The sequence below is a fragment of the Hordeum vulgare genome, chromosome 7H (genome assembly GCF_904849725.1).
Source record: "Hordeum vulgare subsp. vulgare chromosome 7H, MorexV3_pseudomolecules_assembly, whole genome shotgun sequence".
NCBI lineage: Eukaryota > Viridiplantae > Streptophyta > Magnoliopsida > Poales > Poaceae > Hordeum > Hordeum vulgare.
This window is the reverse complement of record NC_058524.1, coordinates 620,174,155-620,241,966: the sequence shown is the minus strand read 5'-3', so window position 1 is coordinate 620,241,966 and position 67,812 is coordinate 620,174,155. Positions and strand designations below refer to the sequence as shown.

Genomic DNA, 67,812 nt, shown 5'->3' with positions numbered 1-67,812 from the left:
CAAAATTGGATGAACATTGTCTTCAATTTCAGTGAACTTTTTTTTTGAATTGATGAACTTTATTCAAAATTGATGAACCCTTTCAAAGACTGATTGATTGGTTACTCAATTTTTGACCGATGATCAGATGACTGTTGACTCTTGGAGGAAAACATTGAATCTAACTATTTTTTAAACTTCTATAAATGTTCATGAATTTCAAAACATAACCAGGCAACTAAAAAGTTCTTAGATTTGAAGAAAAATTCACAAATTTGACATTTTTCCCGGAATTGAAGAGAACTTCATGAATTCAAAAATACTCCGTGAAATTGAAAAAGGCTCTTGTATTTGAAAAGTTGTACAAATTTGGAAAAATAGCAGGGGATAATTTTTTTTATAAATGTTCAAAATTTCATTGTTTTGAGAAAGTGTTTATGAATTTAAATTTTGTTCATAGAATATGAAGCAAAAAAGGGGAAAATGAACAGAAAACCAAAAGAGAAAAATAAAAAATACAAATATAACGAAGAAGAAGCAGAAGCAGTGGTGGAGCTAGCATATTGACAAAGCCTGGGCACACAGCAAGATAAAATGCTTCATTTTGCAGTATATACACAATAATATTTTATACTCATGAACGTTTTATGGATCGTATATAAAATGAAAATTTTATTTGACCTACAATACCAAATTGTGGTGCGCACACAAGTGACCCTAATTGGAGCATTGACCAACGAGCGGCCATCAGCTGAGCCAAACAGAAATTTCCATAGGAGTCGTCTCCTTGGCTTCTCCGCTTGCACTTTAGAACAAGCGAGCAAGCCATCCAACGGTTGGTTTTTTAATCAAAAATAAAAGGTCAACGCTGGATTGATCGATTGTGTTAGCCTGCTCGGCCCATCTAAGAAAGAAGTTAAATCAATTTTTTCTCCTTGCCATTTCTGTCCCTTCACCTTTTTATTTCCACATGTGTGAGTCCTCTTTTCCAAATCCTGTACTTTATATATTATATATTTTTAATAATTCAAAATATTCTTTTATTCTCTTTTATGGTGGTCAGCTAGTTGAACGGAAACTTAAGCAATGCAGCCCATAACTAATTAAAATGAAATATGATCTCCATGAAGGGGCAAAATCTTGTATAGAAACAATCAAATAAGATATATTTTTCTGGAAATATAGTAGCCCCTCTTGAACAATGTATACTACTTCCAAACCAAAGGAAAAAGGACTTACGAAAGAGGAATATTTATTGTAAAACATCCGACCTTCAGGTTATTTCTCATGAAAATTTATTTCTATGTCGGTCAAATGATTTGGAGGAGAATCTTCCATTCACGCAGTGCACCGTGAAGGGCCAACGTGAGTTCAAGGTTGAATACTTTCCCACTGGGGACCCCTAGAACTCCTTAAGAGGAGAAAGAAGCTTAACAAATCAAGCTCTATGTGCGCCTTTTCTTCATTGTTTACAAAACAAACCGTAAATCTAGAGCCAAGATGTATGCAATAGTTAGTTTAAGCTCTTACAACCGAAGGAGCATATGGTTCGATCCAAGTTTGAACATTACCTTGAGCCTAAGACAGGTGTATTAATTTCATATAGTTGTAGATCAAAGGTCAAAGCATGACTGAAAATCGAGAACAATGTGATCATTTTCGACTAACTGGGATGTTAAGGTGGTTAACCAACACGCCTCGTTAACAGAAAACTACGACAACATGTTGGAATTATGCCCTAGAGGCAATAATAAATGTATAGTTATTATTATAATTCCTGTATCAAGATAATAGTTTATTATCCATGCTATAATTGTATTGAATGAAGACTCATTTACATGTGTGGATACATAGACAAAACACCGTCCCTAGCATGCCTCTAGTTGGCTAGCCAGTTGATCGATGATAGTCAGTGTCTTCTAATTATGAACAAGGTGTTGTTGCTTGATAACTGGATCACGTCATTGGGAGAATCACGTGATGGACTAGACCCAAACTAATAGACGTAGCATGTTGATCGTGTCATTTTGTTGCTACTGTTTTCTGCGTGTCAAGTATTTATTCCTATGACCATGAGATCATATAACTCACTGACATCGGAGGAATGCTTTGTGTGTATCAAACGTCGCAACGTAACTGGGTGACTATAAAGATGCTCTTCAGGTGTCTCCGAAGGTGTTAGTTGAGTTAGTATGGATCAAGACTGGGATTTGTCACTCCGTGTGACGGAGAGGTATCTCGGGGCCCACTCGGTAATACAACATCACACACAAGCCTTGCAAGCAATGTAACTTAGTGTAAGTTGCGGGATCTTGTATTACGGAACGAGTAAAGAGACTTGCCGGTAAACGAGGTTGAAATAGGTATACGGATACTGACGATTGAATCTCGGGCAAGTAACATACCGAAGGACAAAGGGAATGACATACGGGATTATACGAATCCTTGGCATTGAGGTTCAAACGATAAGATCTTCGTAGAATATGTAGGATCCAATATGGGCATCCAGGTCCCGCTATTGGATATTGACCGAGGAGTCTCTCGGGTCATGTCTACATAGTTCTCGAACCCGCAGGGTGTGCACACTTAAGGTTCGACGTTGTTTTATGCGTATTTGAGTTATATGGTTGGTTACCGAATGTTGTTCGGAGTCCCGGATGAGATCACGGACGTCACGAGGGTTTCCGGAATAGTCCGGAAACGAAGATTGATATATAGGATGACCTCATTTGATTACCGGAAGGTTTTCGGAGTTACCGGGAATGTACCGGGAATGACGAATGGGTTCCGGGAGTTCACCGGAGGGGGGCAACCCACTCCGGGGAAGCCCATAGGCATTTGGGGGGGGGGGTCACACCAGCCCTTAGTGGGCTGGTGGGACAGCCCACCAATCCCCTATGCGCCAAGAGAGAAAAAATCAAAGGAAAGAAAAAAAAGGAAGAAGTGGGAAAGGGGAAGGACTCCCTCCCACCAAACCAAGTAGGACTCGGTTTGGGGGGGGGAGCGTCCTCCCCCCTGGCTCGGCCGACCCCTTGGGGATCCCTTGGACCCCAAGGCAAGGTCCCCCTCCCTCCTCCTACATATATGGGGCTTTTAGGGCAGATTTGAGACGACTTTCTCACGGCTGCCCGACCACATACCTCCATAGTTTTTCCTCTAGATCGTGTTTCTGCGGAGCTCGGGCGGAGCCCTGCTGAGACAAGATCATCACCAACCTCCGGAGCGCTGTCACGCTGCCGGAGAACTCTTCTACCTCTCCGTCTCTCTTGCTGGATCAAGAAGGCCGAGACCATCGTCGAGCTGTACGTGTGCTGAACGCGGAGGTGCCGTCTGTTCGGTACTAGATCGTGGGACTGATCGCGGGATTGTTCGCGGGGCGGATCGAGGGACGTGAGGACGTTCCACTACATCAACCGCGTTCTCTAACGCTTCTGCTGTGCGATCTACAAGGGTACGTAGATCACTCATCCCCTCTCGTAGATGGACATCACCATGATAGGTCTTCGTGCGCGTAGGAAAATTTTTGTTTCCCATGCGACGTTCCCCAACACAACAGACTACCAGCACACACTAGTGAAAACAGACCTTTCGTCCAGACCATTAGTCCTGGTCGGGTTTGAGCGTGGGACTAATGCGAGTATTAGCCCCGGTTCCAACGGCTAGAAACAGATTGGGACACAACCATCTTTAGTACCGGTTGGAGTGGCACCTTTAGTCCTGGTTGGTGATACCAACAGGGACTAAAGGGGTTGTTACCACCAACCAGGACTAAAGATAGACCATTAGTCCCGGTTGGTGATACAAACCGAGACTAAAGGCTTCCCTATATAAAGCCCTGTTTCTTCCAGCCCGAGTCCAAGCTTTCTCTCATCTCTTCCTTCCCCAAGCTCGAGTTCATCCTCAATTTTTTCCATATTTGCCAAGACCTGTCAAGATTGAAGGCACCCCATTTATCCATGTGTTCTAAAAGGATAGCAACTTCATCCTTTTATCTCTCATTGCTAGTTTAGCTCATTTCATGCTCTATAAATATAGTGAATTGTGGGTTTTAGTTTGGGAGTAATTATATATGTGAGAGTTTTATTTGATTTTTTATGCAATTTGAGCTCAAATTAAGTTTGTAGTTTGTATAAGTGTAGGTGTTGTTTACTTAGTGCCTTCCCGTCGCCGTCCTCACCACCGTCGATCGCCGGTGCCGGCCCATCTCCAGCACCACCTTGGCGAGCCACTTGTTCTTATCATTTTTGTAAAAAAAATCTGATTTATATGATTTAGATAGTTACTTGTATAATTTGCTTACTTGTATGATTTTTTGTTACATATAAAGTGCCATGGTTTTGATATCCGTCTCCGTCGGTCCTCTTCCCGTTCATGATTCGGATGTGGTATATTATATTTTATAACTATTTGTTTCTTTTCGTGTTTATGACAATTGTGCCCATCAAATTGATATATATATATATTTATCTAGGAGGTATGTGAACCGGAAATTGCAACCGACCCTCTTGACCAAAAGTTAAATTTAGTGAAAAAGAAAATGATTATTTCAAAGAATGATTGAAAAGAATTGAAGAGGAGAAGATGAAATTTGAGTTGTATGTTACCAATGTCGTCGATGATCAGAAGATCAAGATGGATGTGATGCGCTCGAAGATTGGAAAGATTAGAAAATATGACGTTAATAAAGAGGCTTGGTATAATCACGTTGTTGGATCAATTATTACCTTAGTTGCAATCTTGATCACATTTATTATTGCATTTAAATGCTTTAGATGGTTGTATGTTATTTTATGAGAAGTATATATGTACGAACTTAATGTATATACTTTTGTAGTAATACCATTTGGTCAGTACTCTACTGTGGTTTTGATGTGATGAACTTGTATTAATTTGGTCACTTTGATGTTGTGTAATGAAGATGAGCCGACAATGGATCTACTATAACCGACGCTCTCCCGAGTGCATTAATGGCATTCTTATTTTATACATGTGGACGAGGAAAACAATAGGAATGGTTTTATGCGTTGTTTGTAAAAATAAGAAGGATTACTCTACACTACAAGAAATATGTCAACTAGTGACCTTCTTGCAGTGACCCTGGCAGAAATGGTCATAAATCTACGACCATTTGAGACCAATTGGTAAGCTGTTCACAGGCTCCAACCCCAAACCATAACGACCAATTTGGTCAAAAATGTCATAATTTCCTTACGAGAAATGGTCGTAAAGTAGATAGCCCTTGTCCGCTGCCTAATTTGTAGCTAATTACGACCAATATAGATGGTCATAGCTAGGACTAGGCGGCACATCATCAGTTTTGCCTACATGTCATGTCCATGTGTTAATTTTTGTCATAGTTTGTGAAGCAACCTACTATTTTGTCATTCCAAAAATTCTAGAAAAATTCTAATAAATCCTTTGGATCACATATTCCTCAAATATGTGAAAACCCTTCCTTCCATAGTTAAAAAATAATTCTGCAATATTCATTTTCCTATTCTGTTCAGAATACCACTTTGTGAAGGAAGTATTAGTTCTATTTTTTTGATTGCCCTCAAAATTTTTGGGCTTTCTTGCCTATCCAAATCATTACCTCATGAAAACTTTTGTATCCGTTTGGCTAGTAAATCTTTCTCAGCAAATTTCCAAACTTTATGTTTAGCTAACAACTTTGTGAAGTACTAGCTAGGAATATCCTAATGAGTTGAATTTTTGCCACATCTTCTATATACCCAAACCATAGATCTCCACAAAATTTGAGCCCCATCTAAAAATCCATGTGAGCTCATCATGCAAACTTTTTTCTGGTAATATTTTTAGTTTGTGAAGCAACTACATTTTAAGTTGTTTTAAAGTTGATGAAAATTTACCACGACAGGAAACTAACCATAGAACCTCCCTCCACCAAATTTTTGCTCATTTAATTTAGCCAGTTTCCCTCAATATTTTTCCCAATATTCTGTTCATTAGAGAGTATTGTGAAGGAAGTACAATTTTTATTTAATTTTTTATGAAATTCTTACACTGCAATGTGCCCAAATTATCATCCTCCGACAAATTGCAGCTCAAACCAATCATCTTGCAGCTCAATCCAATCATCTATGTGAGCCCAGTTTCAATTACCATTTTTTGTCCAGATTGGCACATTGTGAAGGAAGTGTCACTTTGGCATGGCCAAATGGTATAATTTTTGGATAGTGCCTTCATGTGCCCAAATTAACATCATCCACCAAATTTCAGCTCAATACATTCATTCATTTGATCCCAGCTTCAAAATCCATATTTCTGCACAGTGTGGTACTTTGCAAAGCAAGTGACACCTAGGTTCATCCATTTGAGCTAAAAATTTGCCAAGGGACTCTCCTTAGTAGTTTATCATCCTTAGCCAACATTTAGGTCCATTGTCTATGTGCATTTCCCGCACCGCTAATCAAACACTTGGCTGCTAATTCATGATTGAGCTTAGTTCAGTCTCCTCGTGAGATTCTTATATCGTATTCTTCTTCCTAACACCTACCGAGGGAGTGTCCAACCCAATAGACATGCCAAGTACACCCAGAACGCGTGGCAACGCAAGGGTCAGGCGGTGACGAGGCGGCTGGCATGCTAGTTTACGCGCTCTAGAGTTGGGGCCCCCGACCACCATCCAAACCTCGACGTCTCGCCACCACACCATGTATTTCTGATTAAATAGATACTTATGTACCTATAAATGATTTTTGGAAAAAGTAAAAAAGCAAACTATAATGAAGCTGCAGTTCAAATTTAACCCGCGTCCAATTGAATCGACATAAATTTGTCTCTTTCACGAGGGTGAATAAAATATTTTAACACCCAACCATTCTATCAATCGTACATTAAATATGGCCTAGTATTTTAGGAAAATGATTTGGTCCAATTTTGAAACAAATATATGGTAGGTCCTTCACAAAAAAATTCATTTTGGACACTTGAAAAATGGAAAATGAATTTTTCATACAAGAAAAATGGAAACTTCCTTAATCAACATTGTTTGTCATTCCAATATGCACCCCTCTGCATAATATTAGATCATTTCAACAAACTATGTCATGAATGTCACCATAAGATTGATCATTTGGCTTGAAAGACATGAATCTTCACACATGATAGCTCATTTCTCAAAACACCTTTTAAAAATAATTGCCGTATTACAAGTTTATTATTTTTCCTGGTAACTTTGTCACATATAATTACACAATGCGAAGGCTTTCCAATTTTTTGATTTTTTTTCAATTTTTCATGCTCATTTCAAAATGCGGTCAAAAAGGTGGGTATTTTCAGCGCCTCATCCTGAAAATATCCCCATAAAAGTTTTAGGGTAAAATGACTTATATACCACAAGGAGGTTGCGAGACTTGGGCCACGGGCTCCACACAACATCAGGGCGCGCCCTCGGGGCGGGGGGGGGGGGGGCGTAGGTCGACAATGAAGCATACTTCTCGAGTAAGAGTTTCTCTCGAAAGAATTGAGCGGGAGGATGGAGAAGTGATGGTGGGCCCGGATTCGGAGAAATGGCTGGAGGCCATGAAATCCGAGATAGGATCCATATATGAAAACAAAGTGTGGACATTGGAAGAACTATTTGGTGGTCATAAGGCTATTAAGTACAAATGGACCTTTAAAAGGAAGACTAATGACGATGGTGAATGTCACCATTTAGAAAGCTTGACTTGTCGCAAAGAGGTTTCCGAAAAGTTCAAGGAGTTGACTACGATGAGACTTTCTCATTCATAGTGATGCTAAAGTTTGTTGGAATTATGTTAGCAGTTGCTGCATTTTCCAATTACGAAATCTGGCAGATGGATGTCGAAACATTGTTTCCTTTAAGGTTTCCATGAGGAAGGTTGTATCTGATACAACCAGAAGATTTTTCATTCCTAAGGATGCTAACAAGTATGCAAGACTCCAGCGATCCTTCTATGGACTAGAGAAAGCATCTCGGAGTTGGAATATACGCTTGATGAGATGATCAAATTCATTGGGTTTATACAAAGTTTATGAGAAACTTGTATGTACAAGAAAGTGAGTGAGGGCACTATAGAATTTCTTATAAGTATATGTGGTTGACATATTGTTGATCGGAAATAATGTAGAACTTCTCGAAAGCATATAGGATTGTTTGAAAAGTGTTTCCCAATGGAAAAACTGGATTAAGCTACTTGAACACTGGGCATCAAGATATATATAGATAGATCAAGAGGCTTGATAAAACTTTCAATTAATACATACCTTGACAAGATTTTGAAAGAGTTCAAAATAGACCAGTCAAAGAAGGAGTTCTTGACTGTATTGTAAGTTATGAATTTGAGTAAGACTCAAAGGTCGACCACGGCAGAAGAAATAGAAAGGACGAAGGGCGTCCCCTATGCCTTAGCCGTAGGCTCTATAGTATGACATGTTGTGTACCGCACCTAATGTGTGCCTTGCCATGAGTTTTTCAAGGGGTACAAGAGTGATCCAGGAATGGATCACTGGACATCGGTCAAAATTATCCTTAGTAACTTGAGGACTAAGGAAACGTTTCTCGATTATGGAGGTGATAAAAGAATTTGGCGTAAAGGGTTACGTCGATGTAAGCTTTGACACCAATCCAGATGACTTTAAGTAGCCAACTGGATTCGTATAGTGGGGCAGTCGTTTGGAATAGTCCCAAATGGAGCGTGCTAGCAACATTTACATTATAACATAGAGATTTGTAAAGCACACGCGGATTTGAAAGGTTCAGACCCGTTGACTAAAATCTCTCTCACAAGCAAAACATGATCAAACCCCAGAACTCATTGGGTGTGAATCACATAGTGATGTGAACTAGATTATTGACTCTAGTGCAAGTGGGAGACTGTTAGAAATATGCCCTAGATGCAATAATAAATTAGTTATTATTATATTTCCTAGTTCATGATAATTGTTTATTATTCATGCTAGAATTTTATTGATTGAAAACTCCAATACATGTGTGGATACATAGACAACACACTGTCCCTAGTGAGCCTCTAAGGACTAGCTCGTTGATCAAAGATGGTCAAGGTTTCCTGACCATAGACATGAGTTGTCATTTGATAACGGGATCACATCATTAGGAGAATGATTTGATGGAAAGGACCCAAACTATGAACGTAGCATATGATCGTGTCAGTTTATTGCTATCGTCTTCTGCATATCAAGTATCTGTTTCTATGACCATGAGATCATGCAACTCCCGGGCACCGGAGGAATGCCTTGTTTGTATCAAATATCACAACGTAACTGGGTGACTATAAATGTGCTCTACAGGTATATCCGAAGGTGTCTGTTGGGTTGGCGTGAATTGAGACTGAGATTTGTCACTCCGTATGACGGAGAGGTATCACTGGGCCCACTCGGTAACATAGCATCACAAGAAGCTTGCAAGCACTGTGACTAAGGAGTTAGTCACGGGATCTTGTATTACGGAACAAGTAAAGAGACTTGCCAGTAATGAGATTGAACTGGATATGGAGATACCAACGATCGAATCTCAGAAAAGTAACATACCGATGGACAAAGGGAGCTGCCTACGGGATTGATTGAATCCTTGACATCATGGTTTGACCGATAAAGATCTTCATAGAATATTTTGGAGTCCTGGATGAGATCCCAGACATCACGAGGACCTCCAGAATGGTCAGGAGGTAAAGATTTATATATGAGAAGTCAAATTCTGGCTACCGAAAAAGTTTTGGATTTTTCCGGTATTGCACCGGGAAGCTTCTAGAAGGTTCCAAAAACTTCCATAGAAGTCTGCAAGTCCACTAAGGGTTCTACCACGTCCCAAGGGTTTGCATGGGCTGAGGGGAGACATCGTGGCCTTATTGAGCCAAGCGCGCAAGTCCCTCAAGGGCCATGCAGTTGGGAAAGGTGGAAAGTCCACCTTCGTATGGAAGGGAAGGAGGGGGGCTAGGATTCCACCTCCTCCCACCTTGGCTGCGCCCTAGGGCTTGGAGGGCATGTTCCCCACGCCCCTCCACCTATATATAGAGGGGAGGGCGCCCCTAGAGCACACACGAAGCCCTTGGCACCCCTCTCTCTTCCTAGATTGTTTTCTCCTCCGTTCGCGGTTTCGGTATCACTAGGCGTAGCCCTGCCGGGTTAGCACCACCACCACCACCACCACGTCGTCGTGTTGCCGGAGAACTCATTTACTACTCCGGCCTCGCTCGCTGGATCGAGGAGGCGGAGATGTCATCGAGTTGTACGAGTGTTGAACGCGGAGGTGCCGTCCGTTTGGCGCTCGATCGGGAGTTCGTGGGACGGATCGTGATTGGATCACGAAGACGTACCACTACATCAACCGCATTCTTTAACGCTTCCGCGCAGCGACCTATAAGGGTATGTAGATACAATCTCTCCTCTCGTATATGTGCATCTCTTAGATTGATCTTGGTGAGCGTAGGAATTGTTTTTGTTTTTCATGCAAAGTTCCCCAACATTGTCATCATAATTTGATCAAAAAGTGAAAGTGCCAAGAATTTTTCAATTTTGTTATAAAAATCCAAAGCACCCTTATATTTAATCTGGTAAATATCAACAAGTTTTTGTCGAACAAAAGAAAAAAAACTTGTCGAGGGTTGTTTCTTGACCAATTTTGGTAGTTTTGAGTTATATATTAAAATTTTGTGGTAATTTGAGGTTGTAATTTGATTTGTTGGCGCGAGGCCAATCATATGTGGAAGAACTAGGTTTTTCTTTTATTTTTGTTCACCGATATTATTGGGTATAATGCTCAACTCTGCTTGGCATTATTTTATTAATTAATAATATATGGTTGTGCAGCATGTATGTAGAGACCAATGGTATATCCCCTGGTTTGAATTTTTTTGGGCAAAAGGAGGTTGTACCCCTCTATATCTATTGATCCATACAGCCATTTCACTGCAAAGGTTCAAGTGCATTACAGAAGGAGAATAAACACAATCACGTCCAATAGAGATTACATAAAGGATTGTCATCAAAATCTATTGAACGAAGTCCTTGTGATCATTTCCAAATGATAGCAGCCAGTGTTTGACAAGCTCATAAGCCTCCTCATGTTGAAATAAGGACCATGTATGAATCCAATCAGACAACAGTGTGTGAACAATGCTTTGTGGGAATTGGTAACTTTGTCATTGTGCGTGTAAATATGTTCAAGTGAGCTATTTTTTTTATTCTTTTTAGAGATGTTTTAGCGACGTATGAGAAAGTAAAGAAAACGCATTGACGAACCACATCTCATTTAGTCCTACTTACAACATGTTAAAAGTGAAGGTACTTGGCCATATATATTCAAGTTTCTAAGCAAATAACTATAAAGGATGCTTGACATTTTATATATATGGGATCATGGCAGGCATTACAGATTTACACTTTTTTTCTAAAAAGAGGACATAGCCCTGGTTTGCATCGATTGATGAATACAAGTGTTATCATTTATTGCAAAGTTTAAGTCTTACAACTAAAATAATGGTGCAAACGGCTCAGACAACTCAAATGTTTGTGAATAAAAAACATTTGAGTACTTAAAATGTGAAGTACACACACAGTAACATAGGCAAGATGGTATCTAGTTTCGATGCGAGAAACGCAACACTTGTTATTTGAAACTCGGTTTGAAAGTAATAACCGTTTATGTAAAATAAATTTGCTCGTATACCTCTCTAAAGCTCTCAGTCCTTTTCCGCATGCCTGCTCCTGATCACGCCATGTGGCGAGCAGAGGTTACCCATCCCTAACCTTCGTCAAAGGTACTTTTTTCTTATGATTCGGCTAATGAAAATAGGAAATGTTTACCATGTTTTTCATGTGGTAAGCCATATAACTGGTCTCATGTCCTGTAATTCAAGGATTTAAAAATTAAATATTGTTCAACATAACCTACCAGTTCTCATATTAGCCGGATATTCAAACAATATTACATTAACATTGTTTAAACCGAAAGGCTAAAATGTCGTGCAATATTGGAAGTATGGAAACCACCACGTGAACAACAGTAACGTTTTGGGGCCTATCAAGCATCGGCAGCCCAACTGTCGGAACTCAAATTTATTCCCTTCTGCCTCTGGCCATCTTGCGACAGTTGTTGTAGCAATATAGTTTTCCTGCTTCACTATATGATGTTTTGAGATTTCATACCTTGTAGCATAATCTATTTGTTTCAGAATATGAGGCGTACTAGGATGTGGTGATGTCAATATAGGGATCCGAATCCACAAATTCTTCCATGTCATCGCCAGGATATGGTGCCTCTGCCAGCGCTAGGATCTGCATGATCTCATCCATGCTCTGCATCGGCTGTTCCGTCCCCTTGGTGCTCATCCTGCTATCATCAGCCAGGTGATCCATCAAGAACCACGGATGGTTCCTTATCTCGGAGATCGTGATTCTCTGTATGTCGTAATCCGCACAATAGTTATTCCACAGTAGTATCCAATAGGAAATGATAAAACACAATGAAAGACATATATAGCTCCTCGAACAACATTTGCATAGTTACATGCACATAGCAAGCTAAACAAGTACTCACAGCAGCCGGGTCAGCAATAAAGATCTTAGAAATGAGGTCACGGCACTCGGCAGATACGTTCAGGTCATCTGGAACCGAGTATTCCACGCTCTGTATCCTCTGGCAATATCAAGCTCTCGTTAGCTTTGTGATCATAATGGATGGAGATGCAACACAGAGTAAGTTACATGAACAGAGAAATGAACCTGAATCGTCTTTCTAAAATTCCTAGGCTCGTCGTCAGGACACTGGAAGGGGTATGATCCTACCAGCATAGCGTAAAGCGTCACCCCACATGACCACACATCGGCGATCTTGGTTGAGGAATCAACAAATTAGTTTCCGGGTAACTGAATCCCAATAAGTATGTGCATAACAATATCAACATTGAAATGGATCCCAATATGAGCTGCAAAAAAAATCCCTATATGTATGCGTGTATGTATACCTTGCCATCATATTCCCTTTGCTGAAAAACCTCAGGAGGGATGTAGGCCCCTGTTTGGTCAGACGCTCTCGGCGCTCCCGGCTGCGAATTGCGCTACCCACGGAAGAATGAAGCAACAGAGGTTCAGGCAGAAACTGCAACTCCCAGTGTGGCATCTAACTCTAAACTGAAGCAAAAACCTACTCGGACAAGTAGGCGCTCTTACCTCTAAGTACCTTTGAAACGCCAGGGCCGCAGATCTTGAGGCGCGGAGGCCCCGTGCAGCCCCCGTCCAGCAGCAGGAGCTTCTCCAGCTTCAGGTCACGATGGCATACTTGCTTCACAAAATTAAGTACGTAATTAACACGTGTACGGCACGGTTTCAGACTTCCGGTACAGCTCCATCCACTTAACAAGCTGTTAATGGCATCGGGGATGGGACGGGATGGGGAAGAGTAGTACAGTACTACTACTACTGGTGTACCATGGAGTGGCAGTAGCTGACGCCCGACACCAGTTGCCGGAACAGCAGACGCGCCTGAAAAGATGGCACAAGCATGGGCGGTTGGTTTGGTACAGAGAAAGAAAGAAACACCATGGCGAACAAATTGGTTGGTAGGAATCAATGGAGGCGTTGACCGGGGGCACCTCGTCCTCGCCGAACCGGCCGGCGTCGCGGACCCGCCGGTAGAGGTCGGGGGCGTGCTCCGAGACGACGGCGAGGTGCGTCGGGGTGAGGGCGAGCTCCCTGAGGCGGACGACGCTGGGGTGGCGCAGCGACCGGTGCCTGACGATCTCCCGCCGCACGGCCTCGTCCACCTGCTCCCCTCGCGGGATGTACGTGACGGCCACGAGCTGGCCGTCGGCAAGGCTGCGCAGGACGTCGGAGCCGGGGATGCCGGTGTAGTTGTCCATCTACTTGTTTCTGAGTTGAGCTGAGCGTGGATTCTATGTGTCAAAGCTCCTCCTCCTCGGTCTCTCTCTCTCTCTCTCTCTCTCTCTCTCTCTCTCTCTCTCTCTCTCACATTCTCTCGCCAGGTTAGTTGTATGTATATCTGCCATGGGCAGCCTGGCCTGGTCGGCCCGGCCCGACCTTGTCCATGGCCGGGCTTGGGCCTGAATTTTGATCCCGAAGAGTATTTCGGATCGGGCCTGGGCTTGCTGTTTTTGTGTTTCAAGAAAGGGATCCGGCCCGAGGCCCGAAGCCCGACGAAAATTAGTAGTGATGGACCAGACCTTGGCCTGAAATCTAGGCCCGACGGCCGGGCCGGGCTAGGGCCCAGGTTTTCTACGTCGGGCTTACTCTGGCCCGGCCCGGCCCGAGAGATGGCCAGATAGCGGTAGTGGAGCCATCCCTTCCTTGTGGAGCTCGAACTTTCGTGGTGTTCACTGTAGCTCCACACATGCGGTCCAAATTTAAAATCTGAAATTTGTGTGTTCTTAAAGTTTGATTTGTTTGTAAAGTAGTAATATATAAATATTCAAGTATACACGGAATACTAGTTTTCATACATGTACACAAGTTTGTATTGTTCAAACTCAAAAATCATTCGATTCCATGGTTTGTACATCCATACAACAATTGGAACTGGGTGTCACCCTGTGATTCAAACAGTAAATTTCATGCACAATCAAACAATAGAAAACGAATTGGAGTCCATTTCCTTTTCTCTTTTGGATTTCAAATTCCCAGTCTATTTCAATTCTAAGCAGTTTTTCCAACATCCAAACACAGCTTTAGGCCTTGTTCGGTTAATCCTTCTCCCAAGAGGATTGGAGGAGAATTTGATTTGTTAGGAATTTAATCTCTTCAATCCCTGCCAAATCCTTTAACTTCCATGTCAATCGAACAAGGCCTTAGTGTTTTCGGTCTCCAAGCACGCCCCCGGTAACCTTCTTCTTTAATTTGTTTTTTTGTTTTGTTATCGAGGGATTCCTCTTTCATTTTAGTTGGCCTCATTTCCGCCATCAGGCCCATATTTTGCCCTTGGGCCTGTATCAAGCCTCTCTAGCCCACTCCCGACGCCCTGCTCTGCTCTGTTCACGCGGCGCGAAGGTGTCCCTCTTCTTCCCAAATCCGGCACCGGCGAGGCGGCGACGACAGAGCGGTGGTCGGGGGGCAATGGAGCCGCGCCATCCGCCCACCTCGTCCAAGTTCCTCGCCGCGGTGGATCTCGGGACCCCGCACACAGCTCCGCTGGTAGGCGGGCGGCGCGGCCACGACCGCGAGCTTCTCCGGCGGCAGGTATCGTCCGCTCATGTTCTTCGCCCTCGTGGGCCTCTAATTAATGCGAAATTGGGGGTGCATATGTCATGATTTGACACCGATTAATACGCAACTGAACAAATATGGTATTATCATTACCAACTTCCCCATATGTTTAGTGGTCCGTCGTCACCTACCGTGCTTCTTGGCAGCACCCATGAGCCATATCATTTGCGTCAGTCTTCTCAATCCCATGTCAAATCCTTCTGCTCTGCATCTTTGGTCTACTTTGCAGCTCCGCTTGGACGTTTCCTCAGCAAGCAAAGCTAGCTAGCTTCTTCCCAACATATCAATCTTCCAGGTTAGTAATAGTGCTACTTCAGATCTTTCTCGACTACTTTTATGGAACGACCAATCAGCCGCCAGCTTTACATTTTGTATATACAAGCTCCTTTGAATCCTATCCTGACACCTTCAGACCCAAAAAATGGATGAAATACAGCTTGGTATATATTTTGTGCCGGTAAACAATTGGACACTAGTTTTTTGTTTTTCAGCGGATCATGAGTTCAATCATAGATACTGGAGAAATTTAGTGCTTCGGTATGATTCTGTATCCGGTCTACTTTAGTGAACCTTTGTGCCTCTAGATTTTGGTTCCAAACTGGAGTGCTTATCTTTTTGTTCAGCTTTATTTGAAGTTACTCTGCAGTACAGCTATTGTTTACCTACATGTAGACGTTTGGCCTTCAAACAGGAACGGAAAATTTTCTGTCTAGGTTTTAACAACCATGGCTTGGATCATTTAGTTATGGGGGTGAGATGGGTGGTGGTGATGGTGGTGGGGGATGATCTGTTTCGTTTCTGTGTCCTTTGATTTAGTACTCATTCATATGTATTGTCATCCTCTTTGATGCAGTCTTCTGTTCTCATCACTCGATACCTGCTGTGCAATTCATTGGTCTGAGGCATCTACGCAACAAAGATATGGCAAGTGCATATGATGAACTCGAGAAGAGGCTTCAAGATTCAAATGCTGCACCAACCAGAATCCCACTAGAATATTTGAAAGCCATCACATCTGATTTTTCTGCTGAGTCAGTGCTGGGGGCAGGTGGGTATGGAGTGGTTTACAAGGTATGGCGAATTTCTTTTCACTGCCCTTTTCAAATGTTACCAGCAGTGGTTAACCAAAGACATATGGGCATATGTTCATATATAATAGAATATTCCATGCTAGTTTCATCTGTTCATGCTAATTTTTTGTGCATATACTTGTCTACATAAGTTATTATCGTTTCCTCATTTATTACGTCAAATATGTAAACCAACTGCTCTTTATGTATTAGGGTTGTAATTGGAGATAATCAGACAGTGTCAATGGTGGAGATCCATGGTGAAGAACCAGTTGCTAGAGAGGGGAACGATGAAATTATATATGAACTACCGCGTTGGTTGGTACACATACCGTCGAAACAAACAATTTCAACAGTTGATCCTGGGGCTGGGTGCTATAATAATAATGTTTCTTCTTTATGCTCTTTTTTACAAGGAAGAGGAAGAGTTGTTTTTTCATGAAGACAATCGTCTTTGCTTTTCTTAATCCTACGGGAAAAACTGTTGAAGACAATGCAATGCTCTTTTACATGGTATTCGCAAGTATTTTACTTTGTATGCAAGTATTTTATTCCGTATGTAGGCACTTACTACTCCCTTCATTCTTAAATATAAGTCTTTTTAGAGATCCCCTTACAAACTACATACGAATGTATATAGACATATTTTAAAGTGTAGATTCATTTATTTTGCTCCATATGTAATCCATAGCGAAATCTCTAAAAATACTTATATTTATGAAAGGAGGGAATAGTATATATGTGTCTAAGGACTTGAGTGGATTGGCGTTTCACAACCCCATACCCCTGTAAAATAATAGACCTTCATCGATTGTTTTTCTTTTCAGTTGAAAATCAAATGTGATCAGTATTATACACCTGTAAAATAAATAAAGGTGTATAAAAATACACCGAAGCCAAGAGGGGCCTAATTTACAATCACCAACACAAATTTACAGGTGCTGGGTACGCGACCAGGGCTGAGTGTGGCGCAAAGTCTGTATGATGGTTGCGCAATCGATCAGTTGTAGACGGTCTCCTTTATGTTAGCACGGGTATTTTGATACATAACTGGATATCACGGGACAACTTCAAACGGCCTATTATCTCTCTGGTACCTAACCTTTCGGACATGGTTGTTCAGCTCATAGAGATCACGACTGCCTCCTAGAACGAAAACCGGTTAGGAAGGTCTTTACACATTTTGATATGGATGAGATCCTCAAGATACCGGTGTGTACGCGAAGAGTATCAGATTTTTGGACTTGGCATGAGGAAAGCAAGGGGATATTCATTGTCCGGTCGGCATATCAAATGATCTTGCACACTAAACTTGGTAGAGATGGTTGGATTGATGAGCAGTCTCACACGTCGGTGAATCACTTGAAGAACAATCGGTGGACATCTATTTGACACATCAAGGTTCTCTCAAAACTTCGGGTGTTACGTTTGGAGATAGGCAAGATAATCCATCCCATGCGGGGTTTTGCTGCAGCACCGGAATATGGCGATAATCCACACATGTGCTCTCTGTAGCGCTCGGGATATATGGCGACATGCACTACTATTCTGCCCTATGGCAGACAATGTTTGGGTGCTAGCACCTGATCCTATAGTGGAGGTAATGAATGCTCACATGGAGGATAGCGTCAAAGATAGGATCTTTGCCTTACATGAGATATTGGTTGAAGATGATTTTGTTCGACTAGTGGTAACTCTATGGGCAATCTGGGGAGCAAGGAGGAAAGTAATTCACGAGGATAGTCGTCGGCAACAGTACACGGCTTCATCAATTCTTATCTAAGGAAGTTGACGAAGATCAAGGTAAAAACTGCATCTGTTCCTGCCAGCACTACTCCACAAAATATGTCACATTGAATTTCGCCCGTCCCTGGTTATGCAAAATTCAATGCTGATGGAGCGGTTTTCAGGCATGTTTTTGGGTCTATCGGTGTGATTTCTAGGAATCAAGAAGGCACTTTTCTGGAAGCCTCGACATTTGTTTTCAGGTTTATCTCAGATCCATCGACCCTGGAAGCTTTGGCGCTGACGAAGAACCTATACATACAGAGTATCCAGGTCGGCTCGGATTGCAAGGTAGTGATCGATGATATTCAAAAGCGTAGCTCGGCCAGCTATGATGCGATAGTTCAAGAGATCATAGATCTTTTGGTTTCTTTTACTTCATGTAATTTTGTTTATGAACATATGAGTATAAATTTTGAAGCTTACAATTTAACTAAGCATGCTCTTATCCTCGGTAATGGCCGTCATATTTGGTTAGATCATCTGAAAAATCTTTCATCGGTTACGTAAATATTATGACGAATTAATAAAGCTTGATGAAATGGTCTTAAGAAAAGATAGCAAGATTTTGGCTCACCCTGGCCTGTCAAGAACAACTGCGCAGGGTGTGTGTGGAGACTGGAGTGGGGAACAATGGCGCTCGAATCCGGCGGCGCCGCCGCCGCGAAGAGACCGCAGCCACCGGCAGAAGACGGCGAGACCGGCCAGCACGACCACCTCTCGGCGCTACCGGAGCCGCTGCAGCTGCGCATCCTCTCCTTCCTCCCGCTCAGGTCCGCCATCCTCGCCTCGTCCCTCTCCCGCTCCTGGCGCGGCCTCTGGGCGCGCCGCTGGGAGGACGACGGGAACCCCTCCGCCTCCCTCCACCACCACCTCCGCCCCTACGCCTCCCCATCTTCCAACAAGCTCCTCGAGTCCCTCGAGCTGCGCCAGTCCCAGGGCCGGCGCGGGCGGATCGACCGCTACTCCCTCGTCGTCCACATCCTCGCGATGCGCGCCCGCGTGCTCGGCCGCTACCTCGCCGCCGCCGCCGGATGCGGCGTCGAGGACCTCCGCGTCGAGCTGCGGACGAGTCCCGACACGCCCCTCCTCTTCCCCTTCCCGGCGGCGGCTGGCCCCGCCCTCGCGCGCCTCTCGCTGCGGGGCATCTGGGTCTCCGGCCTCCACAGCAGGACCGCCCGGCCGTCCGCCGCCCTCGAGGCCGTCCTCCTCCACTCCGTCCGCCTCGATGACCGGGATTTGGCGAGGATGCTGGCGCTGTGCCCCCGCCTCCGCGTCCTCGGCCTCCACTCCTGCACGGGCATCAGTCGAGTCGCCGTGACGGCGGCGATGGGGCTCACCAGCCTCAGGAGCGTCACCATCGTAGACTGCAACTACCTCACTGCGGTGGACTTCGCGGCGGTTCCTAGCGTCCGGTCGTTCCGCTACAGCGGCGGTTTCTTCTCGTCGTTCTATCTCCCTGGCGACGCATTGTTCGCCGACCTCGACATCCGTTTCGGCGTCCAGAAAAGCCGCAATGTCCTCATCTGCCAAAAGGTTTATTGGCTATTGAAAAAATATTCTTGTCGATTTTTCTTCAGACCTTACCATGCTTGATGATTTTCATGCTCAAATGACTGAATTCTGTTAACATTTCTACTTTATCAGGTGTTCAGTGACTAACCACCCTCACCATCTGCAGCAATGTCCTCTTTGTATGTGTATACTTCTCTCTGCTGGACTTCGGTTTAGTTTGCGATATGTGGAATCATGGACTGTTTGTTAACCGTGGATGTCATCTTAATTAGGTTGTGTCTTCCTTGCTTAATGCAACCTCACATGCCGAATCGACCAAGATGGGGGGCGACTTATTTCGAAGCATGACGGAACTACAGTTGATTATGTTAGAAATGAAGGCCCCTGAGCTTGCAAACATCTACGTGCTTCTCAATAAGAGCGGCTGTTCTAATTTGGAAAGGCTATTTGTGCAGGTTTAACACCTTTTTTTTAATATATTTTTTAAGGTTTGAGTTTCGTTGGTAGTCAGTCTGTCGTTTTAGTGCATTGACATCTTTATTGTGTTTTTAGTTCATCATAATGCTTCTAAAGTGATCACGATTTGTGCTTGCAGTTCCCCATCGCCCCCCACGAGCCCTTGGTGGATTCGTTTGACTATGTGGGGTTAGAGCAGCCACCAGATGTTCTGGAAAACCTCAAGGTGGTAAAGATTACAAACTTCAATTGGAACCGCTATGAGCTGCAGCTAGTCTGTATTTTGTTGAGGAAGGCCAGCTCTCTTCATAAACTGCTGCTGATTACTCCCAGTTTGGAGCCATTACAAGTGCACGGTATCCAGCAGCAGGCAGACCTTTTGTTTCTTGCAGAAGCTGTGGCGAATGGAAAAGTAATACTCAGTGGGTCTGATGATGCAGCAACCCAGCCATTTCATTCAGATGCATCTGCCGACTTTAAGACATTTAGTTGCTAGGCCCAACCTGCCTTTGGAAGCGCTGTGACTGCTGTGAGAAAGTAAATGTGTGTGCAACAAGGATGAGCAAGCTAATAATGATGCAGCTCATCAGGCTAATATATGCTACAGGTACTACCACTTGAGGGGATGATAGATCTATTGTAGTGCTGCCATTCGCAATTTATAAAATTATAAAGCCTGCGCTTGGGTCAGGAGTGGTTTGCATTTTTACAGGGTTCCCACTTGCAAGTGCCCTTGGGTCTTCTTCTCTGTTGTCATGCATTTTTTCGTATGTTATAGTGGCGTGGAAGGAATGCTTGCTGGAACTGAGGCTGTATTGCTAGAGGTGGTGTTGTGTCCTGCAATTCAGGCCATATTATTAGGCTTGGTTCACGACTGGGAGTCAAGATTGATTTATCTTTTGATATTTCTCTATGCTGTCTTGTGTAGTCAAAAAGTGAGATTCCCTGGTTTTCATAGATCATAGTATGATTGAGTTTGTTTCGTGAGCAACCTCCCTCCTCTTTCAGACATTGTCTGATACATAGCATTCAACCTTGCCATATATTGCCCATGTTGTAGGTGTGAAATATTTGTTACATATGAAGCAAAATGAGTGAATCTACACTCTAAAGTATGTCTATATACATCTGTATGTAGTCTTCTAGTGCAACCTCTAAAAAGACTTATATTTAGGAACGGAGTGAGTAGTCAATTTACTAAGCAGGGATCAATACTGTCAATGAACCATCTGTCTTGTGATTTGTTTCAGCTGAACTGCTGTAAGGGACAGGCTTGCATGCTAAACATAATTTTGAAGTGAACCAAAAGACACCATTGCCTTTTACTGCTGATTTTGTTGTTCTTGATGTTTGCTGTGTGGTTATGAAGTTATCAGATTTGATTTTAGTTGCCATTATGCACTCAAACTTTATGTGCTCCCTCTATCTCTATTGCAACTCATTCCATCAGCTTCGCTTCTTATTAGTTTCCCCTCGATCAAGAGTTCTCTGTGAATTTTTTAACGGCTTGTCTGAACATCATTCAGTCACAGTGTTCCATAAATGACCCATCACCCATTTGTGTCCAGTTTTGTGCACCGGTATTGTTTTTTAGGCTGTTTTCTTTTAGCAATTCCGAAACATCTTTATCATGTGCATACTGCAGTTAACTTGTCATGTCTCCAATGTGACATCGTGTTCCTCTTTTTTGTCATCATCGATTAACATGAGAACCATTTTGCAGGAAAGTTGCACAGGAATGTACACTAACTAAGGTTAATACCAGGAAGGGAGTAATGCTGTACCATCACCTGCGATCGCTGTTGTTCCTTGCACCTGCTGGGGTTCCAGTTGAGCGGCTTGTTAGGCCTCCTTTGGTTCATAGGATAAGATTATCATAGGAATAGGAAACTTGTAAGAAATGATATGACATGTATCTCAAATCCCGTGAGTATGAATAGAAAAAGAGATGTCATTTGGTTCACATCATAGGAATTTTTTCCATTGAGTCTACTAGTCTAGGCTCATGTTTATTTCCCTTTGAAATGTGAAGGATAGGAACCAATCCTATGTAAGAATAGGAATCCATTCCTATGAACCAAAAGGCTCTAAAAGAAATATTCCTACAAAAATGTTATCCTATAAAATTCCTATGAAATTCCTCCAAACCAAAGAAGGCCTTAATCTCTGAACCTGTCGGGGTTCCTTCTTCAGAGTATCTCTTGATGCAACTCAACTGACCACTGTCGTGCTTGAATTCATTCCACCGAGGTTACTTTGATATGGACATGTACTCGGCACCCTTTGCGATTTTAATGGCAAGGCGGGATTTTTGGAGCGAGGAAAGTAGAAAACATAGTGATGCCATGCAACAATTCTTATGATTGTTGTCACATAGGGGACATTTTGTGCTAGTACTTGCAAACTGGGTTCTCCATCGAAGGAAAAGATGATGTCCAGGGTGATTATGATTCAGCAAGCATGCTAATCTGAGTGATGCCTGCTTTACCAGATAGGTATCACTAAGTAAAAAGTACCACAAGGGATCCGGATGGATGATATATTGGGTGGGCCGTCGTCAGCCCGGGCAGCCAACCAGCCCCGGGCAGTATCTATTTATAGCATATATATTTGAAATTTACACATTTTTCTGAGGAATTTCCATACAACATACTTAATTTGGAGTTAAAGTTTGAAAGATATGATTTTTTCAAAGCATTTGAATCTATCAAAAAAAGAAAGCAAACATTAGAAACAGAGTAGCCGGGAAAAAACTACAACATTGTGCAGCCCATCAGCTAACCGACGCTTGGGCCAGTCAACTTTATCCTACGTCAACGAACATTGGAGAGAAAATGCAGAAAAGTAAAAGAGGTGGGATTCAAACCCAAGTCTCCCATGTGGAGAGGTGAGGCTCAAGCCACTGAGTACTTGGATGATTATTAATAACTTAGGGGGTAATCTCATGACGGACGGGCAGAAACCCTATCCCACGTTTTAATAGGTATAGATATAGATATATAAATATTATGTATTATTTTCATTTTTTAGTGCTATTTGTATGGTTAAATGATTCAGACGGACAAATGGGGATAGACCCACTCCAGTCCGCTCAAAATAATCCAGTGTGTTTGGAGATGCTCTTAAGGGCTAGTTCTTTTGAGCCATGTTGTGGAAATAAGCTTTTGTGAAAATAAGCTTCACATAAGAACGGGATCTAGTATACTCCCTCCATTCATAATATTATATGACATGCATGTCACACAAAGCATATCATCGAATTCATATGTAAAAGGTGTTTGTGATGATATAATGAGTACATTGCATTGCAGAGCAATTAGTGGAGCAGTCAGTGCACATACATAGCGCTGGATTGCATGGGCCAATCAGGTGCATGCGCTTACTTAGACAGCAGACATGTTAATAACTGCTGCCAGCGTATTTATACCGCTCGAGCAGAGTTGTTGGCATTTGGTGGTTGGGGCAGTGTGATAAAGGCTACCAAATCCGAAAATGGAAATAGAATGCGCGCAGATCTTGTCCATGGTCAAAACTCGCATGATCCATGCATGATCATGCCCACGTCCATATGTTAGGTACTCCCTCCGTCCACATATATAGTGCCTAATAGGCCTTTTGAGGTAGCCTTTGACCAATGGTAAAACTATTAATATATGAGATGTATGGTATAAAAATTATATCATCACAAACTCCTTTCACATATGAGTTTGAGGACATGCTTTTTGTGACATGCATGTCATATAATATCATGGATTGAGAGCGTATACCGGATGGTACAATAATGAAATATGCAAAAGAGAGTGCATGAAAATAATAATGAAAACATGTAAAATAGCCGTGCCATAGAAAATAAATCGTATGGAAAACTCAGCCCAACCATGAAAAATAATTTGACAAAATGATATGATAATTCTATTTCAAGATTTCGAAAATAGTACCCGATATCGAAGAAAAAATAATTTGAATTGGAAAAAAAAATCAACCGTGTCCAAATTGATCTTGTTTTGAAGATTTAAATATCATGATTACTAATATTAAAACAGTTTGTCAATTGGATTTTTGTTTAAAAGATATAATAGATACAAATTACGTAATCAGACTGAAAACACATGGATGGATGTGGGATGTAATACCACCTTCTTACTTCAAACATACCCATTAGTCACTGTGTCGTGGGGCTCTTTACTAGTTGTCCGACACGTCACTTGGTTGGGTAAGGAATTAATTGGATTGAATAAGAGAGAGAAGATAACATGGTGTATATGTCTTAGCCAATGGTGTTTTTACATAATGAAGCAGTACCTGCACACATCCCCAGCCAATTTGTATGACATCACAGTACCCGGTAGATGCCGATCGAAACCGGTAGAAAACCCACTCTCAGGATCGGGTAGCTTCTAGCTCCAGCTAGCTAGTCAGTCTGATCGATGGAGTTGAACTGAGGAGTAACTGCTGCTAATTAATATACTCCCTCTGTCTTAGTTTACACGACCCGTGGTTGAATGGTTAGGAGTACTCTAGTATCCCCTGCTCATCAGAGTTCAAGTCCCAGACTTGACGTTTCGTGCTTGCATTTTCCTGGATTTATTTCAGGTCTTCCGGCAATGTGCTTTCAGCGGGAGGAGACGTTCCGTCGACAGCGAAGGCGTCAGTGGCGACTTCGTCAATCTCAAGATGATGTGCCGGCTTAGTCTCTCGGAGGTGCTCATAGGTATAGGGTATGCGTGCATGCGTTCATAGGGATGAGTGTATGCTCGTGTATGTGAGCGACTTCGATTGTACTTTGCTAAAAAAAGACATATGTATAGTTTTAGATCATTAATTTGACTAACAAAATATACATTATATATCATAAAAATTATATCATTAGATTCTTAAACAGACGTAGTTTTTAAACATACATTTTTCATCACATATAATATAAACTTAGCTAGCTAAATTGGTAATCTAAAACTACGTGCATGCCGTGTATACTATATTGGGTCAGTGGGACAGTGGACATAACTGCTAAATATATACAGTATATAAATGTACGGTAGCGACATCAATTGTAGAGCATGGTTAGCTATAACTTATAAGGTTAACTGCTGGCTACATACGATATTGCCATATCATATATAATAATCGCTTATAATCACTCATACAACAGGTTAGTTATAAAGTTGACTACAAGAGTTTTTTTTTTATTTTCTCTTTATCTCTTTATTCCTTTTTATTACATTTGTTTAACTGTACGCGTATAGCTAGGCTCTTGCATGAGAGCCAGTTTCATCATTATTTTCATGTTTCTTTCCTCTACATAGGAAAAAATGTCATGTAAACGGACTATAAATCCATTATTCTATTTGCTCGTATAAGACAATACATATAACTACAAAATACAAATGTGCGGCAACTGCACCAATCGCACTTCCTCTAGTTCAGTCTATAAGTCGGGCGCAAGGTTTTAGATCCTTGATTTGACTAACAAATATGCATAATATGCTATCAAAATTACATTTTGCTGACAGCCAGGCTACTAATCATGTTTGTGTCCACGGCAAACATTGCAGCCTGCATTTCGTTATTTTAAGAACGATAATTGCTCATGTGTTGTGCCAAGATATAAATATTCTACTAAAACATCCTTTGATTTACCTAATCATATTAAGAGGATAGGATTTTGTATTTGATAAACACTCATGGACACCTTTTCTGTAACACCGTTGGTTTATCAAAGATAATATAATTTTATTTTTGAAGTAAATAATAGGTGGATAGTTAGTTGAGGCAGTTTTCAGGAAAATCGATAGGAAGATGAGAGATGGGGGGGGGGGGGGGGTCTAAGCAAGGAGGAATGGTTGAAACGTATGTACTGCTGGACGAAGGAAGAGGGGGACATGCATGACCATACTTTGTTAAGAGAGAAGAGAGAAGATAGCATGTTAACAATGAATGTAACGACGAGTGAGGCATTTTGAAGATCGGGCTCCATGAAGCTCATTTTATTCAAAATTCAAATAAATATTTCAAAGCTTCAAAATTTTCTCAAAAAAGTCTACGTGTTCATATGGATGTACTATGTTTTTATTACTCCGCGTCTATGTTTTCCCCGTTTTCTTCGAACTTTGCCCCTGATTTTTCGGCTTGTCACACAGCAAATGCTGGTACTACTATCCAATACTTCCTTCGTCATGGTTTAGAAGACACTGTTAAATTTACGTGTATTTTTCATAATAGACAAGGTTTAGGACACATTGCATTTACTCCTTGCAGGTAATTAGTGTTCCGTTGTATTATTTTTATATGCATGCGTAGTGTGAATGTTATTTTTCAGTCCATCTTACAGCCAATCAATAATCACCTAGGTTCGAGAGAATTTTCAAGCACGTCTTCTAAATCGTGACGGAGGGTACATTGCATCACAGTGCAATTAGTGGAGCAGTCAGTGCACATAAATGAGCGGGTTAGTGGCATGCAGGGCAGCTGGGTCACATGGGCCAATCAGGGGCATGTGCTTACTTAGGCTAGTTTTAATGGAAAGTAACTTAGACTAGTGTCATGCATATGACACTAGACTATATGTATTACCTTTCGTAGTGGGTAGCAACAAATATGTAGTATCATGCAAATCTTCATTAGTTATGATGTACATTCATTTTGCCTTGAAGTGTGTTATGTCATGGTAACGTATAATGTTATCACAAACATCTCTCTTTTCATTAACTATTTGCTACATAAGTAAATTATCCTTGGTTTGTTATGTTCCTAGCTAACTTACTCCCATTATGGCTATAGCCTTATAGCATGTTGGTTTCAAAATGCTACTCACATGAAAGCAGAGGTACGACGGTCCAAGAAAAACTCGGCGACATGCTCCTTGGTATGTGGGTTCCAAGCTATGCGCGGAGAAAAGAAAAATGGGTGAAGTTTTATATAGTTATATAAAGTTTCACATTGAGAAAATTTAACATGAGAGCTACACAAAAAGACAAATGTGTCCGTTTTAAATAGTGAATCTCACATATTTGTCTTTTTCCAGATCTCACCATAATGTATATCATCAGCAAACTTTACAGACATAAAAAATACATCCATATGAACATGTGCAATTATTTAGTGATTTTTGATAAAGTTCTAAAAAAACCATGGAGCCCGAGCTCGGTTTGCATTTTCGCGTAATGACCAATTTTTATCTAGTAAATATGGCACATTTTTTTATTGTGGGTCTTAGCCCAGCTACAACATTTAGGCTAGTTCGTCATTCAGCAAAATATATAGTACTTAGTGACGAATGTCAATCTAGGCAAAAATTTGAATTGAATTCCAGTTACTTCGGCGTATAGGGCGTGCATATGCTTCTGGTCAACAATTTTATTAACAAAATATACACTGTATGTGACAAGAAAAATGTGTTTAGAACCTTCATCCATGTATAAATATAATGATATATTTTGATGACACATATCAATTATTTGGTTACTTGTTAAATTGATGTCTAGAGGCAATTACAATCCCCATTACACCCTTTTAGAAAGAGTATTAAATTTTCTTATTAGTAGAACATTCATCTTTCTCGCCTCTTTTCACTTGGTCAGATCGACAAAACCTAGACACACAATTGCACAATTTGTTATCTATTCCCTCCGTTCGCGAATATGAGTACTTCTAGCTTTTGTCCTAAGTCAAAGTTTGTAGTTTTGACCACTTTTATTTGAAAAGTAGCAGCATTTATGGCACTAAATTAGTATCACTAGATTTGTTTTGAAATGTGCTTTCATAATATTACCAAGTTTATGTTATATATGTTACTACTCTTTTCTATAAAGTTAATTAAAATTTTAAAACTTTGATATAGGACAAAAGATAGAAGTACACTTATTCGTGAATGGAAGGAGTAGTCCGTATGTGATCAAACAGATTGGGCGCAGATTTTCTTTGCGCCCTATTAATGCTATATATAGCCCACACAAATTAATATACCGTGTTTGTGGCGGGTGTCCTATTAATACTAATTTATCATTCACTTTCTCTTTCAGTGCTATAGCACGCACAAATTAATACCGTATTTAATTCGGGCGGGTGTCCTGTTGATGCTAATTTATCATGGGTCGCTTTCTCAATCATTGAAGCTGGTCATGTTGGGAGTAACTTAACTACTTGTAACATAATGTATCCCAAGGTAATTTTTCTTAGTATGTGGCAAAGTGTTAATGAGGAAAGAGGTGTTTGTGATAACATAAATATGTTTAAATAACATATCGCACCGAATACAGAATAAGTCAATATTTAAATAAATAAAGCCTTGCATGACACCATACATATGTCACTATTCATTATGAGACTGTTCATAGTGGGAGTAACTTCACTAGTAACATAAGGTCTAATTAAGCAAATTTAGGAGATAAGCTACTGGAATTGGAAAGTTTCTTTCATATGAATTTAGGGTAATGATATATACATTTCTCTCATCTTATTAATGTAGTGAGGCCACTCACCATGGGGAGTACCATACTTTAACAACATGAATATTATATGAACTTATTAAAATTGTCTAGTTAACATACATGATGATACTTCTCTTCAGGTAGCGTGATATACTTTGTCCAGCATGTGAGCAGCCCCATGTGCGGTGCAGCATACGACTGTCTTGGATCAGATCGACCTACCATTAATTAATTCTCTTGCATATTTGGTAGGAGTATTTCTATATACTCCAGTAGATTAGGTCACTGGTACAGCAATGCAGAGTCGCACATGTTTAAATTTGCCGGCCGTGGCATAATGTTGTCCACCTAACGGCCAGAAACGCACGACCGTTTTAGCATTTCCTTCCTCGTCGTCGATCTCCTTGCATTGCTAGCGCGCGAATGCATGGATCCTTCACCGGCCAGCCAGGAAGCACGTCGGCTATGCGCGGTGACCGGCGGCCGGGGATTCATGGCGAGGCACCTCGTGGCGGCGTTGCTCCGCTCTGGAGATTGGTGTGTGCGGATCACCGACCTCGGCCCCGACGTCGCCATGGAGCCTGCCGAGAATGATGGGCTCCTTGGCGCCGCCCTCCGCGACGGCCGCGCCGCCTACATCTCTGTCGACGTCTGCCAATTGGCCCAGCTCACAGAAGGTACTCCTGTTATGTTTAAAAAATATTTCTAGTGTAGGTACTTCTATTATTTTGCCATCTTATTTTGTCAGAAGGCATTGCTAGCTTCCTTGCATTTTTCTTTATCTCCAACTCAGACATTTTCTGAGTTCATAGCTTCCAAACACACTTGAGTTTGAATAATGTTTTTGCTCCTTTATGAAAAAAGTACCAAATGTACACATGGTATTTCTTCCATCTTTTTCTTGGCTTCAACATGCAAGTCGGTAGTTTTTTTCCGTTTCATTTTTGGCCTCCGCATCATTGCAATGCATATAACAAGTCTTGATAATTATTCAATAGAGTACAGACCAAACACAACCACTGAACAAACCTTTAAAAGATAAGAAATAATAAACGCATACGATGAAGTCTTACTCATTCCAGATCAACGCATTCATGCAGGGATAAATCCCCTTATGTCATCGTCATTACTCCCGATCATAGACATTCTGAAAATGGATTTTCATTCTGATTGCAAAGATCAGTCGGTGAAGACTTGTAAAACATAAATTACATAACACCTTTAACAAGATAACACCACAAGTGTGTTGCTGCTGAGCCTAGCCAATAAAGGCCAGAACAAAAGTTTTTACTCCGGACATGAAGCGTAGCATCTTGATGACGGGTCGTTCCATAGTCGCCTCCTTTAGTGCAACACACTTGAGTTTGAATAATGTTTTTTTTCCTTTATAAAAGTACCAAGTGTACCCATGGTATTTTGTCCATATTTTTCTTGGCTCCAACATGTAAGTCGGTAGTTTTTTTTTCTTGAGCTCTGCATCATTGCGATACATATAACAAGTCTAATAATTATTCAACAAAGTACATACCAAACACAACCACTGGCCAAACCTTTCCAAGATAAGAAATATAAACACATATGGTGAAGTCTTACTCATTCCAGATCAACGCATTCATGCAGGGATAAATCCCCGTTATGTCATGGTCATCACTCCCGATCAGAGACATTCTGAAAATGGATTTTCATTCTGATTGCAAAGATCAGTCGGTGAAGACTTGTAAAACATAAATTACATAACGCCTTTAACAAGATAACACACAAGTGTGTTGTTGCTGAGTCCTAGCCAATAAAGGCCAGAACAAAAGTTTTTTACTCCGGATATAAAGTGTACCATCTTGATGACGGGTCGTTCCATAGTCGCCTCCTTAGTGCACCAAAAGCCACTAGCAAATTGGTGGGGCGTGTTTCCACCTTAGAGCATCTACAACCCAACCCTCACATGAGCCTTCATAACGTCCACGGACGCGTCCGATCAAGGACCGGACAGGAGAGAGAAGAAAAAAGTGATCCAAACCGACGTCCTTATATGTCCGGACTGTCCGCGAACCCTAATATTCATCTTAAATATGAAAAAGATATGGGGATTTACGAACGCGTCCGGTCAGTCCGCCACATAGGATGCGAACCCATCCGCACCATCTTTTTCTTTTCTTTATTCATTATTTTATTTCTGTCTCTTTCTTTTCATTAATCACGTGCAAGTGACCGAACATATGAGAAAGAAAATGAGAAGTGTGACTACACAGACGGATAAATAAGAAACATGCCCAGTCAACCTGACCGAACGAGTCCACGGACGTTTGAGAGCCCCGAATTTACAAGTCGTGGCTGAAGATGCTCTTAGACCACCGCCACGGCCGTTAGCTAGACCACCCATGTCTCCGCGCAGAATTCTCTTTCACTCTCCATACCAACACCGAGTCACGCTGCGGCATCCAGGTCGTGCCGGTGCAAGAAGCTGGCGCCCTTGCCCATCAGCACCAAAAACTTTACTGAAGGCGCCATCAGTGACTGCGACACGTGACCACCACCGTCGTGCCTAGCTACAAATACATTGAGAAGCAACCAGATGCGCTATTGCACCCCTTGATATTCTTTGTCATGATCGTTGAGGGCCACCGCCCGCACCGTAGTGACCAGCGGAGGCCGCCACCGCCGCCATTACAACCCGCTTCGACCTCGTCCATGGATGTTATGTGTGTATCGTCGGTAATGCGAACGTCAGCACCATGAGCCACTCCCAGATTAATTCCCGGTGATCCAATGCACCAATCCATCCCTCCCCGACGGCCCTAATGGTGACAAAACTAGAGCGCGAGTTAACTGTTGTTGAGTATCATGAGGAGGAACCCTTCGATCAGCGGCCAGCGCCACCCCGTGGCCGATGAGGGAGACCACATGGACGGCAACTCGGTCATCACCGCTTCCAGCGGCGTGCTACCGAACTACGCATGGCTTTGCTGACCTGACAACGCTTGTGGAGCACGACCGGCGGCAGTCATCCGACGGCCCGGCACATGTAACTCCAAATTTACACATTTTTCTGAGGAATTTCCATACAACATACTTAATTTGGAGTTAAAGTTTGAAAGATATGATTTTTTCAAAGCATTTGAATCTATCAAAAAGAAAGCAAACATTAGAAACAGAGTAGCCGGGAAAAACTACAACATTGTGCAGCCCATCAGCTAACCGACGCTTGGGCCAGTCAACTTTATCCTACGTCAACGAACATTGGAGAAAATGCAGAAAAGTAAAAGAGGTGGGATTCAAACCCAAGTCTCCCATGTGGAGAGGTGAGGCTCAAGCCACTGAGTACTTGGATGATTATTAATAACTTAGGGGTAATCTCATGACGGACGGGCAGAAACCCTATCCCACGTTTTAATAGGTATAGATATAGATATATAAATATTATGTATTATTTTCATTTTTAGTGCTATTTGTATGGTTAAATGATTCAGACGGACAAATGGGGATAGACCCACTCCAGTCCGCTCAAAATAATCCAGTGTGTTTGGAGATGCTCTTAAGGGCTAGTTCTTTTGAGCCATGTTGTGGAAATAAGCTTTTGTGAAAATAAGCTTCACATAAGAACGGGATCTAGTATACTCCCTCCATTCATAATATTATATGACATGCATGTCACACAAAGCATATCATCGAATTCATATGTAAAAGGTGTTTGTGATGATATAATGAGTACATTGCATTGCAGAGCAATTAGTGGAGCAGTCAGTGCACATACATAGCGCTGGATTGCATGGGCCAATCAGGTGCATGCGCTTACTTAGACAGCAGACATGTTAAAACTGCTGCCAGCGTATTTATACCGCTCGAGCAGAGTTGTTGGCATTTGGTGGTTGGGGCAGTGTGATAAAGGCTACCAAATCCGAAAATGGAAATAGAATGCGCGCAGATCTTGTCCATGGTCAAAACTCGCATGATCCATGCATGATCATGCCCACGTCCATATGTTAGGTATCCCTCCGTCCACATATATAGTGCCTAATAGGCCTTTTGAGGTAGCCTTTGACCAATGGTAAAACTATTAATATATGAGATGTATGGTATAAAAATTATATCATCACAAACTCCTTTCACATATGAGTTTGAGGACATGCTTTTGTGACATGCATGTCATATAATATCATGGATTGAGAGCGTATACCGGATGGTACAATAATGAAATATGCAAAAGAGAGTGCATGAAAATAATAATGAAAACATGTAAAATAGCCGTCATAGAAAATAAATCGTATGGAAAACTCAGCCCAACCATGAAAAATAATTTGACAAAATGATATGATAATTCTATTTCAAGATTTCGAAAATAGTACCCGATATCGAAGAAAAAATAATTTGAATTGGAAAAAAAAATCAACCGTGTCCAAATTGATCTTGTTTTGAAGATTTAAATATCATGATTACTAATATTAAAACAGTTTGTCAATTGGATTTTTGTTTAAAAGATATAATAGATACAAATTACGTAATCAGACTGAAAACACATGGATGGATGTGGGATGTAATACCACCTTCTTACTTCAAACATACCCATTAGTCACTGTGTCGTGGGGCTCTTTACTAGTTGTCCGACACGTCACTTGGTTGGGTAAGGAATTAATTGGATTGAATAAGAGAGAGAAGATAACATGGTGTATATGTCTTAGCCAATGGTGTTTTACATAATGAAGCAGTACCTGCACACATCCCCAGCCAATTTGTATGACATCACAGTACCCGGTAGATGCCGATCGAAACCGGTAGAAAACCCACTCTCAGGATCGGGTAGCTTCTAGCTCCAGCTAGCTAGTCAGTCTGATCGATGGAGTTGAACTGAGGAGTAACTGCTGCTAATTAATATACTCCTCTGTCTTAGTTTACACGACCCGTGGTTGAATGGTTAGAGTACTCTAGTATCCCTCGCTCATCGAGTTCAAGTCCGACTTGACGTTTCGTGCTTGCATTTTCCTGGATTTATTTCAGGTCTTCCGCAATGTGCTTCAGCGGGGAGAGACGCTCCGTCCGAAGGCGCTCGATGGCGACTTCGTCAATCTCAAGATGATGTGCCGCTTAGTCTCTGGAGGTGCTCATAGGTATAGGGTATGCGTGCATGCGTTCATAGGGATGAGTGTATGCTCGTGTATGTGAGCGACTTCGATTGTACTTTGCTAAAAAGACATATGTATAGTTTTAGATCATTAATTTGACTAACAAAATATACATTATATATCATAAAAATTATATCATTAGATTCTTAAACAGACGTAGTTTTTAAACATACATTTTTCATCACATATAATATAAACTTAGCTAGCTAAATTGGTAATCTAAAACTACGTGCATGCCGTGTATACTATATTGGGTCAGTGGGACAGTGGACATAACTGCTAAATATATACAGTATATAAATGTACGGTAGCGACATCAATTGTAGAGCATGGTTAGCTATAACTTATAAGGTTAACTGCTGGCTACATACGATATTGCCATATCATATATAATAATCGCTTATAATCACTCATACAACAGGTTAGTTATAAAGTTGACTACAAGAGTTTTTTTATTTTCTCTTTATCTCTTTATTCCTTTTTATTACATTTGTTTAACTGTACGCGTATAGCTAGGCTCTTGCATGAGAGCCAGTTTCATCATTATTTTCATGTTTCTTTCCTCTACATAGGAAAAATGTCATGTAAACGGACTATAAATCCATTATTCTATTTGCTCGTATAAGACAATACATATAACTACAAAATACAAATGTGCGGCAACTGCACCAATCGCACTTCCTCTAGTTCAGTCTATAAGTCGGCGCAAGGTTTTAGATCCTTGATTTGACTAACAAATATGCATAATATGCTATCAAAATTACATTTTGCTGACAGCCAGGCTACTAATCATGTTTGTGTCCACGGCAAACATTGCAGCCTGCATTTCGTTATTTTAAGAACGATAATTGCTCATGTGTTGTGCCAAGATATAAATATTCTACTAAAACATCCTTTGATTTACCTAATCATATTAAGAGGATAGGATTTTGTATTTGATAAACACTCATGGACACCTTTTCTGTAACACCGTTGGTTTATCAAAGATAATATAATTTTATTTTTGAAGTAAATAATAGGTGGATAGTTAGTTGAGGCAGTTTTCAGGAAAATCGATAGGAAGATGAGAGATGGGGGGTCTAAGCAAGGAGGAATGGTTGAAACGTATGTACTGCTGGACGAAGGAAGAGGGGGACATGCATGACCATACTTTGTTAAGAGAGAAGAGAGAAGATAGCATGTTAACAATGAATGTAACGACGAGTGAGGCATTTTGAAGATCGGGCTCCATGAAGCTCATTTTATTCAAAATTCAAATAAATATTTCAAAGCTTCAAAATTTTCTCAAAAAGTCTACGTGTTCATATGGATGTACTATGTTTTTATTACTCGCGTCTATGTTTTCCCCGCTTTTCTTGAACTTTGCCCCTGATTTTTCGGCTTGTCACACAGCAAATGCTGGTACTACTATCCAATACTTCCTTCGTCATGGTTTAGAAGACACTGTTAAATTTACGTGTATTTTTCATAATAGACAAGGTTTAGGACACATTGCATTTACTCCTTGCAGGTAATTAGTGTTCCGTTGTATTATTTTTATATGCATGCGTAGTGTGAATGTTATTTTTCAGTCCATCTTACAGCCAATCAATAATCACCTAGGTTCGAGAGAATTTTCAAGCACGTCTTCTAAATCGTGACGGAGGGTACATTGCATCACAGTGCAATTAGTGGAGCAGTCAGTGCACATAAATGAGCGGGTTAGTGGCATGCAGGGCAGCTGGGTCACATGGGCCAATCAGGGCATGTGCTTACTTAGGCTAGTTTTAATGGAAAGTAACTTAGACTAGTGTCATGCATATGACACTAGACTATATGTATTACCTTTCGTAGTGGGTAGCAACAAATATGTAGTATCATGCAAATCTTCATTAGTTATGATGTACATTCATTTTGCCTTGAAGTGTGTTATGTCATGGTAACGTATAATGTTATCACAAACATCTCTCTTTTCATTAACTATTTGCTACATAAGTAAATTATCCTTGGTTTGTTATGTTCCTAGCTAACTTACTCCCATTATGGCTATAGCCTTATAGCATGTTGGTTTCAAAATGCTACTCACATGAAAGCAGAGGTACGACGGTCCAAGAAAACTCGCGACATGCTCCTTGGTATGTGGGTTCCAAGCTATGCGCGAGAAAAGAAAAATGGGTGAAGTTTTATATAGTTATATAAAGTTTCACATTGAGAAAATTTAACATGAGAGCTACACAAAGACAAATGTGTCCCTTTTTAAATAGTGAATCTCACATATTTGTCTTTTCCAGATCTCACCATAATGTATATCATCAGCAAACTTTACAGACATAAAAAATACATCCATATGAACATGTGCAATTATTTAGTGATTTTTGATAAAGTTCTAAAAAACCATGGAGCCCGAGCTCGGTTTGCATTTTCGTAATGACCAATTTTTATCTAGTAAATATGGCACATTTTTTTATTGTGGGTCTTAGCCCAGCTACAACATTTAGGCTAGTTCGTCATTCAGCAAAATATATAGTACTTAGTGACGAATGTCAATCTAGGCAAAAATTTGAATTGAATTCCAGTTACTTCGGCGTATAGGGCGTGCATATGCTTCTGGTCAACAATTTTATTAACAAAATATACACTGTATGTGACAAGAAAATGTGTTTAGAACCTTCATCCATGTATAAATATAATGATATATTTTGATGACACATATCAATTATTTGGTTACTTGTTAAATTGATGTCTAGAGGCAATTACAATCCCCATTACACCCTTTTAGAAAGAGTATTAAATTTTCTTATTAGTAGAACATTCATCTTTCTGCCTCTTTTCACTTGGTCAGATCGACAAAACCTAGACACACAATTGCACAATTTGTTATCTATTCCTCCGTTCGCAATATGAGTACTTCTAGCTTTTGTCCTAAGTCAAAGTTTGTAGTTTTGACCACTTTTATTTGAAAAGTAGCAGCATTTATGGCACTAAATTAGTATCACTAGATTTGTTTTGAAATGTGCTTTCAATATTACCAAGTTTATGTTATATATGTTACTACTTTTCTATAAAGTTAATTAAAATTTTAAAACTTTGATATAGGACAAAAGATAGAAGTACACTTATTCGTGAATGGAAGGAGTAGTCCGTATGTGATCAAACAGATTGGGCGCAGATTTTCTTTGCGCCTATTAATGCTATATATAGCCCACACAAATTAATATACCGTGTTTGTGGCGGTGTCCTATTAATACTAATTTATCATTCACTTTCTCTTTCAGTGCTATAGCACGCACAAATTAATACCGTATTTAATTCGGGCGGGTGTCCTGTTGATGCTAATTTATCATGGGTCGCTTTCTCAATCATTGAAGCTGGTCATGTTGGGAGTAACTTAACTACTTGTAACATAATGTATCCCAAGGTAATTTTTCTTAGTATGTGGCAAAGTGTTAATGAGGAAAGAAATCCCCTTATGTCATCGTCATTACTCCCGATCATAGACATTCTGAAAATGGATTTTCATTCTGATTGCAAAGATCAGTCGGTGAAGACTTGTAAAACATAAATTACATAACACCTTTAACAAGATAACACCACAAGTGTGTTGCTGCTGAGCCTAGCCAATAAAGGCCAGAACAAAAGTTTTTACTCCGGACATGAAGCGTAGCATCTTGATGACGGGTCGTTCCATAGTCGCCTCCTTTAGTGCAACACACTTGAGTTTGAATAATGTTTTTTTTTCCTTTATAAAAGTACCAAGTGTACCCATGGTATTTTGTCCATATTTTTCTTGGCTCCAACATGTAAGTCGGTAGTTTTTTTTTTCTTGAGCTCTGCATCATTGCGATACATATAACAAGTCTTAATAATTATTCAACAAAGTACATACCAAACACAACCACTGGCCAAACCTTTCCAAGATAAGAAATATAAACACATATGGTGAAGTCTTACTCATTCCAGATCAACGCATTCATGCAGGGATAAATCCCGTTATGTCATGGTCATCACTCCCGATCAGAGACATTCTGAAAATGGATTTTCATTCTGATTGCAAAGATCAGTCGGTGAAGACTTGTAAAACATAAATTACATAACGCCTTTAACAAGATAACACCACAAGTGTGTTGTTGCTGAGCCTAGCAATAAAGGCCAGAACAAAAGTTTTTACTCCGGATATAAAGTGTACCATCTTGATGACGGGGTCCGTTCCATAGTCGCCTCCTTTAGTGCACCAAAAGCCACTAGCAAATTGGTGGGGCGTGTTTCCACCTTAGAGCATCTACAACCCAACCCTCACATGAGCCTTCATACGTCCACGGACGCGTCCGATCAAGGACCGGACAGGAGAGAGAAGAAAAAAGTGATCCAACCGACGTCCTTATATGTCCGGACTGTCCGCGAACCCTAATATTCATCTTAAATATGAAAAAGATATGGGGATTTACGAACGCGTCCGGTCAGTCCGCCACATAGGATGCGACCCATCCCGCACCATCTTTTTCTTTTCTTTATTCATTATTTTATTTCTGTCTCTTTCTTTTCATTAATCACGTGCAAGTGACCGAACATATGAGAAAGAAAATGAGAAGTGTGACTACACAGACGGATAAATAAGAAACATGCCCAGTCACTGACCGAACGAGTCCACGGACGTTTGAGAGCCCCGAATTTACAAGTCGTGGCTGAAGATGCTCTTAGACCACCGCCACGGCCGTTAGCTAGACACCCATGTCTCCGCGCAGAATTCTCTTTCACTCCATACCAACACGAGTCACGCTGCGGCATCCAGGTCGTGCCGGTGCAAGAAGCCTGGCGCCCTTGCCCATCAGCACCAAAACTTTACTGAAGGCGCCATCAGTGACTGCGACACGTGACCACCACCGTCGTGCCTAGCTACAAATACATTGAGAAGCAACCAGATGCGCTATTGCACCCCTTGATATCTTTGTCATGATCGTTGAGGGCCACCGCCCGCACCGTAGTGACCAGCGGAGGCCGCCACCGCCGCCATTACAACCCGCTTCGACCTCGTCCATGATGTTATGTGTGTATCGTCGGTAATGCGAACGTCAGCACCATGAGCCACTCCCAGATTAATTCCCGGTGATCCAATGCACCAATCCATCCCACCCCGACGGCCCTAATGGTGACAAACTAGAGCGCGAGTTAACTGTTGTTGAGTATCATGAGGAGGAACCCTTCGATCAGCGGCCAGCGCCACCCCGTGGCCGATGAGGGAGACCACATGGACGGCAACTCGGTCATCACCGCTTCCAGCGGCGTGCTACCGAACTACGCATGGCTTTGCTGACCTGACAACGCTTGTGGAGCACGACCGGCGGCAGTCATCCGACGGCCCGGCACATGTAACTCCGTGCGCTGTTGTAATTGCCGAGGAGTGCGGTCGACGATGTTGGATAATCTGCTCACATACATAGTTTCAGATTTAGCAAGTTTATTTCTCTGAATAATTCTGACTGTAAGCGTGTGCATGTGCACGTATGGTTCAGTCAGTGTTTTAGTTAGTTATAGTTAGCTAGTCTTCTGTTTGTCGTAGAAATCGCCATGGAATGGCATGGATCATGCATTCCTTATTGCGAGCGGGTAGGGCTCTGCACGATCGAGCATCGTGGGATGGTACGACATGTAAGCTCGACGAGGGTGATCAATTCTTACTTGTTTTCAGAAGCTCGTTGTGAGTTCAGTTAAATAAGAATAGCGTCAGAAATGCTGCAGTACATTAGCAGCACAAAACTCTTGCCTATCTCGTTCGTTTTCTCTCCCGATCGATCACGCTAGCCGGTTCCTGCAACAACATTTGGCATCAAAGCGTCGATGGTGTTCGACCCATTCCAGACGTCGGCGGTGTCTCGGCGCACGGAGTACGAGATCCTGTTGTACATGGATGAGAAGGGCATCGAGTCATATGTGATGCGACTCAGGATGATCATTGACGATCTCGAAGCCCTTGAGAATCCCGTGGACGAGCACAAGCCATCCTCAAAGTGCTCCGGACGGTGCCTTGACCGTACCGTGAGATGGTGGTGGCGACCGAGTCCCTCGCTGACACCAAGCAGCTCTCCCTTGTCGGGCGACTAGCTTCTCTTTTGGTCGTCGAAGAGCACGAGCACGAGCAAGCACCTGCGTCAGGCGACTAGCTTCTCTTTACACGCAAGAGTGGTAGCTCGTCAAGCGGCAGCCGCGGCCGCGGCAACGAAAAGTTTTTTTTTTCGAACCGGGCTCCCCCCCTTTCCATTATAAGGCATAATGGAGATACATAGTTTTTCTCCGAGTCAGAACAAGAACAAGGGAAAGAGGGAGAAGCGAGTTCAGGGCAATACCAGAAAACCCACCGTCTACGCCTGTCATCAGGAAACAGGAACACAAGATTATGGAGCGAAAACCTAGTATCACCCAAACCTACCAGAGACTAGGAAAGAAAAACCACCACCAAGTATCACAGTCAGTTCCGTTCTACCACAAACAAGACCAGAAGTCACCAGTACTACAATAGACCACACAGGGCCAGTAAAACATAAACAACAAAAGACCAAATGGAACACCAACATCAGTGCATTCTCCACCAGCTTGATCCACAGCCCAGCAGTTCACCACTCATCCCATTTGTCGTCTCCCTTACCCTGCTCGCTGGATTCTGGCATTGGAGGTCCACAGAGCAGCAACAATTGCGATGTATTTTCTTTCAGCATCTCAGCACCTTTTTTAATCACCTCAGCCATTTTCGACTTCTGCAGACCTGCCCAATATAATATAAAAGCACATGCTATGAAAACAATTTCGAAAGGACTATTAATCCATTTTTTTTCAAAGGTAGCACGGTTGCGCGCCAGCCATATCGCCCAGCATATCGCAACAAGGCCAATAGTATAAACATCATTACACGCAGGCAAGAATGCATTCATCCATGCATAATATTGCCACATAGAGTTAGGTCCACACTCAGTACCCAACATTGAGCCCACCGTCCTCCAAACTACTCTAGCAACAGGGCAAAGAAACATCAAGTGCTGGGCAGACTCCAGCTGATCACAAAATGAACATGTTGGGTCCCCCTCCAGTGTCTTTTTTTCAATTTGTCTCTAGTTAGAATGGCTTCTTGGCACAATTTCCACATAAAGATCTAGATTTTCAAAGGTATTTTTGTCCCCCATATCCATTTATAGTTAGAGCCAGCCAAATTTCTCTCTAGCCAGCGATACATAGATCTAGTAGTGTATTCCTGAGAACTATCAAGTTTCCAGTAGATTTCATCATCTTTTTCTCTATCCATCTTCTTCACAACATAATCTTTAAGCTCATTCCATTCCATGAGCATATCATTGGTAAGCCTTCTTCGAAAGGAAGAACAAGGATTCATAGAGTCAACTTTGTCTACCGTATTATTCTGATCTATACAAATCTCAAATAGATCAGGAAATTTATCTTTCAGAATGAAATTATCACCCAGATCACCAAACCAAAGACTAGCAATATTGCCCTTGTTAACCTGAATACCTCTACCAGCCATATAGTAATCTTTCACTTTCAGAAACGCTTTCCAGCAGGGGGAATCACTGGCTCTCTGTTTAACTAACGCATCAGATGATTTTTAAAAATACTTGGCCCTCACAATGTCCTGCCACAATCCTTTCTTTTTATCTAATTTCCACCACCATTTGGTCAATAGACTGATGTTCTGCTTTCTCAAGTCCTTGACTCCAAGCCCTCCTTTCCCTTTAGATCTACAAACTCTTCCCCATTTCACCATATGATACCCTCTCTTCTTGCCATTTCGATGCCAAAAGAACTTTCTCCTAGGTTTATCCCATCTCTCCAAGGTTGACTTATTAATCAAAAACATAGACATATAATACGAGGGAATATGTGATAACACTGCATTAACTTTGATAAGCCTGCCCCCACTAGATAAAGTCTCACTTATCCAGGATTCACCATGGTTGACAAACTTATCATCTACAAACATCCAATCACTGCCCTTGAGGCCAGCGTAGCTGACAGGGACACCCAGGTATTTGATAGGAAAATTTCCAATTTCGCAATTAAACATCTCAACATATTTTCTCACAGTATCATCATCAGCCCCAACTGAAAAAATATCACTTTTTAGAAAATTAATCTTCAAGCCCGACATGATTTCAAAAAGATACAGCAAAAGCTTGATGTTTAACACTTCCCTAGGATTATCTTCAAAACAAAGGATGGTGTCATCTACATACTGCAAGATGGCAACCCCGTGTTCTACCAAATCAGACGCCAAACCTGTAAAAAGACCATTCTCCTGTGCCTTAAGGACCATTTTGGTCAAGCAATCAGCAGCCAAGTTAAACAGAAAATGGGAAAGGGCAACGGAAAGCTGAAAGGGCAGCAAGGCAGCGGTGGCCATGGCCAAGGCACACGCGGGGCAGCAGCGGTACGGTGGCACCCAAACAAAAGGGCGACTCTCGCTACCGCGGCATCACAGGCCACTGGGCAAAGAAGCGCTCCAAGAAAGCAAGGGACCGTGAGCAGTAGGAGCAACACGCGAACGTGGCGAAGGTCGGTGTAGAGCAACCTGGTCTCCTGCTCGCCGCGACTGCACAACGGCCGGTGCCCGAGGAGATCTTCTTGAACGAGGCGCGCATCATGTGGCTGGTACCTTGACCCAGGTGCCAGCAATCAAATAACGGGGCGCCGCGACATGCTCGCACAGCTGGACGAGTCCGTGCGTGGCACGATGCGCTTCGGTGATGGGTCTGTGGTGCAAATCCGCGGACTCAACGTGGTGATGTTCTCGTGCAAGGAGGGTGAGCACGACACGCTCTCGGACCTCTACCACATACCCCAGATGAAAACAAGCATCGTCGGCCTTGGCCAGCTCGACGAGCATGGTTGCAAGTCTGTGATCGAGGGCTGCGCGCTCTGCCTCTATGACAGACAGCGGATGCTGCACAAGTAAAGCGGACGGGAAATCACCTCTACGCCATGTCACTGAACCTGGCCGCGCCCGTGTGTGTCCTGGCAGGCGGCGTCGACACGGCTTGGCGTTGTCATGCACACTTTGGGCATATTCACTTTCGAGGACTGCACGATCTGAGTGTGAAGGCAATGCTGCGTGGAATGCTGGCGATCCAGCACGTCGAGCAGTTCTGCGAGGGCTGCACCATTGGAAAAACGCATCACACGCCGTTCCCCCACGCATCGGCGTACCGCACGGAGCATGTGCTTGATCTCGTCTATGGCGACCTGTGTGGCCCTATCTCGCCGGAAACATTGGGAGGTAACAAGTACTTCCCGCTCATTGTCGATGATCATCGTAGATACATGTTGGTGGAAGCTAGTGCTCAGGGCCAAGGAAGAAGCGTTGAGATTCTTAAGGAAAATCAAGGCAACTGTGGAGATGCAGAGCGGGGCAAGCTCACGGCGTTCCGAAATGACCGTGGCGACGAATTCAACTCGAATATGTTCACCGCTTACTGGGAGGAGCTGGGCATACTAAGGCACACGACGGCGCCGTACTCACCGCAACAAAACGGTGTCGTCGAGCGGTGAAACCAGCGGATGGTGGAGATGGCCCGCAGGCTTATGAAGAGTATGGACGTACGGAGCGTATTTTGGAGCGCTGTGAACTGGATCATGCACTGTGTCGACGCGGGAAAGATAACCACTTCCTGCTCGTTGGAGTCTATGTTGATGATCTGACCATCTCCGGTACCTGTAACGATGCCTTTAGGCAGTTCAAGAAGCAGATGTAGGATTTGTTTCAGATGAGCGATCTTGGCCTTCTAAAATACTACCTGAAATTGAAGTGAAGTGGTAGAATGGTACTTCCTCTGTCACAGTTTAGAAGGCATGTATGTGTATCTAGATCGTTAATTTGATTTATATAAAATATATTGTTTAACATAAAAATATATCATTAGAAAATAGAACATCTAAAATTTCTAATGATATTTTTTTTGTTATACATGTCTCTCATTAAGTTTGTCAAATTGACGACCTAGATATATGTGACAGACTTATAAACTGAGACGGAAGGAGTAGAATCATATGTGAGTCGTAGATGTGAAATCGCCTCCCCCTGAAAAACAGATCTGGAGCTTTCTTCGGATGTGCAATCTCCACACGTCGATAGCTTTTTTTTAGCATATACGTTGATAGCTTTCTACGTACTCCTATATCGTAACAAGTTAGAAGCAAACATAAAAAAAAAAGCTAAGATATGCTATAGACAAAAGCGAATCTATCCAATTCCTTGTTTAGGTAGCATAGGAAATGATTAAATGTGATCTAGGTCATGTGGCCTTCTCCAACCAAGGGTAAATAGTCTGTTCAGCGGGATAGACAATATTGATTCCGATTCTATCTCTACCAAGGGCAAAAATGTCTAACGAAAAGGCATTCAACAAGTGAGTACTAAAGAGTAATTTAACTAATCAACATATTGGTAGATGATTTCTTTTATTTCCTAGGCCATGTTTGGAACCACCCAGATTATATAATCCAGTTTTTATAATCTGTTATGTCTTCAAACATGACAGATTATGGTGTAGATTATAAAAACTAGATGGACAGATTATTAAAAACTCATAATCTACTCTACACCAGCTAAAATCAGATTATGGATTGCTAATGACCCATTATCCTTGTAAAGTTGGAGATAATTACATTCCTACCACCACCACCCTCCTCTTAAAAAAAAACAAAGGGCAAACAGGTCATTATGCAATGTAAAACCTGGATTAGTTTATATAATCTGGCCTCCAAACATGTCCACCTGTATTATTTTTATAAACCAGATTATATAATCTACCTTCATAATCCAGATTATCATAACCTATTGTGGTTCCAAACAGGGCCCTAGTTTCCTCATCCTGAGTGTTAGTGGAAGTCGCCAGAATCCACCAATGGATTTATCTCCAATCATGGATATGGATGCATCTCCTACCATTCATGTACCTCTTTGCAAAGATAAAATCTATTTCAATTTGGTGCATCTTGATGCCACTAGGAAAACCTCGGCGTTATCCCAAGAGAAGCTTATGACACTAGTAGAGATAATTTATATTGAGAAATCATCAATCCTAGCGGAGCTAATGGAGAAATCTGGCCCTCAAAATTGCCGCATCCTTTGGAATACGGATGGTGCCGGCGATGCATCCGAAAAGGAAATGGAGAAGAATATGATCCAAAAACCTTAAGGGTTCTCACGTCATTTTCTTTAAAAGATATTAGATTACCGTGGGAAACTTCCAAATGTGTAATGGTTACACATTATTCAAGCAAACCCTTTGATGACTTATAGGCTACCTTGCTCGACAGAGAGTGTCACTAAAATGGAGACGAACCGGAATCACGTCCGATCTTGTTTCTTGATTGGGTAAAAAAGGTATATATATGAAGTTTGTTCTGTTCCTGTGTGCATCTCCCTTATGGGTAAATCCCTATAATAAAGAGACAACTTTCCTGTAGTTTATGATTTGATGTTACTGTTTTGATTTTCTCTCAGCAGAGGACCTCTTTTAATGGATCTTCTCTTGTTCCTCAATCTTCGGAGAATATGGCATTGGATGACAGCCGAAGCTCCAATAGAAAACAGCCTCCCGAAAACAATTGTCTGCTACGTCATTACGATTTTTATCTTCTCATCCTATTTAGTTATATATATGTGATCATATTGAAATAAATCCACATGTATAAATTATTATACGTTATTTGTGGCGTTTGTACACTTATAAGTTAATAGTTGGTCGCGAGCTATGCCCGATAGCGCAGCTATTTGGCGCTATAGTGACTATAGCTAGGATAGCGGCAAAAAGTGACATAGCTTCGTTTTTTATCCTCCAAAAATCGATATCGTAACTATAGCTAGCAATTTAAATCATTGATCTCTGATTCTTGACTAGAAGAAGATCTTGCTTAAGTTTTAACCACAAGAGTTATTGTACATTCATGCCTTGTGCACTACAGCTTTGGAAGGGGTAGAAACTGTTTTCCACACTGCTGCCGCGAATCAGATCAATAACAACTTCCAGCTCCATTACAAGGTCAACGTCGAGGGTACGCCATCTTAGTTAATCTTTTGAACATCAACCAGCAGGTAGATTCAAGTTAAGTATTCATAAAATAAATATCATTTTTCCTGTTATCTCGAGCACAGGGACAAAGAATGTCATCGAGGCTTGTAACACATGCAAGGTTAAGACACTCATATACACTAGTTCCAGTGGAGTTGTATTCGATGGAGTTCATGGCCTCTTTGATGCAGATGAGTCAACACCATATCCAGATAAGGTTGCCCACCTAATTGAATAAATCAATTAAAATTTAGTTGCTTGCTCGTCACTCCCTCCACTAGGTCGTCTTTAACTAGCATTATACTCCCTTCATCCTAAAATAAGTGACTCAAAAATGACTGAACTTTGCACTATGCGTAAAGTTGAGTCATTTTTGAGTCACTTATTTTGAAAGTAGTATATATCACTAATTCTAGTTTCAAATTAGCTTCTCCATAGCATATTTTCCTTCCTTCTCTTTATACAAATGGCACAGTACGTATGGCTAACCTCGCGGCTTTTTGGTTATCAGTTTCCTGATGCATACACACAAACCAAGGCAGAAGCCGAAAAACTGGTGATGAGAGCCAATGGAATAGATGAGCTTCTCACTTGTTGTATACGTCCTGGCAGCATCTTTGGTCCCGGTGACACGCTAGTGCCAACTTTAGTTTCTTACGGAGGAATTATGGTAAGTACATCTATATTGCTGATAATATGATAAGATCGCCAAAAGATAGTTCTAAACTAGATATTTTCAGTAATCTTGGTTTCCTACCTCTGTTAATATATGGAATGTTTTGGATAAGTTTACAACATGCAACCCTTATTTATTGCTTCCTCGTGAATATTGTTGTAAAAATTATCAACCTCACACACCGAGGTAGGATGTAGTAGAATCATAACATACATCGTGCTTCTTCCAAGAACATGGAATGGAATTAGACTTATTTACACATAAAAGGGCCATAAAACATTATCAAAATGTGTTAATTCGAGGAAAACTGGTTGAACTAAGACAATTAGCAGTCTTCCATGCTAACTAGGCTTGAACCATAGCCAACTAAAAATTAGCTGGCCATCAAAGTTGTCAACCACACATACAAGCTTAGACACACCCTCGTCTGTCTTCCTAGTAATACCAAACGTAGTCATCTTCATCCATTGCAGGAAATCCCCTGAGTATGCACCCCTATGACCGCTCCAGTGGAACCAACATGATTACCAACCCATGGATACATGGTGGTGAAGACATGTCTCAAGGCGTAGTAGATCCGGGTCACACTACTAAACCTATTCGGCATTTTTGGCAATGTCACTACAGATGGGTACAACCACGGAGGGTGCCTCAATAATAGGATACACACTTGTCATGTGAAGTTTGTCTTCATTTAAAGACACATTTTTTTTTTCATTTAAACACACACACACACACGTGCACACACACACACACGTGCACACACACACACACACACGTGCACACACACACACACACACACACATGAATATTATCTAAATTCATCTAGTTTTTCAAAAGAGAACTTTAGATACAACTGGATTTATATAGTTGTACTCTAGTTTGAAGCACCTGACCTACTATTTATTGTTGCAGATCATTATTGGTGATGGCAAGAATTGTGATGATTTTGTATATGTTGAGAATGTGGTGCATGCTCATATATGTGTCGAGAAAACTCTTTCTACGGAAGACAATGCAAAGAGAAGTGGAGGCAAAGTATGTGTATTTATCACTGAGTAGGAAAAATGTGATTCACCTTATTATACTCATGACATTCAATTTTTTATAGGCCTACTTTATAACTAATATGGAGCCAGTGAATATGTGGGACTTTCTTTACATGGTTTTGGAAGAACTTGGATACAAAAGGTGATAATTCCCTATTCCCTTGTAGATCTTACTATATCACTTCCATAGTTCACATCTTAACCTCTTTTATCCACAATATATCTAAGTCACTTTAACATGCAGATACATGCATGTAGAATATTATGTTTTTGAACTATGTCTACTGGTCATGAAAGAAAATAAAGTGATCATCGTATGCCACCAACATCACACGTTCCTACATTTTCACGCGCAAACAACATTTTTGTACTTATTCAAAACAACTGAGACTTAAGGACATTTTATATGTTGTGGATTGGTTGTAGAACATAGTACATGTCTATAGCTACATGTACATGTGGTCTTGAATTTTGTAAAGTAAATAGTCACATTTCTTGATTGTTATCTTTAATTATAGTGTATATGTATTAAGCTATCGAGCAACATAATGTTACACTAATAAGATATATTTTTGTTAGGAAAATGGTATATTTCGTCTAATAGGAGTAATAATATATCATATTACTAACTAATGGCACCATTTTGCAGCCATTTCAGACTAAGAATCCCTTTATGTCTTCTGAAGCCGATAACATTTCTGGTAGACTGGAGCTACAATAATATATTATCTCACTATGGAATGCGTCAGCCTCACATGCTAACATCCACAAGAATTAAGTATGTGACTCTCAATAGAACATTCAACTGCAACAATGCTGTTGAACAACTTGGTTACAAACCAATAGTGTCACTCAAGGTTGCTACTTTAAATTTTGTTTGTTCGATTTCTGTACTTTGTATTTTAATATTTTTACTAACACCTTTTATGACCTACGGTGTTAGGAGGGAGTAAATATGACTACCGAATTCTACAAGTGCTTTAGGGCGCGAGATATGCACATTTCTATTTGAGAAGGGAGAGGGTGCACAATTCAACAAATGCCAACCCCTACACCCAACAATGTCTAGATATATATCTTTTTATCTGAAATCGAAGTGTGTAGGCGATATTGAACCATAATAAGATTCACAATTTATGGTACCTATCAACATGAATTCCATATGAAGGAAAACATATACATGTAAAAGTTGAAATTGATTAATTTGTTGTGTGGTCAATCCTACCATTCTTGAAAACTTTTGGGACTAGAAACTACTAAAGGCGCTCTTGGTGTGAAGTCAAGTTTAAAACATGATTAGGATCTTGCTAGTCATGAAAAATGGCATATTGTTCAACATAAACAAGTTTGCATTTATATGCATTCAGTGTATGTGTAATGTGCTATTTATGATAAAGAGGCGATTTCCTATGCATGGTGGTAGCTACACACCCTTTGGTATACGTGCCATTTTTGAAATACGAGGTGTCGGGTTTCAATGGCATTGACACAAGTGCATTTGTTTTGTATATGGATGACCTTTTCTCACTTTTATTAGTCTTTTTTTTACCTTTTGACACAATTATCTTTTTGTTGTGTAGAAGGGGCGTTTCTCACTTCTCTCAGTCTTTTTTCCTTGCCTTTTTGGCATAATTGCATGTTTGCTTGCCTGGCTGGTACAAAACCATGATATTTTCACTTTAGAGTAATTTTTCATATTTCAAAATAATTTATCAAATTAATTGTAGATAAAAATTGGGGGCATGTGTAGCTACCACCATGTGTAGCAAATTATTTCTGATTTATGATAGCTGACACAATGAAGCAAGATCCTAGAAGCCTATTGTCTAGCTACGATTGCTTATATCAAAATTAAAGTTCAGACTTTGAACCCGTGTGAAGCCTTAGGAAAGAAGTCAAGCTTTATTTTGCACCACATCTCATACCTTCCTTGTTTTGAAGACCAACTTTGTGCCAATGATTGTGTGCTTGGCATCATGTCTTTCTGCCAAGATCGACACTTGCTTTTGGTGGAATTGTATGAGTGATGACTGAGCATGACATAGAAATATAAAATCAACACCCCCTTTTATGTTCCGAATACTGGAAGAAAATTAAAAGCATCATACATACATACATACATACATACATACATACATAAGTGTCCAATATCACATGTGTCTAGAAAATAAGACGACTCCTACCTGATGATGGGCTAACACTATTGGAACGTCTACGGTTGCCAATGTCACCCTGACGTCAAACGCCGACAAGATGCAACCCTCAAAAGACATCCAATGTGCAAACACATCTTAACTTATCACCTAGTAGGATGGGGGACTCTTTAACTCTCAGGATAATGTGGGTTTGGTTTACCTATGAGACTAGTCTACCATATGTGAGTTTGATCTTTTGCAGTTTTGACATAAAGCATGGGAGACTTTGAGAATGTAATGATCTGCAGTTTATAAGAGAATGGAAACTTTTTTGACAATTGTGCACTTCATTCATGCATACAAAAGTTTGGGTAAATTTCAACTTTTTTTGAACTTAGGAGAATTTGGGATGGATTGTAAATTTGCGCATGACCCTTGCTGAATTTTCAAATTTTAGATCACAATTCAAATAACATAGGCCATAGGGATCATATTCCAAATGTACAATTCAATATGAATTGGACATTGACTTAAACAAACCAATATATGGTGAATAATTGTTAATAGGACAATAATATGAAGTAAATATATAAGTCATACAAAAAAGGAAAATATTTTTTCTTTTTCATTACGTTTCGTTTTATCTTTTCAAATTGACAACTATTTTCTAAATTTGCTAACATATTTAAAAACATGATTTTTGTCAAATTCATGAATTTATCACATATGTGATATTTTTTCAAATTCACAAACTTTATTGAACTCATGAACCTTTTAAAAACTCATCGAACTTTCTAATGTACAAAGATTTTTTTTTCAAATTTGTGAACATTTTTTATTACATGAATTTTTTTATTTCACCAATTTCTTCAAAAACAATGTTGGCTTGTTTGTTCGTCAGCAAAAACCAAGGAAAATGTGGAACTAATGATCTGTGGAGCACATAGCAAATCATTTGATCGAGAATGTCAAAGAGTGGGTGTCGAGGTCGACAGCTTGGATGAGTGTCGTGCATGACCCTAAGCACTTGACCATGAAACAAATAAAGAATATTGCATGAAGTTTGGGGTGACATCGTTTTAGGGAAACTGGCTAGCAGATGCATATGGGTAATGCATGTGGAGTTCATGTTGATCGGAGTACCTTCTCTTGTGTTGCCACATGTTTCGCTGAGCATTCGAGAGCATAAGATTCCTTGGAACCTGAAATTGGAGAGAGCATCAAGAGTTCAGGACGAGGGGACTAGTTAACCAACTCACAAGAAGAAGCACGAAAATCATTAATTCATTAATTAGTTGGGCCAAGAGGCATACGTGTAGTTCATCGATTGGGCCTGCACAAGAAAATGTGCGATAACCCGTGTGTATAGGACGCCGGTGCGATAGAGGATGGGGTCATATGTATTGCTTGTTGCAAGGAAAAGCCACCGCGTCAGTCAAACCCTAGAGTACGTGGCCATAGCATAGTGATGCACACTCTATGTGGTGGCGATTGAGTAACTAGGTCGCTCGCTTGGTGCCCCCTCCCCCGCCCCAACCCCCTTCCCCCAACAAAATATACTGATGGCGGTCGAGTTTGCTTGACACACGCATGAGGTTGTTGGTAAAAAAACGCACGAGAGAGAGAGCCAGCATTGGTTTGAATTTTTCACAGTGTTATTTACTTTAAATATTTTAATATTAGTAAAACATATTCACTACATTTTAGACAGTATGGCAATCTGAAATTTCCATGAATTCAAACAAAATTTATGCATTTAAAACAAATTCGAAAATTCAGCAGGTATTCATATATTTAAAAAGTGTTTGCGGATTTCAAAGTATCTGTGAATTGAAGATGTCCATGGAGAATTTTAAAAATGTTCTCATATTTAATTTTTTCCCGAATTTTCAAAAAATATTTCGGTATTTGTAAATTTTTTGTGTTGAATTCAAAAATATGCGTGACTACAAAAATTGTTCACTTTTAGAAAAAATGTTTGTGAATTCAAATTATTTTCCCCTCAAATTTTCAAAATGTCCTCATATTCAAAAACCTGCCAAAGAAGTTTCCCAAATCCAGAAAGGAATGAAAAGTACAAAAAAACGAAAAGAAAAACTATAAGACCGTAAAGAAAAAAAGATAAAATAAGAGGAAATGAAAACACCAGTAGTAACCTTGCAATTTATTTTGAATAATAGGAACCTTGCAAAACCGCCAGAAGGTTGCTCTACCAATCTCACAACCTAGTGCTCACGTGTTCTTGGGCATTTCCTATTTAGCACTACAGACGTCAGTTAACATGCAATTTTTGTTAACTGACGCCTGCGAAGTTCGTAAATGGGCCCGCCTATATATGCACCCGTTGATTTATTTTTAAATTGTATTAACTTTTTGAAATATCGATGAACTTTCTTTTAAATTTCAACGATTGTTTTTAAAGGTTAATGAACTTTTATCTGAAAATAGTTTAATTTATTCTAAGATTTTACAATTGTATAACTTTTTTGAATATCGATGAACATTTTTGAAACATATTTTTAAAAATGGATGTATTTCTATCAAAATTGATAATTTCTTTTAAGATTTATGATTGTATTTTTAGTTCAATGAACCTTTTTGAAATATACTTCATTTTTTGAATTTATATTAACTTTTAAAAATTTAATGAACTTTTACAAAATTGGATGAACATTGTCTTCAATTTCAGTGAACTTTTTTTTTGAATTGATGAACTTTATTCAAAATTGATGAACCCTTTCAAAGACTGATTGATTGGTTACTCAATTTTTGACCGATGATCAGATGACTGTTGACTCTTGGAGGAAAACATTGAATCTAACTATTTTTTAAACTTCTATAAATGTTCATGAATTTCAAAACATAACCAGGCAACTAAAAAGTTCTTAGATTTGAAGAAAAATTCACAAATTTGACATTTTTCCCGGAATTGAAGAGAACTTCATGAATTCAAAAATACTCCGTGAAATTGAAAAAGGCTCTTGTATTTGAAAAGTTGTACAAATTTGGAAAAATAGCAGGGGATAATTTTTTTTATAAATGTTCAAAATTTCATTGTTTTGAGAAAGTGTTTATGAATTTAAATTTTGTTCATAGAATATGAAGCAAAAAAGGGGAAAATGAACAGAAAACCAAAAGAGAAAAATAAAAAATACAAATATAACGAAGAAGAAGCAGAAGCAGTGGTGGAGCTAGCATATTGACAAAGCCTGGGCACACAGCAAGATAAAATGCTTCATTTTGCAGTATATACACAATAATATTTTATACTCATGAACGTTTTATGGATCGTATATAAAATGAAAATTTTATTTGACCTACAATACCAAATTGTGGTGCGCACACAAGTGACCCTAATTGGAGCATTGACCAACGAGCGGCCATCAGCTGAGCCAAACAGAAATTTCCATAGGAGTCGTCTCCTTGGCTTCTCCGCTTGCACTTTAGAACAAGCGAGCAAGCCATCCAACGGTTGGTTTTTTAATCAAAAATAAAAGGTCAACGCTGGATTGATCGATTGTGTTAGCCTGCTCGGCCCATCTAAGAAAGAAGTTAAATCAATTTTTTCTCCTTGCCATTTCTGTCCCTTCACCTTTTTATTTCCACATGTGTGAGTCCTCTTTTCCAAATCCTGTACTTTATATATTATATATTTTTAATAATTCAAAATATTCTTTTATTCTCTTTTATGGTGGTCAGCTAGTTGAACGGAAACTTAAGCAATGCAGCCCATAACTAATTAAAATGAAATATGATCTCCATGAAGGGGCAAAATCTTGTATAGAAACAATCAAATAAGATATATTTTTCTGGAAATATAGTAGCCCCTCTTGAACAATGTATACTACTTCCAAACCAAAGGAAAAAGGACTTACGAAAGAGGAATATTTATTGTAAAACATCCGACCTTCAGGTTATTTCTCATGAAAATTTATTTCTATGTCGGTCAAATGATTTGGAGGAGAATCTTCCATTCACGCAGTGCACCGTGAAGGGCCAACGTGAGTTCAAGGTTGAATACTTTCCCACTGGGGACCCCTAGAACTCCTTAAGAGGAGAAAGAAGCTTAACAAATCAAGCTCTATGTGCGCCTTTTCTTCATTGTTTACAAAACAAACCGTAAATCTAGAGCCAAGATGTATGCAATAGTTAGTTTAAGCTCTTACAACCGAAGGAGCATATGGTTCGATCCAAGTTTGAACATTACCTTGAGCCTAAGACAGGTGTATTAATTTCATATAGTTGTAGATCAAAGGTCAAAGCATGACTGAAAATCGAGAACAATGTGATCATTTTCGACTAACTGGGATGTTAAGGTGGTTAACCAACACGCCTCGTTAACAGAAAACTACGACAACATGTTGGAATTATGCCCTAGAGGCAATAATAAATGTATAGTTATTATTATAATTCCTGTATCAAGATAATAGTTTATTATCCATGCTATAATTGTATTGAATGAAGACTCATTTACATGTGTGGATACATAGACAAAACACCGTCCCTAGCATGCCTCTAGTTGGCTAGCCAGTTGATCGATGATAGTCAGTGTCTTCTAATTATGAACAAGGTGTTGTTGCTTGATAACTGGATCACGTCATTGGGAGAATCACGTGATGGACTAGACCCAAACTAATAGACGTAGCATGTTGATCGTGTCATTTTGTTGCTACTGTTTTCTGCGTGTCAAGTATTTATTCCTATGACCATGAGATCATATAACTCACTGACATCGGAGGAATGCTTTGTGTGTATCAAACGTCGCAACGTAACTGGGTGACTATAAAGATGCTCTTCAGGTGTCTCCGAAGGTGTTAGTTGAGTTAGTATGGATCAAGACTGGGATTTGTCACTCCGTGTGACGGAGAGGTATCTCGGGGCCCACTCGGTAATACAACATCACACACAAGCCTTGCAAGCAATGTAACTTAGTGTAAGTTGCGGGATCTTGTATTACGGAACGAGTAAAGAGACTTGCCGGTAAACGAGGTTGAAATAGGTATACGGATACTGACGATTGAATCTCGGGCAAGTAACATACCGAAGGACAAAGGGAATGACATACGGGATTATACGAATCCTTGGCATTGAGGTTCAAACGATAAGATCTTCGTAGAATATGTAGGATCCAATATGGGCATCCAGGTCCCGCTATTGGATATTGACCGAGGAGTCTCTCGGGTCATGTCTACATAGTTCTCGAACCCGCAGGGTGTGCACACTTAAGGTTCGACGTTGTTTTATGCGTATTTGAGTTATATGGTTGGTTACCGAATGTTGTTCGGAGTCCCGGATGAGATCACGGACGTCACGAGGGTTTCCGGAATAGTCCGGAAACGAAGATTGATATATAGGATGACCTCATTTGATTACCGGAAGGTTTTCGGAGTTACCGGGAATGTACCGGGAATGACGAATGGGTTCCGGGAGTTCACCGGAGGGGGGCAACCCACTCCGGGGAAGCCCATAGGCATTTGGGGGGGGGGTCACACCAGCCCTTAGTGGGCTGGTGGGACAGCCCACCAATCCCCTATGCGCCAAGAGAGAAAAAATCAAAGGAAAGAAAAAAAAGGAAGAAGTGGGAAAGGGGAAGGACTCCCTCCCACCAAACCAAGTAGGACTCGGTTTGGGGGGGGGAGCGTCCTCCCCCCTGGCTCGGCCGACCCCTTGGGGATCCCTTGGACCCCAAGGCAAGGTCCCCCTCCCTCCTCCTACATATATGGGGCTTTTAGGGCAGATTTGAGACGACTTTCTCACGGCTGCCCGACCACATACCTCCATAGTTTTTCCTCTAGATCGTGTTTCTGCGGAGCTCGGGCGGAGCCCTGCTGAGACAAGATCATCACCAACCTCCGGAGCGCTGTCACGCTGCCGGAGAACTCTTCTACCTCTCCGTCTCTCTTGCTGGATCAAGAAGGCCGAGACCATCGTCGAGCTGTACGTGTGCTGAACGCGGAGGTGCCGTCTGTTCGGTACTAGATCGTGGGACTGATCGCGGGATTGTTCGCGGGGCGGATCGAGGGACGTGAGGACGTTCCACTACATCAACCGCGTTCTCTAACGCTTCTGCTGTGCGATCTACAAGGGTACGTAGATCACTCATCCCCTCTCGTAGATGGACATCACCATGATAGGTCTTCGTGCGCGTAGGAAAATTTTTGTTTCCCATGCGACGTTCCCCAACACAACAGACTACCAGCACACACTAGTGAAAACAGACCTTTCGTCCAGACCATTAGTCCTGGTCGGGTTTGAGCGTGGGACTAATGCGAGTATTAGCCCCGGTTCCAACGGCTAGAAACAGATTGGGACACAACCATCTTTAGTACCGGTTGGAGTGGCACCTTTAGTCCTGGTTGGTGATACCAACAGGGACTAAAGGGGTTGTTACCACCAACCAGGACTAAAGATAGACCATTAGTCCCGGTTGGTGATACAAACCGAGACTAAAGGCTTCCCTATATAAAGCCCTGTTTCTTCCAGCCCGAGTCCAAGCTTTCTCTCATCTCTTCCTTCCCCAAGCTCGAGTTCATCCTCAATTTTTTCCATATTTGCCAAGACCTGTCAAGATTGAAGGCACCCCATTTATCCATGTGTTCTAAAAGGATAGCAACTTCATCCTTTTATCTCTCATTGCTAGTTTAGCTCATTTCATGCTCTATAAATATAGTGAATTGTGGGTTTTAGTTTGGGAGTAATTATATATGTGAGAGTTTTATTTGATTTTTTATGCAATTTGAGCTCAAATTAAGTTTGTAGTTTGTATAAGTGTAGGTGTTGTTTACTTAGTGCCTTCCCGTCCCCGTCCTCACCACCGTCGATCGCCGGTGCCGGCCCATCTCCAGCACCACCTTGGCGAGCCACTTGTTCTTATCATTTTTGTAAAAAAAATCTGATTTATATGATTTAGATAGTTACTTGTATAATTTGCTTACTTGTATGATTTTTTGTTACATATAAAGTGCCATGGTTTTGATATCCGTCTCCGTCGGTCCTCTTCCCGTTCATGATTCGGATGTGGTATATTATATTTTATAACTATTTGTTTCTTTTCGTGTTTATGACAATTGTGCCCATCAAATTGATATATATATATATTTATCTAGGAGGTATGTGAACCGGAAATTGCAACCGACCCTCTTGACCAAAAGTTAAATTTAGTGAAAAAGAAAATGATTATTTCAAAGAATGATTGAAAAGAATTGAAGAGGAGAAGATGAAATTTGAGTTGTATGTTACCAATGTCGTCGATGATCAGAAGATCAAGATGGATGTGATGCGCTCGAAGATTGGAAAGATTAGAAAATATGACGTTAATAAAGAGGCTTGGTATAATCACGTTGTTGGATCAATTATTACCTTAGTTGCAATCTTGATCACATTTATTATTGCATTTAAATGCTTTAGATGGTTGTATGTTATTTTATGAGAAGTATATATGTACGAACTTAATGTATATACTTTTGTAGTAATACCATTTGGTCAGTACTCTACTGTGGTTTTGATGTGATGAACTTGTATTAATTTGGTCACTTTGATGTTGTGTAATGAAGATGAGCCGACAATGGATCTACTATAACCGACGCTCTCCCGAGTGCATTAATGGCATTCTTATTTTATACATGTGGACGAGGAAAACAATAGGAATGGTTTTATGCGTTGTTTGTAAAAATAAGAAGGATTACTCTACACTACAAGAAATATGTCAACTAGTGACCTTCTTGCAGTGACCCTGGCAGAAATGGTCATAAATCTACGACCATTTGAGACCAATTGGTAAGCTGTTCACAGGCTCCAACCCCAAACCATAACGACCAATTTGGTCAAAAATGTCATAATTTCCTTACGAGAAATGGTCGTAAAGTAGATAGCCCTTGTCCGCTGCCTAATTTGTAGCTAATTACGACCAATATAGATGGTCATAGCTAGGACTAGGCGGCACATCATCAGTTTTGCCTACATGTCATGTCCATGTGTTAATTTTTGTCATAGTTTGTGAAGCAACCTACTATTTTGTCATTCCAAAAATTCTAGAAAAATTCTAATAAATCCTTTGGATCACATATTCCTCAAATATGTGAAAACCCTTCCTTCCATAGTTAAAAAATAATTCTGCAATATTCATTTTCCTATTCTGTTCAGAATACCACTTTGTGAAGGAAGTATTAGTTCTATTTTTTTGATTGCCCTCAAAATTTTTGGGCTTTCTTGCCTATCCAAATCATTACCTCATGAAAACTTTTGTATCCGTTTGGCTAGTAAATCTTTCTCAGCAAATTTCCAAACTTTATGTTTAGCTAACAACTTTGTGAAGTACTAGCTAGGAATATCCTAATGAGTTGAATTTTTGCCACATCTTCTATATACCCAAACCATAGATCTCCACAAAATTTGAGCCCCATCTAAAAATCCATGTGAGCTCATCATGCAAACTTTTTTCTGGTAATATTTTTAGTTTGTGAAGCAACTACATTTTAAGTTGTTTTAAAGTTGATGAAAATTTACCACGACAGGAAACTAACCATAGAACCTCCCTCCACCAAATTTTTGCTCATTTAATTTAGCCAGTTTCCCTCAATATTTTTCCCAATATTCTGTTCATTAGAGAGTATTGTGAAGGAAGTACAATTTTTATTTAATTTTTTATGAAATTCTTACACTGCAATGTGCCCAAATTATCATCCTCCGACAAATTGCAGCTCAAACCAATCATCTTGCAGCTCAATCCAATCATCTATGTGAGCCCAGTTTCAATTACCATTTTTTGTCCAGATTGGCACATTGTGAAGGAAGTGTCACTTTGGCATGGCCAAATGGTATAATTTTTGGATAGTGCCTTCATGTGCCCAAATTAACATCATCCACCAAATTTCAGCTCAATACATTCATTCATTTGATCCCAGCTTCAAAATCCATATTTCTGCACAGTGTGGTACTTTGCAAAGCAAGTGACACCTAGGTTCATCCATTTGAGCTAAAAATTTGCCAAGGGACTCTCCTTAGTAGTTTATCATCCTTAGCCAACATTTAGGTCCATTGTCTATGTGCATTTCCCGCACCGCTAATCAAACACTTGGCTGCTAATTCATGATTGAGCTTAGTTCAGTCTCCTCGTGAGATTCTTATATCGTATTCTTCTTCCTAACACCTACCGAGGGAGTGTCCAACCCAATAGACATGCCAAGTACACCCAGAACGCGTGGCAACGCAAGGGTCAGGCGGTGACGAGGCGGCTGGCATGCTAGTTTACGCGCTCTAGAGTTGGGGCCCCCGACCACCATCCAAACCTCGACGTCTCGCCACCACACCATGTATTTCTGATTAAATAGATACTTATGTACCTATAAATGATTTTTGGAAAAAGTAAAAAAGCAAACTATAATGAAGCTGCAGTTCAAATTTAACCCGCGTCCAATTGAATCGACATAAATTTGTCTCTTTCACGAGGGTGAATAAAATATTTTAACACCCAACCATTCTATCAATCGTACATTAAATATGGCCTAGTATTTTAGGAAAATGATTTGGTCCAATTTTGAAACAAATATATGGTAGGTCCTTCACAAAAAAATTCATTTTGGACACTTGAAAAATGGAAAATGAATTTTTCATACAAGAAAAATGGAAACTTCCTTAATCAACATTGTTTGTCATTCCAATATGCACCCCTCTGCATAATATTAGATCATTTCAACAAACTATGTCATGAATGTCACCATAAGATTGATCATTTGGCTTGAAAGACATGAATCTTCACACATGATAGCTCATTTCTCAAAACACCTTTTAAAAATAATTGCCGTATTACAAGTTTATTATTTTTCCTGGTAACTTTGTCACATATAATTACACAATGCGAAGGCTTTCCAATTTTTTGATTTTTTTTCAATTTTTCATGCTCATTTCAAAATGCGGTCAAAAAGGTGGGTATGACTGTTCCTAGCTAGTGGTTGAATCTTGGAAAACCTTTTGGTGTTTGTATGATGAAATATATACTTGTGTACCTAGAAATTATTTTTGGGAAAAATACAAAGAAAACTATAATACAATTGTAGTTCAAATTTGACCCGCTTCCAACTGATTCGACAGAAATTTGTCTTTTTTATGAGAGGTGGATAAAAGCTTTTGACACACAACCATTTGGTCAATTGTACATTAAATAAGGCCTAGTATTTTATAAAATAATTTGATCCAATTTTACGACAAATATATGGTAGGTCCTTCATAAAAAAACTCATTTTGGATAATCGAAAAATGAAAAATAACTTTTCCGTCCAAAGAAAATGAAAACTTCCTTAGGCAACATTGTTTGTCATTCCAATACGCACCCTTGTGCACAATATAAGATCATTTGAACAAACTATGCCATGAATGTGACCATAAGTTGATAATTTTGTTTGAAAGCTATATGATAACTCATTTCTAAGAACATATTTTAAAAATAATTGCAATATTACAAGTTTATTATTTTACCTCGTAACTTTGTCACATATAATGACACAATGCAAATGTTTTCCATTTTTTTGATTTGTTTTGAAATTTTCATGCCCACTTCAAAATACGGTCAAAACGGCGGGTATGACCGTTCCTAGCTAGTGGTTGAATCTTGGAAAACTTTTGTTGTTTCTCTGATTAAATAGATACTTTTGTACCTAAAAATGTTTTTTGGAAAAAATAAAGAAGAAACTATTAGGCAGCTGCTGTTCAAATTGACCCGCTTTCAGTTGAATCGACGAAAATTTGTCTTTTTCACGAGAGGTGGATCAAATATTTTGAAACCCAACCATTGGGTCAATTTTACATTAAATATGGCCTAGTATTTTATAAAAACGATTTGGTCCAATTTTGCAACAAATACATGGTAGGTCCTTCACAAAAAAACTCATTTTGGAAACTCGAAAAATGGAAAATGAATTTTCCGTCTAAATAAAATGAAAACTTCCTTAGACAACATTGTTTGCCATGCCAATACACGCCCTTGTGCACAATATGAGATCATTTGAACAAACTATGTCATGAATGTGACCGTAAGATTGATCATTTGGCTTGAAAGCCATGAATCTTCACATATGATAGCTCATTTCTAAGAACACTTTTAAAAATAATTGCCATATTACAAGTTTGTTATTTTACCTCATAACTTGTCACATATAATGATACAATTCGAAGGTTTTCCATTTTTTGATTTCTTTTGAATTTTTCATGCCCATTTCAAAATGCGGTCAAAACGTTTTTGCATATCTTTTGGAGTATCTATGAAGAAATAGATACTTTTGTACCTAGAAATGATTTTTGAAAAAATTAAGTAGCAAATTATGAGGCAGCTGCACTTCAAAATTGACCCGCTTCGAGCTGAATTGGCAGAAATGTTTCTTTTTCACGAGAGCTGGATAAAAGCTTTTGACACCCAACCATTTGGTCAATTGTATATTACATATGTACTAGTATTTTAGAGAATTGATGGAGTCCAATTTTGCAACAAATATTTGGTAGGTTCTTCACAAAAAAAAACCATTTTTGCCACTCGAAAAATGATTAAAAATAGCTAGAAAGATCAGAAATGCATACAAATTGGTCCTCCTCCATAAAATCTGGTCTAAGTCTAGTGAAAATTTGTGTGGTGCCTTTTTGCAAAATATTTTTGATAGATGCTTCACAAAATTCCTGTATTTTTAGTACTTGGAAACTATTTTAAATCAGAGATTTTCCAAACCAATCAGAACTCTTTCCACGGATCGATGACATACCGCACATCCATCCATCCATCTCTCCATCCCACATCCATCTATCTACAAAAAAATATAAAATAAAATGAAAAAGAGATAGCCCCATCCGCATCCCAAACCCTAGCTCAAATCCCATCGACCCCTCCGCTCGTCGCACCCTTCCTCCCTCGTCCCCATCTCCTCGTCGCCGCCGCCACCTCCTCGCCGTCCCCGCCCCCCTCCCGATCCAGTCCTCTCCCCCTCGCTCCCACCCATCGCCGACCTCGCCGTCGTCCTCACCCACCGCCGCTGACCTCGTCCCTCCCTCCCCTCACCATCTCCCCCTACCCTATGCCCTAGATCGAGTCGACCACATGCTAGGGTTCTGTCCCTCCGCCTCCTGACGCCGCCGCGATCGCCCCGACAATCCCCGCTCCACCCCCACCCGACCCCAACACGTCGGTGCGCTTGCCCCGCCCACCACCATGGCGGAGAACGAATGCGTTGCACATCGAGCTCTCCGGACCGAGTTGGCTCGAAGATCTCGCCCGCACTCCGCGTGTCGGCCATGGACGCTGTCCACCTCCCCCGCGAAGATCCCTTCCTTCTTGATGTCCAATCCCTCCATGGTGGCCGGCGGCGGGGTGCCGTGGGCGGAGGGGGGTCCGTGCAGTCAGGGCCCAGATCCGCAACCGCCTCCGCGTGGCGCTCGTCGACCGCCGCTGGCTCTGGTGCCTCCTCGAGGGCCAGGCCGCCTCCTAAGCCGTGTGCCAGTGGTAAGACCTCCTACCCCACTCTCCCCTCTCCATTCGTGTGGTAGATTTTCTGCTCCATTCGTCCTGCTCGGTTGCTCTGGGAGCGATCTGTTCTCGCATGGATGGATGCCCGTCGCTTCTCCTCCTGCGTGCATCCACTAGTTATCGGTGGTTTCTTAGGTGCTAGACGCCCGTGGTTTCCATTGTGTTCGACGTCGATCTAAGTTTTTTGTGTTCTTCCAGAGAGAAGTTCGCGTGCTATTATCTAGCTTGTATTTTTGGCTGCTTCGCTCGGCTATTCGGCCACTGGATTTGCATCGTTTTGGTTAATCATAGTCCCACAACCGTATGTGATTTAATTGACTGAGATGGTGTAGTAGACTTTGTTGCTAGATATTTAAGATCACTTAAGATATTATATAAACATTCTGCTACTCTTGTTCTTGTCATGAATATTCCACCATTTTTTAGTAGCTTAAATTTGACTTGGTGTAGTAATCTGGGTGCTTAGTGCTGCTTGTATCTCATGCTTATTGTTGCATGAGTAGTTTCAGTAGTTTTATAACAGCAGGAGTAGCATAAATTTAATTGAATTCAATTAAAATTTTGAGAATCTCTTCTTTATTTATAAAGTTTTATTAGTTCTCCAGATTCTCTTCTTGATCAGTCTTTAACACACCATTAACTTGAATGATTGTGCCTGAGCTGTTAATTTTGGAGTACATGAATCAAGAAAGTTGCAATAATTTTGGAGTACTTTAAAATGGTGTAAATCAACCATTTTCATACTGACCATATATTGCTTGATGTGAAATTTTTTAAGCTGACCATATATGTCAAGTTACTTTATCTCACCCATATCTTTTGGAGTATGCTTTATGCTGTGAACACTTTTAAACCAACCATATATGTCAAGGAATTTACAAATCATTGTTTCACTATTATGGGAACTCAGTTAACATCCACACCTCAAGTGGCAATGCTGAATGAACAAGGTTAATATCCACACTTGCATTTAACAAGGATCAGGAGTAGAAGGTTCTATTTTGTGTGTTTTGCTATGGAGTGCACTACCATGCAACTCTGGCTTTTAACAATGCCTGATAGTCTTGTTAACATAATTCAATCTAGTAACTCTAATTAATTAACTAATTTTTTATTTAATTAAATTACATTGAAACCTTTCCTTTAATTATAATTAAAGAAGGGTTTCAATTTAACTAAAACTAATGGAAACCTTTTTGGGTAATCATAATTAGTTGAAAACTTTCATTTAATGAATTAAACTGTGTCCAATTGTTAAACCTTGTTTACTCTCTTGCTTGCCGTTAGTAGTAGAGTAAGTAATTAAGTCCTGAAATTTTTAACATGCTACTGTGACATCGACTGAAAATTTCAAACAAATGAAAGGTGTATTGCAGTTCGAAATGGAGTCAACGAATTCTGTACATCTATCGTACTAATTTTTCAGTTACCTATAGTTACAAAGCATCAATTGTAAGACTATAACAAAACATATCTTCTTATCCTCTCATTTTACTTATGCACATGCTTATGATCCTGTTAACACATGCTCATGCTCATTTTACTCATGCACATGCTCATGATCTTCTTAGTTATGACTGCAACTACTCGATTTGATTGCATGATCTCTATTTGAATGTATGCTCATAAGATTGTAACTGGAGTACAATATCACATTGAACATGCTCATGATCTCTATTTGAATGGGATCTTGTTCCATGTTGAATCAACATCTGGGTCATCATAACTTCCTCCAGGTACGTCCTTTTCTTCAGCTGGAGTACAATTCAAATCAAAATCCTTTTTGGAGTACTCCAAGTTACTGATTTGTTGTCCTGATCTCCAAGTTACTCCATTCAAACAAATGTGCTGATCTGATCTGCTGTAGTAGTTGTTGTTGATATTGCTGTAGTAGTTGTTGATCTCATCTGCTGTAGTTGTTGCTGATCTGATATGCTATAGTTTATGTTGATTTGGAGTAGTTACTGTTGCTTATATGATATGTTGTACTGTTGCCGATCTGATTTGCTATTGCTATTGCTATTGCAAGAATGCTGGATCTGCTGTTGCTGCTTGCTGCAGGATCTGGTTATCAACCTGAGATGTTGCTGCTCAAGTCATGTCGACAACCGGGGATGCTCTGCTGATGATCTACTGCTGAACAAGGTGATGCTGCTTCGTTCAGCCTCTACGAACATTTACAAGAGCAATAGCCCGAAAGTGAAGAAGTCAGAAGTATATTTGTAGTAATAGTTATATGTTTTTTATCTTGGTGAAATGAACGATGTAAAGATTGTGTTGTTAGCCAAAATTGGCATGTGTTTTGATAATTTTTGTCTGTTTACTGTTCTCATTGAAATAATTGTTTCGCTGTCGTTAATTAGAACTTGACAAGTGGGACCTGATAACCCACAAGTATAGGGGATCGCAACAGTTTTCGAGGGTAGAGTATTCAACCAAAATTTATCGATTCGACTCAAGGGGAAGCGAAAGAATATTCTCAAGTATTAGCAGCTGAGTTGTCAATTCAACCACACCTGAAAGATTTAGTGTCTGCAGCAAAGTATCAGTAGCAAAGTAGGGTGATAGCAGCAGTAGCAACAGTAACCAGTAACAGCAAAGTAACAGCAGAAGCAACAGAGTAACAGTAGCAGCAGCAAAGTAACATAGCAAGGACCAGTAGGAAAATACTCGTAGGCATTGGATCGGTGATGGATGATTATGCCGGATGTGATTCATCATGTAACAACTATAACACGGAAAGATAAGTAACTAGCTCCCGTTCGTCAATCTAATGTAGGCATGTATTCCGTATGTAGTCATACATGCTTAGGAAAAAGAACTTGCATGACATCTATTGTCCATCCCTCCCGTGGCAACGGGGTCCTAATGGAAACTACGTGATATTAAGGTTCTCCTTTTAATAAAGAACCACACCAACGCATTAACACTTGTGAATACATGAACTCCTCATACTATGGTCATCTCCGGGAGTGGTTCCGGCTATTGTCACTCCGGGGTTGCCGGGTCATAACACATAGTAGGTGACTACAACTTGCAAGATAGGATCTAAAACACACATATATTGGCGACAACATAATAGGTTCAGATCTGAAATCATGGCACTCGGGCCCTAGTGACAAGCATTAAGCATGGCAAAGTAGTAGCAACATCAATCTCAGAACATAGTGGATACTAGGGATCAATCCCCGTCAAAACTAACTCGACTACATGATAGATCCCATCCAACCCATCACTGTCTAGCAAGCCTACGATGAGATTAATCACGAACGGTGAAGAACATCATGGAATTGGCGATGAAGGAAGGTTGATGATGACGATGGCGACGATCTCCCCTCTCCGGAGCCCAAAACGGACTCTAGATCTGCCCTCCAGATGAAGAACAGGAGGTGGCGGCGCCTCCGTATCGTAAAACGCAATGAACTCTTCTCCTTGATTTTTTTCCGGGCGAGACGGACTAAATAGAGCTGAGATTGGAGGCGGTTGAGCAACGTGGGCCCCACAAGCCTGGTAGGCGCGGCCAGGGGGGTGGCCGCGCCTCCTGGGCTTGTGGCCCACTGGCTCACCTCCTCCGGTGGATCTTTGCGCATGTATTTTTCATATATTCCATAAAAATTCCTCGTAAATTTTCAGGTCATTCCGAGAACTTTTATTTCTGGACAAAAACAACACCATGGCAATTCTGCTGAAACAGCGTTAGTCCGGGTTAGTTCCATTCAAATCATGCAAATTAGAGTCCAAAACAAGGGCAAAAGAGTTCAGAAAAGTAGATACGACGGAGGCGTATCAACTCCCCCAAGCTTAAAGCCTTGCTTCTCCTCAAGCAATTCAGTTGACAAACTGAAAGAGACAAAAGAAAAACTTTGACGAACTCTGTTTGATCTTGTTGTTGCAACTATGTCTAACTCATATCCAGAGTTTCAGCAAGATCACAAGCAAACCACATAAGCAAATGACATCTAGGTCTCACGGTAAACTCATATCAATGGCATAATCAAGTAGCGAGCAAATAATAATAAGTCTCGAACGTCAACACTTCAATCAAAACAATCATGAAGCAGTACGAATAGATGGTATCTCGCTAGCTCTTTCTGAGACCGCAAAATATAAATGCAGAGCACCTTCAAAGACCAAGGGCTGACTAAACATTGTAATTCATGGAAAAGAAGATCCAGTCACGGTCATACTCAACACAGTTAAAAGCAAAGCATAAAAATGACGAAGGTGCTCTCTAATTGGTGCTTTTGTAAGAGGAGGATGACTCAACAGGAACATAAATAGACAGGCCCTTCGCAGAGGGAAGCATTGTTTTGCAGAGGTGCCAGAGCTCAAGATTTGGAAACAGAGATAATAATTTTGGGTGACATGCTTTCATTGTCAACGCAATGACTAAGAGTTCTCAACATCTTCCACGCTACACATGCTATAGGTGGTTCCCAAACAGAAAAGTAAAGTTTTGAACCCCCACCACCAATCAATCACACTCCACGGCTAGCCGAATCCTCGGGTACCGTCCATACCAACATCAATCCTGGGGGAGTTTTGTTTTCAATTATCTTTTCGATTTGAGCATGGAATTGTGAATTCCAATTACCGGCCCCTTTCTCGTGAGTGATAGTGAATAAACACATATCGAGGATAACACGCCTAGCATGGAAGATACTGATAGCCCCCTGTCACCACATGAGGGGTTCGGGCATGCAAAATAGATCATTTCTTGAAGATTTAGAGAGTGGCACATGCAAATTTACTTGGAAGGGCAGGTAGATACCGCATATAGGTAGGTATGGTGGACTCATATGGAATTTCTTTGGGTTTATGGAAGTGGATGCACAAGCAGCATTCCTGCTTAGTAAAGTGAAGGCTAGCAAAAGACTGGAAAGCGACCAACTAGAGAGCGACAACAGTCATCAAAATGCATTGAGATTAACTAACATTGAGTGCAAGCATGAGTAGGACATAAATCACCATGAACATGAATATCATAGAGGCTATGTTGATTTTGTTTCAACTACATGCGTGAACATGCGCCAAGTCAAGCCACTTGAATCATTCAAAGGAGGATACCATCCTATCATACTACATCATAGTCATCTCAAAATTCATGTTGGCAACTGATACGTCTCCAACGTATCTATAATTTTTGATGGTTTCATGCTATTATCTTGTCAAACTTTGGATGTTTTGTATGCCTTTTATATATTTTTTGGGACTAACTTATTAACTCAGTGCCAAGTGTCAGTTCCTGTTTTTCCATGTTTTTGACCCCTTTTAGAGGAGGATTTTGAACGGAGTCCAAACGGAATGAAACTGCCAAAAAGATTTTTTCCAAAACGGAAAAAGATCGGAGAGCCGGAGAATCAGGGAAGGGGCCCACCAGGGACCCCACAAGCCCTCATGGCGCGGCCAGGGGGGCCCGCGGCCACCAGGCTTGGGGGCTCCCTGAGGCTCCTTTGCCCTAGGTTTTGCGCCTATATATTCCCTAAAAATCCCAAAAAAATCAGGAGATCATCGAAAGTACTTTTCCGCCGCCACAAGCTTCTGTCTCCGCAAGATCCCATCTGGGGCAAGTTCTGGTGCCTTGCCGGAGGGGTGATTCGCATACGGAGGGCTTCTTCATCAACACCATGACCTCTCCGATGATGCATGAGTAGTTCACCATAGACCTACGGGTCCATAGCTAGTAACTAAATGGCTTCTTCTCTCTCTTGGATCTTCAATACAAAGTTCTCCATGATCTTAATGGAGATCTATCCGATGTAATCTTCTTTTGCGGTGTGTTTGTCGAGATCCGATGAATTGTGGATTTATGATCAGATTATCTATGAAT

At 40.8% G+C, this 67,812-nt stretch overlaps 5 protein-coding genes across 5 annotated transcripts; 4 read left to right on the top strand and 1 right to left on the bottom strand.

Annotated features, from left to right (window-relative positions):
* Window positions 1-11,850: 11,850 nt before the first annotated feature.
* On the bottom strand, window positions 11,851-13,933 carry LOC123409862 (serine/threonine-protein kinase SAPK10-like). The gene is made up of 7 exons (XM_045102731.1): window positions 13,575-13,933; window positions 13,411-13,464; window positions 13,163-13,264; window positions 12,948-13,040; window positions 12,706-12,813; window positions 12,521-12,619; window positions 11,851-12,381 (listed from the first exon to the last, which is right to left on the bottom strand). Exons 1-7 carry the CDS (start codon window positions 13,839-13,841, stop codon window positions 12,169-12,171), a joined length of 936 nt encoding a protein of 311 aa, XP_044958666.1. The 5' UTR covers window positions 13,842-13,933; the 3' UTR covers window positions 11,851-12,168.
* A 53-nt stretch (window positions 13,934-13,986) lies between these two features.
* LOC123409570 lies at window positions 13,987-16,794 on the top strand. Its single transcript, XM_045102435.1, has 4 exons — window positions 13,987-14,029; window positions 14,899-15,171; window positions 16,052-16,269; window positions 16,482-16,794. Exons 1-4 carry the CDS (start codon window positions 13,987-13,989, stop codon window positions 16,497-16,499), a joined length of 552 nt encoding a protein of 183 aa, XP_044958370.1. The 3' UTR covers window positions 16,500-16,794.
* A 192-nt stretch (window positions 16,795-16,986) lies between these two features.
* LOC123412532 (F-box/LRR-repeat protein At3g26922-like) lies at window positions 16,987-19,715 on the top strand. Its single transcript, XM_045105481.1, has 2 exons — window positions 16,987-19,589; window positions 19,701-19,715. The coding sequence occupies exons 1-2, from the start codon at window positions 18,687-18,689 to the stop codon at window positions 19,713-19,715; spliced, it is 918 nt and encodes a 305-aa protein (XP_044961416.1). The 5' UTR covers window positions 16,987-18,686.
* A 1-nt stretch (window position 19,716) lies between these two features.
* On the top strand, window positions 19,717-21,015 carry LOC123412533. The gene is made up of 3 exons (XM_045105482.1): window positions 19,717-19,747; window positions 19,841-20,023; window positions 20,164-21,015. The coding sequence occupies exons 2-3, from the start codon at window positions 19,889-19,891 to the stop codon at window positions 20,518-20,520; spliced, it is 492 nt and encodes a 163-aa protein (XP_044961417.1). The 5' UTR covers window positions 19,717-19,747; window positions 19,841-19,888; the 3' UTR covers window positions 20,521-21,015.
* A 7,740-nt stretch (window positions 21,016-28,755) lies between these two features.
* LOC123410821 (3beta-hydroxysteroid-dehydrogenase/decarboxylase-like) lies at window positions 28,756-48,738 on the top strand. Its single transcript, XM_045103762.1, has 8 exons — window positions 28,756-29,127; window positions 45,511-45,600; window positions 45,701-45,834; window positions 46,129-46,287; window positions 47,209-47,331; window positions 47,405-47,484; window positions 47,992-48,199; window positions 48,286-48,738. Exons 1-8 carry the CDS (start codon window positions 28,878-28,880, stop codon window positions 48,352-48,354), a joined length of 1,113 nt encoding a protein of 370 aa, XP_044959697.1. The 5' UTR covers window positions 28,756-28,877; the 3' UTR covers window positions 48,355-48,738.
* Window positions 48,739-67,812: the final 19,074 nt, after the last annotated feature.

Coding starts and splice junctions, on each gene's coding strand:
- LOC123409862 (XM_045102731.1), bottom strand. CDS start 13,841: ATGGACAACTACACCGGCATCCCCGGCTCCGACGTCCTGCGCAGCCTT. Junction 13,265..13,410: donor TCAGCTACTGCCACTCCATG/GTACACCAGTAG, acceptor AATTTTGTGAAG/CAAGTATGCCATCGTGACCT. Junction 13,041..13,162: donor GCGGCCCTGGCGTTTCAAAG/GTACTTAGAGGT, acceptor TTCCGTGGGTAG/CGCAATTCGCAGCCGGGAGC.
- LOC123409570 (XM_045102435.1), top strand. CDS start 13,987: ATGGGCAGCCTGGCCTGGTCGGCCCGGCCCGACCTTGTCCATG. Junction 14,030..14,898: donor CCGGCCCGACCTTGTCCATG/GCCGGGCTTGGG, acceptor TTCCGCCATCAG/GCCCATATTTTGCCCTTGGG. Junction 15,172..16,051: donor GCGAGCTTCTCCGGCGGCAG/GTATCGTCCGCT, acceptor TCTTTGATGCAG/TCTTCTGTTCTCATCACTCG.
- LOC123412532 (XM_045105481.1), top strand. CDS start 18,687: ATGGCGCTCGAATCCGGCGGCGCCGCCGCCGCGAAGAGACCGCAGCCA.
- LOC123412533 (XM_045105482.1), top strand. CDS start 19,889: ATGGGGGGCGACTTATTTCGAAGCATGACGGAACTACAGTTGATTATG. Junction 20,024..20,163: donor TGGAAAGGCTATTTGTGCAG/GTTTAACACCTT, acceptor TTGTGCTTGCAG/TTCCCCATCGCCCCCCACGA.
- LOC123410821 (XM_045103762.1), top strand. CDS start 28,878: ATGGATCCTTCACCGGCCAGCCAGGAAGCACGTCGGCTATGCGCGGTG. Junction 45,601..45,700: donor TTACAAGGTCAACGTCGAGG/GTACGCCATCTT, acceptor TCTCGAGCACAG/GGACAAAGAATGTCATCGAG. Junction 45,835..46,128: donor CAACACCATATCCAGATAAG/GTTGCCCACCTA, acceptor TTTGGTTATCAG/TTTCCTGATGCATACACACA.